Source organism: Cyrtonyx montezumae, unplaced genomic scaffold, assembly GCF_038088225.1.
Source record: "Cyrtonyx montezumae isolate F1298 unplaced genomic scaffold, pur_monq_1.0 scaffold_9, whole genome shotgun sequence".
In the NCBI taxonomy this organism is placed as follows: Eukaryota; Metazoa; Chordata; class Aves; order Galliformes; family Odontophoridae; genus Cyrtonyx; species Cyrtonyx montezumae.
In genome coordinates this window covers 12,773,542-12,845,630 of record NW_027072100.1, presented here as the reverse complement: position 1 = coordinate 12,845,630, position 72,089 = coordinate 12,773,542, and the positions used below count along the sequence as shown (strand labels likewise).

Below are 72,089 nucleotides of genomic sequence, written 5' to 3'. Positions count from 1 at the left end.
AATAGCGACAGTACAACGGGGCGGCTTTTATGGGATTTACTCATGGGCATAGGGAATAGCAGCTCAAATGTAGTTCTGACATGAAAAGCAAGGTGCTGATATTATTTTTTATGATGGGAGGATCATAAAGTGAATTGAGAACAGTGAGGTCTGTCTTTGCTTAACCTATTCAACTGGAAATGAACGGAGCTCAACTGGAAACGAGCAGAGCCTTCAGATGGGTTAAGATTGAAGCCTGCGCCGTGCTGAGTGCCGTCCATTGACAACAAAATTCTATTAAAGCAAAATCAATGCATTAGCATCGAGCTCTGCAGAAGCTGTTAAATTGCACAGCCCAGCTCAGAGTTATTAAGCGAAGTCACACAAGGTGAGGGCCCGCAGCGCAGACCCAAAGGCAGCGCCGCCATCAGACGCCACGTGGGAGACACTGCCGCCGCGGCTCCATCCCTCTTCCTCTCCCAAATTTCTGTAGGCCGTGGAACACTACTGGCCCTCGGTGCATGAGATTCCCATCGACTCCTGTGTCCGTCGGTGGGCATCCTGCCATCTGCCACGGCAGAAAGGCGGCCCTGAGCCTGCAGCCCCAGCCCCAACCATCTGTGCCCCGCGGGGCACCTGCAGCTCAGCTGGGGCAGAAGAGAGGCGTTCTGGCGCCCACGGCAGGACGCACTTGTGCTCGTGGTGAGGAGCAGGGCCAGCATCCACCACCACTGCATTGGTGCGGGATCCCTGGACGTTGGGGCTGGAAGCACCATGTTTGTTGGGGCCGATCCCACCGAGGGAGGGCTGGCTCACACCATGCCTCGCTTTGCTCAAGAAGCATTGCTCTGGCACAGGCAACAGCAGGGACAGCTACTTCATTTAAAATCTGGCCACAAACCTTTATTACACAGAGCTAAACCTTGATTATTTTGCCTGCATCGCTGTCCTCTGGGAGCATTTTATATACACATTTGAATTAAGTGATTTTTTTATTTTTTTTTTACAATACGATATAAAAAAAGAAAATGTACGTCTCTCCTCTCGCTTCCTCTGTATGAAACTGGAGGAGTTGATAGTTTATCTGTCATATAAATCAGGTAACATAGAAAATCATTGCATCTTTTCTCTGTCGTATCTACTCAATATCTATCGCTCTGACTTTTATTCTTATTGGAGATCATCAAAACATTAATTAAAAGCCTGGTGATCAAACAGCCGAATATTTATGATCCACGTCCTTGCTTATTAACAAGTGGCATATTGATGCACCACGTATCCAAGCTGTTTATGCTCTTGCACTGCAATAAAGCAGCAAGAATTGTTACCTGTATACACTGCTTTGAGAGATTTATTCAGAAGCCAGAGCTCCCTTCCTGCCCCCACACGTGTCAAAATAAGCCATATCACCTTCAAATATATATCTTTTATTTTAAAAGGGGGAGACAAAATTAGCATCTCTTTGGAATCTAGTATATAAGAATTGCAGTATATCAGTCTCAGGTGTTTTCTCCAGGCCCTTATTATTTCAGTTGAGAAGAAGGACACTTCACTTTAAAAATGGCTGTCATTAGTGCAATAATAATTGTTGGTTTAAAAAAATCTTTGAGAATCCGCTAACAAACCTACCCAGTAATTACTTGTCAATGCAACTTCATCATGATTTTTATTACCTACTTGTGAAAGTATTTACAGGACTGACCTACCGAGCTTTTTTAGAGATCGTGGAGGATATAAGAAGTCATGTTTAAAATCAATAATTATATATTAACACAACAGAAGTTGAGGCCTTCCATGCCAGCTTTGCAGGCTGCTCATACATCTGCAGGGCAATTGCTGTTCCCCTAAGTTTTAGTCTTGATCCTTTCCTTGCTCATACTTCCACCAAGCCCCTTCCTGACGCTGATCCAAGCCTTGGTGCCCACGGGGCAGCCCCCTGGGGGAGGATGCAGGCATGGTTGGGCCTTGCACAGAAAGCAAACAGCCAGCCTTGGGATGAATCCTGCAGGAAGATGGCACTGCAACCGAACCCGCTGGGGAAACACATGGCCAAAGGTGGCAGAAAGAGGTCTCCATGGAAGTTTCTTCCCAGCACTGCAGGGCTCTGCTCTGTGCTCAGGGACAAGCTGTGCTGAGGCCACGTACCCATCCCCATCCCCATCGTAACTCTCCAGCTGGTCCAAGTGTTCCTGCGAGGTGGAGGTGGCTCTCTGTCACACAGGGCTTTCGTCTTCCCAGATATACGATGCAATTTATATTTAAAATTCTCTCCATAAAGACAGTATTGATCACAGATTCCCAATCAATACATTGCAATTACACCAGGCTTTAAGGGCCATCTGTCCCCAAGCAAAAGAACTGATAGAACCACCTCTATATTTTTTGAAGAAGCACCACTGGTGTGTGCCCATCCTCCTGCGCAGTCCAGCGGGTCACTTTTGCTCCCAGTAAGCTGTGTTTGGGAGCCTCAGGGCTGAATTCCTCTTCCCTGCTCCCCACAAGGAGACAGGGGCCAGCTTCTCTAGGGTACAAAGCCACAGTGCATGGAGCCTTTGCTGGCTGCTTTTCCTGCTGCCCTCACACATCCCTGCTGCCTCTTCCCTTCTTCCCAGACCGTCCGCTGTAGGAAATGATCTGCCAGACATCACCAGATGTCTCTAAAACAAACGACTCTTCAGGAACATTACTGAAGAGTTTGAGATGGGCACCAGGAGGTACAGTCTTTTTTATGTATGGTGCTTTGAGCCATAGACAGAAACGCTGTGATTCCTACAAGGGATAAAATGACACACATCTAACGGTCCATTTCAAGTCACGTGTCACCAAATGGAGGAGCTGCTTTATCAGCACCTGAAGCCAACACACCTTTCCATTGGTGGCATTGAATAAATGCCCTCTGCAGAAAGAGATGCTGCCCGCATTTTCCTTTTCCTTCTTCCCTTAAGATAAGTTCCCGCAGTAATAACTGCACACAACAACTTCACAGAGGGCAGGGCTTTGTTCTCCAAATCTCTTTGGAAGGAGAACGAGGGGATATGAAAGCAGGGAGAGCAGAAGCTGCACACAGAGCTCTGCACACTTCTGGTGGTTTTTGGCAAAAATATTAGGAGCAGACCAAGTCTGAGGTGGTTGTGCTGTGTCTGGAACCAAAGCGTCTGCACAGTGGAGAGCATTTTAAAAAGCAGTGGTACTGGAGGGCCCAACTGCAGTCACAGAGCAGTCACAAACCTCCAGCTTGTCCTCACTCACAGCCCATGAGGTGTCCTTTGTGGGCACGCTGGCGGAGGACACGGTGATCCCTATGCAGCCCTATGGCCGCACTGTCTAGCCAAGCAAGCTCTCCTTTGCTACGCTTTTGGCTCCGAGTAAGGACAACAGATCCCCTCCTTAGACATCTCAGATGAGTAAAGCAGGAAATAAAGTTTGGAAATGAAGACGGAAATGGTGCGGGCAGCCGAGGTCTTCAGGACATACAAAGCAGCGTTTTGGCTTTGGGACGCAGCGAACGCTGGAATGTGCCATACAGGTTGCAAAAGCTGACAAGCTGAACAGTTTATTTGGCTCAGGGTACTTAACTGTCATACGTCTCTGGCATGAGATGCCCTCCTGCCTGCTGCTCGGGCACTGCTCATTTGTCCTTTCCTTTGTTGGTTTTGTTGTTGTCGTTTCTGGTGCATTTCTTTTCTTTCATCATTATCTTGAATGCGTCAGCACAAACCGTGAGGGATCTGACCCCATTTTGAATAAGAGCGTGGTTGGCCATCATGGTCAGCCTCTTGGGTTTGCTCCACCCCAGTGCCCGCACTGTGTGCTGTGTTCCCTATTGGCAGCATCTTCAGGTTACATACATGACCCGTGGTGTTAGTTCTAGGATTTGTTTAAAATAAATAAATAAATAAAATGAATCAAAACCTTCTTTCTCTTTAAAAAAATAAAAGTGTATATATTACAAATCGTGAAACGAGAGATGAAACACATTTTTTATATTACCAACGCAAACGGGATTCCTTTCCAAGAGGACTCGTGGGGACTTCTGTGTGCAGCGTTGCAGTGCTGCTGCGCTGCTCTGGTCTCGAGTGCATGCTGTACAGAATACATTGCTGTGTACCTGCAGGGGGCAAGCTGCTCTCCGTGGTGCACCGCAGCTTGTTGGGATGGGAAGTTATGCCTTCGATGCATTTTTATACTGTACATATTTGTATATATTAACTATATTGCCATGTTCTGGACACAGATTTTGTTCTGTTGGCTTGTTTCTGTTTCCTACAAAAATCGGTCCGTAACGGGGGATTCTTTTCTTTTTTTCTCTAGGAACTATGCTTGTAACTTCTGTTTGTTTATCTCCTCGGTCGTCACCTTTAGTGGCTCATACGGGAATTAGGGACGGGTTTCTGGAGGAGCTGGGGAAGCAAGGCTGTGTTTGCATGAGACCTGCCCAACTGCTGGCTGTACCGGGGGGTGGGGGGACGGGAAAGCTCACTCAAGTTTTGCTTTTAAGGCATGCTTTGTCCCATGGGAAAAACTCATACACGTACAATTATTCTCTTTGTATTCTATCTAATAGTGCCTGAATTTTTATTTTTATTTTTCAATGCCGTCTTGGAGGAACTGTTCGTAATTGTCAACATTTGAAACATTAGCTTCATTTTGTTTTCATGACCTCTCATTTCTCCCCCTTATTTATTTTGTTGCTGTTTATAATGGGCCCCAAGGCCGTTCCTGACATCGCCGCGTTCCTCTTCCACATTAAGGATGTTTGTAAAATGACTGAGATGATTGAGCCAACAGGAGGCTTTAATCAAAACCATGTTTCACTGGGTTCCGATGGCTGTGCCGGGAGGACCGCACCACCTAGCGGCACGGCACGGCACGGCACGGCTCGGCACGGCACGGCTTGGCACGGCACGGCACGGCACGGCACGGCACGGCACGGCACGGCTCGGCACGGCTCGGCACGGCACGGCTCGGCACGGCACGGCTCGGCACGGCACGGCTCGGCACGGCTCGGCACGGCACGGCTCGGCACGGCACGGCACGGCTCGGTACGGCACGGCACGGCACGGCACGGAGCCCGGCCTGGCAGCCCCGCTGTGCTCTGTTCACTTATTGCCACCAACGTAAACTGAGCAAATTGCAAAGGGTAACGATTTATTTTATTTTTATTTTTCTATTTGGTTGATTGCTCAATAAATTTGGATAATAATTGAGACCGGAGGAGATTACCGCCTTTATTGTTTTGGGTTCCCCCAAACCAATCATTAACAATCAGGACTGTGGATCTCATTAAATTTAAATCAGGTCAGACCTATTTACTTTCTGATGTTCGGGGGACGACGTTTGGATCCCGGAGCATTTAAGGAGTATTTCTGTGGACGATTCCAGGGCATCGAATCGAAGCAGCGGTGATTTCGTGTTCTGTATCTTTATCGCAGCAAATGGTTGTTAAAAAACAAAAAATCCCTCAACTTCACCGCAGAAAACGTTACTTTATATGCCCAGGGATTTTTATTTTTATTTTAATAAAATCACTGCGGTTTTCGAACTGTAATTAAAGCCCTGAATAATAGATCACACATCTTTATCTGTTGTGTTTAAAAGGGGGAAAAAAAAAAAAAAAAAAAAAGGAAAAAAAATAGCCCAAACTGTTCACATAATCCTGAATGCCTCATTTCCATAAAAAAGGTTTCTATACATATATTATTTACATTTTTAAACATGGTAATTCTTCCCTTTGTGGCATAAAATGTCTCTTTTCCACCGCAGCTATTGGAAAGCGACTGCTCACATCTGAAATGTTATCGTAATTTGCATCAGGAAACCCAACTGCAGACATTAAGGACTTGGGTGTGTTCAATTATGATTTTGCTGGAGGCTGTCCCTCATTTTAATGCTGCACTCATTGAACTACCTTTCTGAAATCTAGCTGATACGGTTCACCATAGACATGCTTCACAACATCATTAGCTTTGCAAATGGCTTCATTTCAGTCGATGCAGACTTCAGTTTTGGCCAATTGTATAATGGAAATTTGAAAAGGAAAAAAAAAAAAAACAGATGCACTTAAAACATGAAAAGAATTATTTATATGATAAAAATATATTTAGATTTTCAAAGCACAAGACTGAACAGAAGTGCTCTTTTTATGCTTTCTGAAGATGTTACTGTTAAAAGTCTTTCTACATCAGGCTTAATAAATCTGTAATGACATTTGATGGATTGATTTTTGTGTGGGTTTTTCTTTTCTTTCTTTCCCCCCTCCTTTCTTTCTGTACGGAGAAGAAAAAGACTGACCTGGAGAGGCAGTGGGAGTAAAAACCACAGGAATGTGCCTGTTTTAGTAAAACTCACAAATGGTTTCGAGCAGTCTCCCTCCCCTTTGATAATAATCTTAAAAAAAAAAAAAAGGAAAATCTAGTGACACCATCCTGAGTCGGTTCCTGCACATCCTTCTCGTTCCCTCATCCGCTCCTCTGACCACTCCATGCCTGGGTTATTTATGATGTAATCTACAGCGAGGCATTGGGCCGCTGTCACACAAATCCAGGGCTCGCCAGCCATAAAGCAGGCATGATTGAGATACCAAATACCCTTCTCTCAACTGCTCCACCTCAGACGGATGGCTCATTTTAACACTTAGTTTCCCTAAGCACTCCCTCGCTCCCCGTAACGCTCCCTCGGATGCGGGCGATGCCTCACACGCCGCAGCCCGACAGCTCGTGCCGATGCCCCATGAGCCATCACTTGTTATTTACTGCAGATGAGGCAAGGCCAGCCGTGGCAGAGATTCCCAAGACTTGCACGCGTTACATTTTGATGGGTACAGTATCACCTGTTGGCTGCATTTAATTGCCACCGCTCCTCCTTGGGGTGATAAAACAGGAGACGACCTGGAGCCAGATGTGTGGAGGCAGCGGCGCAGCTCCTGTTCCCAAGCCATTCCCAAGCCCTGCTTGGGGACATCCAGCCAGCACAGTCCTTCCCTTCCTCCCCAGCCTCCCACCCCAATGCTCAGAGCCAAACACTCATGCCCATCACCTTCCAACCTGCAGCCCGAAGGCAAATCCTGCACCCAGGGACCAAAGGACGAGGGCCACTCTCCCTCTCCTGCACTCCGGGTCGCTCATTAGCAGTTATGAGCCAGTGCCTCATTCTGCAGTACAGGCTGATGTTGTTGTTGTTTTAAGTGATTTTTTTTTTTCTTTTTAAGGAATATATTGCACACATCTCAAGAAACCCCTCCAGGGTAAAATAAAAAATATATAGAGATGGCTAAAATAACAAATGAATCATAAAACTTAGAGATGGAAAAGGACTATTAGATCATCCAATTTATCTTGCTGTCTGCCAATACAGGTTTGTTCCCTGCAGACCGCTCCCCGGGGCTTTGTCTCGCCTTTCTGACTTAACTCCAGCACGCAGGGTCCTCTGCCACTTTCCTTCCTAGGAAGAGCAGTTAATGCTAGAGGCATCTTTCATAGGTTTGAGGCCAAATCCTGGCCTAAGAGGAGTCTCACCTTCACGGTGCACTGCCCCGAATACGTTCATGGCTGCGTGAGGCAGCAGCCCTGCTGGAGCACAGCCCTGAGCAGCACTCAGCACCCGGCTGCAGGGTGAGGCCGTGGGACAAGCCTTGTCCATCCCTGGGGCCGGGCAGGGCCAAATTCTGCTTCCCACATGGAGAGCGGTACAGCCACAGCTCTGAGTTACTCCGAGGGTTTGAACTTGGAGCTCATTGTTTTTTAATTATTGGTGATAGACTCCAAGAGAACAAACAAACAGACAAATTCAACCCCTCCGCTTCTCGGACGGCTCCTCTGGCTCCGGGGCAACTTTGAAAGCTGGTTCACTGCTTCAGCTGCCGTTTTTGCTTTCATTTCTGCTGCTCCTTAAAACTGTCTTGATTTAATAAAAGTTAAACGTTTTCATAGGAGAATCAGGCAGGGTGGTTTGTGATCCTTTTATGTACAACACGTATATTACATTATTCAACAATTCAGGAATAAATTTCATCCTATCTCCCCCTGCTGAATGCTTTACAATGTAAAGATGGGCTGACAGCAAAGTCTGGGCACCGAGCAGTGCCTGCCCATCTCCAGCATGTCACCAGGGACCACCAGGCCCGGGGTCCTCCAGCACTGTGGGCATTGTTCTGTGCCACACGCAGTGGGTAATGAGCAGGATTTAAAGGACAGAAAGCACTCTGCGAGCCTACACTCCTCAGCCCCAGTGCTTTTGGGTGGTGGACTGTCACTGATCTTTATTGCTAAAGCATTTACTGAATCCAGCTTCTGGAGTGCGAGGGCAGCAGTGTAATCACTGCTGTGTCCCACTACTGAGCTGTGTAATTGCAGAGCCAAAAATCACTGACTCAAAAAAAAAAAAAAAAGAAAAAGCAAACAAGGCTTGTTTGTAACAGGACATTCAAGTATCTCCATTTAGTTAACAAGAACTGAACAGCATTACAAGTGCTTGAGAACTTTGTTGGCTTGTTTCTCTGCAGTAACTAATGAAATATCGATAGGTCTGGATACGCTCATCGCAGAATTCACTGTGGTTAAATGAAGAAAAGGAGCAGCCCCTGAGCTCAGACACACAGCAGTACTTGGGGTTAGGGAAAGGGAAAGGCCTCCACTTGGTACACAAGCCCATCTGTAAACAATTGTGCTAATGCTTTAAAGATGATCAGCGTAGGATTTTGGAGTGGGATAGGAAAGCAGCAATTCCTGCTGGGAAAGAGCTTTTTCTGTCTGAAAACAGATTCTGTCAAAGCATCTGAGTCCCACTTTCAGTTCCTGCTCAAAGAGTTTTACAGGACCCAACTTGAGCAGAAACGTTGAGTTCAATTACCTTTTACTTCAGAATCAGCTGCAGAGGAAAGGAGAATGGAAACGTAAATCCACACACAGCAAGAAACGTATATCAATAAGGAACAGAAATTAAGAAGTGCTAAATCTCCTCCCAGTCCACCTCTGTGTGAGGCCCAGAGCAAACCAGCAGCGTTGGCAGGGACAGGGCACCGAGGCACTGCTCCAGTTCGAGGGCAATTCACTGTGAAGTTCAGCACAGAACTGAGCCTGGAGAAGGTGTTATCTGTACAGCAACCGAAAGCAAAGGGCAGAAAACCAAAGATGGCAAAGTAACGTGCTCTGCTGGCCCAAACTTCTGTGAGCTGGTATGGGAAGAGCACAGGAGAAAAAACACGACTTCGGTGAAAGCATTATTCTGAATTAACACTGATCTCCTTTAGTGGCTCTGACCTTCACTTCCATGAACAGTTTGTGCTCAACCCTGACGTTAAAACATCGCTGGGTTTGCTAACAATTATTTAGAAATGCTTTTAATTAACTCCTTGAGATAAGATACATACATCTATGTACATCAGAAGACTGATGTATGTACACCAAAGGCAGCCCCTGGTCTTCCAGAGCCGCCAGGACAGCACGCAGCCCACGCAGGGAGCGCTCCTCTGCCACCACGTCCCCAATCAGGGGATGAAATCACAGAACGGATCCTCACAGGATGAGAAATCACTAATTGCATTAGGTCATTACGTTCATCGGGGGTGAATGAAGACATCCCATATGTGTAAAATTAGCTTTAAATGCCAAAGTGTTGCACAATTATTAGGGCAGATTGGCTCATGAGAAAGAAGAAGATTCCCTCAGACAAACGTCTCAGTGATGTGCACCCCGTTATAAAATGTGTGATTATAAAAGCAGTCGGAAATAACGGTGGCCAGCAGCTACACCGTGCTCCAGATCTGCTCCGTGGCAACACAGCCCAGTAAATAGTGAGAGGGTGAGGGTGAGAAGAGAAAGTCAGAGTGAAAATAGAGAAAGTCAGAGGCAGCACTTACACATCTGCAGATGTCCTTGGGTTCATCTCAGTCAGCAGTGAAGCACGCAGGTCGCACTGACACTTCTGCTGCACAAACTACTTACATTGGGCAGCATCTTCTTCAGTGAGAGGTATATTTGGGGGCAGCTCTGCTCGTTTTATTTCCATCTACTTTCGTGTCATTGCTAAGTAATCTAGGAATTCAAAGTGAGCTTGGCCTTAAGACGTAGAGCACCTGCAGCAAAGCTGGCTTGTCAGCCTGTGCTCTCCTTGTTCTCTTTGCTAACACTGCCATCTAATGCTCGAACACTGAGCTCTCACGAGGGGGAAACTTATAGAGAATAGTAATAGAATAGTAATAGAAGTAAGAGAATTGTAATAGAGAATCCCCTCACGAGGGGGATTCTCTACTACACTTCACGTCACCTCTCAATCAAAATGCTGTTGAAAGCCATCCCTTCGTCCCCTGTAGAGCTGCCACCGTTGTTAATAAGGACAAACCAGTGGGGTAACAGTGAATATTTCCAGATGTCACACAGAGCTTCTCCTGTCACAGAAGGTGCAAGGCCTCTGTGGAGGTGCTGTTCAATGGAACGGAGATGCAGCTTTGGGACAGAGAGAGAAATGCACGACGTGCTCACTGAGAGAAGAGCAAGGAGTTAACTGATTTGCAAGGAACCCTGATGACACATCAGAGATGGGGATTTTGAAGAGTGAAGGCCCTGGAAAGCACACTTCCTCTTCGGAGAAGCCCAGAACTTCACCACAGTCAGAACTTCTTCACTGAGCAAGAAGTCACCGCCCGTGCCGAGGCGGGCACGGCATCCCAGCTCAGCTGGAGGGGCTCTGCACACTCCTCCATCACCAGCTTCAGGGGTTGTGAGGAGTCCTGCAGAGCACAGCAAAGCCTGGAAGCTGAAAGCCACAGCACTGAGTGTTGTGAGCTCTGCAGAAACAGGGAGGGAATCTTAAGAGGGAGCAGTGTTATCTAAATCCAGGATTTCCCAGTTCCACACTTCAGTTCTGGACCAAGCAGGATAAATAAGTGTGTTACTTTGCTTTCATACTTGCTGCTGGACCTGTCCTAGAAAGATATAGCTCACTTATAGTAGGTACAGCAATAAAATTAGGAGCAAACGATCTGGGGAGACACCACAGCTTTGCATTTCTCTCTTTAAATGAAGAGATGCTGTACTTTTGAGTCTGCGATCAGAACAGAAATCAATATGGCAGTCTAAAGACTTGCCCTGCAGTGCTATCCCCAGCCCATCAGGCAGCTCTCTGTGCAGCTGCACACCAACACTTCCTGTTATCTACTGATATGTGCAGGACTCCACACCGCCCAGTCCTGGACTCAGATCATCTTTGGTAATGAACCCCAACCTTAAAACATCCCACATTTCACATAACAGCCCCTTGTCACAGATAACAGTGCACGTCGAGATGGGCGCTCTGTAATTGGCATGTAGTCACTCAATCTGCATAATTACACAGAGTAATCATGCTGTTACATGTTTGGAAATGCTAGATCTCATTTTCTCCACTAATCCTAAAATCACATGAACATCTTCTGGAGGAACTACCACTTCAGATGTTATGAATTAATATTAAGATGAAATTGAATTAAATGTACTGATTTTAATGTCATGAACACACTCATAACTATTTTTTCCCCTGAGAACCATCTGCAATTTAAAGACTTGCTAATCCTAATTAAATGCACTTTTCTTAAGTGTGTGCAAATGAACAGAGAAATCTGCTCAGTAACACGGTTGCATATTTCCCTCTTTTACTAAAAAGGGGAACAAGGAACTGCTTTGCAATTTAATATTAGACCTTCCTTGTCAGAGCTCACGTTGTTTCCTCAGTTTCAAGACATACAGTTGTCTGAGAGCATTTTAACTGATAACTCATTAAAAGTAGAGAGGAAGCTCCCTCATATGCTTATAATTAAAGCTACCACCCAAACGATCTGGATGGGTTTTACTGTAGAGAAGCACTTTCTCAGTAATGCCTTCCAGCATTTCAGACAGTAGCTGAAGTCCTCTAGCATCACTGTGCTTGGAGGAAACAAGCAGCAGCAGGCGGGTTGGGTTATCATGCCAACCACGAGGAATGAGAACAGAACACTCAACCAGGAGCACTACAGCTTTAACCAATACCAATAGTGAAAACGCTGCCTATATTTACTCACTATCTCTTTTTTGTTGGTTTCTTCTGGCCTTCGTTCTTCAAAAAATATCCTCAGCCTTCCAACCAATCCAACTTTGGCTGGGAGTAACATCTCAAAGGAGCAAGGAAGTGTTTCAGCAATGCTGAAGCTGTTCACTAGTCATAAAGAAATGAAGCATGGTAACACTGGAAAAAAGTCTCCAAAATCCCTCACCACTTAAAGGTGGAACAGACTTGAAGCAAAAATGAGCACTGAATGTTCAGCAGAATATCCTTGAACCAGTTCCACATCTTTAACAGATCCCCTCCTCAGTCAGCAAGCGAGATTTGCTCTCAACTTTCACTTTCCATTTGGCAGCTCACAAATTGGTATCTGTGGGGCCAGCAAGGCACTGCTCAGAGACGTGCCCTCAAATGAAGGTTTTTTTTTGCATAGGGGACCCTGCCTGATGAGATCTCTTTAGGACAAATGTCCTTTGACAAGCCTTTTCCACCCAAAGTTCAACCTGGTTTTCAGATGTCAGCATGACACCTTAGCCAGCTTCCAAGTACACATCAGACCCAGAATTGTTTTTTTTTTTTTCCAAGAACATTTAAGCCCTTACAAATCCTAAAGCTTAGGAGGGAAAAAAAAAAAAAAGGCTTGCTTAAAAACAAATGCCCTCACCACTTATTACTACAATGAATGCATACAAGAACCCTGTTTCTTCTCTGGCTGTGATCCTTCAAAGGGAAGAAACAAAAGGTTGCTTCATTATTTTAAGAGTTCTCCCCCACACCTCAGCCAAATTTTCTGGGAAGTGACTCAGTATTTTCATGAGAGTAACTGAACAGACATGAGCTTGGGTTTGGTTATTGGCAGGTCCTCCTTCTCCCCAACCCACGGGGGTCTGAATATGATGGAAAAGTCAAGGGAATGTGGAATTCCAGCCAGCTAATTTTAATCTTTGAAAGCAAGACACAGAAACCAGTTTTGCAAAACACCAAGTCTATATTTACATCCAACATGTAATAATAAACTCAACTAAAGTGAAATACATTATAAATTAAATGAGTAATGTGTTCCTACTGCTTGACAACTTCCGGTTTCAACAATTAAAACAAAATGGAATGAAATAAATACACAGAAAGAAAAAAAATCAACAATTTGTACCTCTATATATGCACTGTTACCTCCAAAGAATCATACAAAACCAGTAGTATCCCAATAGTTAATACTGATGGGCAAAGTGTGTTCTGAAGTACAGGGCTATGCTGCCATGGAAGAGTCTTCACGGTCACTTTTCTATTTAACCCTCAAGATATCTACCAAAAAAAATCTTGAAGGAAACTGTACCAGCATGAAGAGAGATTAAAAACATCCTCGGTCTTATTACTTGGACATCTTAATATCAGCCCTGCACATGTTTTAACCACAGGACCTTGTAAGGTACATAGAGGATAGTTACAGCATGCATTCTATAAGACTCATTGGAAAGATCACGCAAAAAAATAGATTTACCATTCTCCAAGTGAATCAGTCTTCAAAAAATAGGCTATAAAAGTGCAAAACTAGGAAAACAAAAATCTAGACTATGTACATATGGCTCAGCTTATGAACAGAAGGTAAATAGTGTACAATTTCCTGACACACAGCACTTCATTACATTGCCAGTTTACAGAGATGTTAAAATTAGGTCCCGCATTCAGGAACTAAGACATACGACTGGAACAGCTCAAGTTGTGTAATGAAAATAACAGTTCCTAGGTTTTGCTATTTTACATTTTGCTATTTGAGGGAAGAGAGCAAAACAAGCAGTGCAAATTCTTTTTTTTTTCTTTTGTTTTAGTAAAATATAGAGAAGTCAAAGCCAGGTACAAAAGGAATTAACTCTTTACTACAGGCTTTCTGAGAAGCGACAAGGAATGAAGGTCAAAATACACAACAGTTCTGCTTTACTGGCTGGTAACTGGCCATCTTCCCTTTATAAAAAATAAGCTGCATGTGCATTAGAAAAAACTCTTGTTGTCTTCACAAAAAAATAAAAGGAGGTATTCTCCCATTAACAGTTTATTCCTTACTCAGTTTAAACACCCAGCAGACGCTAAAAACCAACGTTAAGAAGCTTTCAAGCAGGCTACACCATAGCCACATCCCTTTTTGAAGTCTGCAGATCCTGTGTTCATATTGCTAGCCTGTTGTCTGTGACTTTACAGTTTGGACAAAGGTGCAAACTAGCTTTCCTCTAAACGCAGTTCAGTAGAAAGCTAAACATTTAGATTAGTATTGTGTCTCAGGCTAAGACCTGTGTATTTTCTTCTATAGAGGTTCATTTAAGGAACTTCTCTGAAGAACAGCCACCAATGCCAAACAAAGGATTCAACCGTATCCCAGGAACACCACACTGACAGACTCCAATGTCAAGTATTGCCCCATCCACGCTTTTAAAAGAAGCTGGAAACAACTCCAGGAGAGCAGATTCCCTCCAGCACATGAGATCTTAATGTACACAAGGCAGATCAGCATAATGTCAGCACCATGCTTTGATGTTCACAATGTTTATAAACTGGACAGTTTCAGACAGTTTACTTGGAAGTTGTTTTAAGGAACTAGCACAGTTAAACAGGAAAAACAACACATGAGAAACTTTCACCTTTTAGAAAATGAAGCATTAAAACCAACAAGATTTCAACTTCTGTATTTACAGTTTACCTGAGGTGCAAGGACTATATATTCTTTCAAAGAAACTCTTTTCAGCAGCGCTCAAGTATGTAAAAAATAGAATTCCTACCTAATATTTGGTCAATTAATTCTAATGAAAAATACTCCAAGTCAATGTCAAGACATACATTCCCCACACACCTTCATAAACAATTGTTTAGACTACTTTTTATGGCTATTTGGTATTAAACGTTAACAGAACCAATATCAAAGAACTGTAGTGTTTTTATATACAGTACAATCACAGCTTAATTCAGTAGCTTTCACCATTCATTTTCCTCAAAAACTTCAGGTATAACTCCATAGAACATGCACTTGTGTCCTTAAGACCTAGAAGAAATCAGAAAACAGGGTTTTGTATAGAAGTATAAAAGAGCATAACATCTTTTGTTTAGGAGGAGGCACCCTTTAAAGAATGAGAAGATAATCCTCACCCTTGTATAAATGTATTTAGAAATTAGTACTGCCACAAAGAAGCTACCTTCAATTTCATAACAAGTTAAAAACTAGCAATCAAGCGTCCTTTTGAAGACTCGAGCTCCAAACAGAAGTACAGGCAGGAAACTGAGTTAGAACCAGGCAAAAAATGCTTAGTGGGGGACAATAAAAGCAGTAAGATTAGAAAACTATCAAGAAATAAAGCAAAGTACTTTAAAAGCTGTCAGCTAGAGGTCAGACAGCTCTGCTCCCCTGATATGTAAAGAATCATTTCTAAGAAGACTGCACGCTGGTCCAGGTTGTAGCATTCAAGAGCTATCTGCTTACATTTGAATGAGGAAAATGATCTGTGGCTCCAGTTTAGAAAGAGCATACAGATATTTATTTATAGACTTATTCACTGCTTATCTCCTTAGCAGCTAAGCATGTTGTGAACACAATGGAATTGTGAAGTTGTGAGATTCAGCTGCAAACTGAAGAGATGAAGCACAGGAATTCAGCACACCAGGCTAATTCTTTGCACCCCACTTGTTTCCTCTAAGAGGCTACACCCATCCCTCAGTCAAACAAAGGAAAAGCTATCTGGGACAACACAGAGATAAAACTGCCAAGTAGCTACCAGGAAACCCTCACTTCTCTAGGAAATAATCCAGCAGCAGTCTTGTTAGAGGCAATCCCCCCAGAAAATCTTCAGGAGTTGTGAAATGAGTAACGCTGCCATTCTCAGGACAAACTAACCAACACGACCTCAAGGACACGCAGAGGAATCACGAACTACAGTCACAGGCATGTGCTCTCATCTCCAGCTCTCCACATGCTGCTTCCCCAGCCCCGTATACTGACACAAGGGGAAACAACTCCCACAAGCACTGTAACCAATTAATATATTCCTCTATCTCAGAGCCTCCGTTTCTTTTAGGAAAGAAGCATCCGTGCATTTCTTTTTTTTAAAACAATCACCAATATTCAAAATAACTCCTGCTGTACGAGCATCTGCTTCACGTCCCAGAAAGGACAGGTTGCATTTTCAGATGTTCTGGTTCAGACTTTCATAACCCCCCACTGCTCTCACGCAGCAGCGTTTGATGCTGCGAGCACACAATGCAGTAACAATTAGCTCAGTAACATAATGCAGTAACAATTAGCTCAGAAGGTTCGTTTACCGTCTCTTGAAGTTAATGATCAAGTCTTCTTGTCACCTGGCCGAAAGCGTGCATTGCCAGTGAAACTCTCATAGCTCCGCTTTTGTAGCACACTGCTAGACAAGTGCTGGTATGACACTGATCTTTTTCCTGACAAAAATAAATTTAGATGATTAAGTTATTTCCTGCTAATCTAGCTGGTCAGACAGTCAGCTGGGAGCAGGTCTATGTCAGCACCCAGAGCGAGAGAATACAACTCACAAGCAAGGCTCGAGCTGATGGCTATTCCTTGTCCTCCTAAAAGCTAGAGGACATTCAGTATCCCAAACTCAAACAAGGAGAGAAGCTGCCATTTAAGAGCCTCGTTCTAAGCTGTTGGCATGCACGTACCGTGCCCCATTTTGCTCAGATAATTTGCACGAGGGATCTCTGCTCAGTTCATCATACAGTTGGGTTCACTTTGAGAAGTCAGTACCTCATATGGCAGGATAACCTACACCCTCATCTCCTGCATTTGTTTGAAAACAGAATTTGTGAATGCACACTGAAATGCAGAACAATTATACTACACTGCCTTGACAGACAGAATCTGCAACCCCTTAACAAACGCTAACGTACACACGTGAATTAAGCACTTTTCAGGGCAGTGTACTGGTAATTTTATATTTATCCAAGATCACTGATTCAGATTTATACGCATGAAATCAATGCATGCCTCAAGTCAAGTCTTTGTATGTTAAGTAACAGAATGAAGGAAAAGTCGAGGATCACTTTCCCACACAGGACACAAAAAGCCCAACTGTCGGCCATATTCCATGAGAGCTTTAAACGCAGCACTGAAAAAAACCTAGCAACCTTTAATTAAATTAAAATGGCAAAGCTAAATTAATATTTCAACAGAATCTACAAAGCCATTGGAGTGTGTCATGAGCAATTGTCTTTAATTTGCAGTCTCTGCCAGATCAATCAGCCAACAGGTTATCCTTGATAGCATGTTGCCATTGCAAAGGCAAGTAATTTGAAAATAACACAACCTGAGTGGTTTCAGAATGTTTCTGTCTCTTCAGGGCAATACAGAGTGGCACAGCTTACAAGCAGTAATAGAAGGCATCGTGCTTTAATCAAGCTTGCCAAGTGGAACATATTCTCATGACAACTTGATCCAGCATTTAACATGCAATGTAACATGTTCATAGGACCTAAATAACGTTGCCACAAGCGCACGGATCCTTAGAGAAAGATTGTTGACATGTTCCTATAATATCAGCAGGGTTGAATGAGACAACAGAAACATATTACCAAGCACCTCCACGGAATCGCACCCCCGAAGCAAACTGTACCTAAGCTGCGTTGGGTTTTTTTTTTGGTCAAACTAATTTCTATTACAACTTGCAGAAATTCCTCTTTACTGTCTCCAACCACATTGAAATCTAGAATCTAAACCTTCTCAAAATCATCATGGTTTGTTTTCATTCATATACTTTGTGCAGAACAGTTGGAAAGCTGGGACATCAGCCTTAGAAGCCTGTTTCATTGCACAGGGCTTGTACTAAGTGCCTAAGAGAACTCCCACCAAAGGGGCCTCATCCCACAGGTCTCCCCAACGTTGGTAACAGCCACAAAACGTTGCCTTGAGATGGCACTACATCACAAGCAATGAAATCTTCATTTCTATGACAATTATACTGCCTAATGATTGTAGGCATAGCTTTAAGTGCTCTAAATCACAGGAAACAATGACTATGATTTCAACCCCAAGCTGCTGCCTCCAGGCCTGTACCACAGAAGAGGAAGAAGAGCCTACCCAGATTTCTCTGGTAAGACAGGTGATGCTTGCAGAAGAACAAGGTGGATCCCAATGAAGTCACTGTTTTAGAAAACAGTACTGCAGCCACTGCCAGCTGCACAGCTCTCTGAGAGCACAGGCAGGAGAATTTTTCTATTCTCAAGATAAAGCTGGAGAGAAGTAAAGCACTGACCCACCGTGTCCAGTCCTTGAGGGTATGGACTTCTCAAGACAGATGAAGCTACAAGTTTTTATTTTTCCCTTCTTATCCTCACTAAAATTAACATGCCTTCATACAGCATCAAGAAAATTCCCTAAAATTCCTGGCTGTTCCCTCTGCTCATCACACATTAAGTTCTCAGCAGAAAGCAGCACTCTGCAGGGCTTTTTATCAATGGTTATCTATATATTCCACAACTGCAGGAATGGACCTGCACCCAGAATATATATTTCATTTTCCCAGATCACTAGGAATATCAAAGGGCAGAAATAACATTTGTCCTCGTGCCTATCCCTGTGTGTTCTGTGTGTAATGCAGTACTCACTGCACAGTCCTCAAGGCAATTAATGGCACAGGTTATCCAACACAGACACGCTTCCTGAAACCAGGAGTTAGCACTTTCACAGCTGTTTCAATAAGTCAAACGCGATGCTAGCTTCACCTTTGTCCTTTCCAGACCCAGCCTGGAAGCAGAGCTCTAACACTTGCCTTCATTTTTCCATAACCCACTAGTAAGCCCACAACCATAACATGCACAAAAACCAGAACACAGTTGGTGAATAGACTTTCCACTGTGTAACAAAATGCAGTATAGTATTTTCCAGTTTGCTCTGACCTAAGGCAGCACAACCCTGCTTGTCACCTCAGAGGTGACTTTGCCATTTCTAGAGAATGGGAACACTCAGAGTTTAAGAGCTTAGCAGATACCTTAAGTCTACAGAGCACATACATGTATACTATTCACCCCTTAGAACAGAACCTTCATTTCAAAACTGAAATTCCTATATTTAAGGCTGAGTCCATACTGATGCCTGAAAGTCATAAACACCCTCTAGAAAGAGAGAGAACTGCTTAAACATCACCTAGCACCTTTTAATCTTGGCCTCCATCGAGCTTTTGACAACACTGACTAAGAAACAATGCACAAACTTTTCCAAAGACATCACAAAGTCTTTCTCTGCTAGAATTAAGAGTTTTCCACAGTAAACCCTTACTGCTTAGTGCAACAAGACACCATAATTAGAAAAGCAGAGATTTGTTGTCTTCAGTGAAAGTATTCTGCTCCTACTCAAAACTAAACAATACCAAAACCCACCGAACAATAGAAGTATGAGGTATACATCACAGTTTATGGTTTTAACACATCCTTTTCTGTAATTGAATGGAACAATTGTCTATGACAGATATTTATTTAAAATTCCTATTGATATTCCAGATGGTCCAAGACTTCTTGTAAATTAAGCAGAAAGGTCTGTTCCATACCCTGGATTAGTTAGCATGTCTTGAGCACTCTAATGAGCGAACGTGCTTGATATCATAGACCATAGGCATGGAGGTGTAACTCAAATTTTCAACCCCTCTTTAAAAACCAGACCTTACATGCCTAATTCCCCAAGACAGGGGTATGCTGAACCTGGATTTTACATTTAAAATCCAGGCACTGACTACTTGTTGAAATGTTAACAGCAGTTTATTTTCTCAATTTTTTTTACTGTAGCTATGCATTTATTATTTCATACACCTTTCTTAATAGAGTTCACAGACATCTAACTGAACTAGAATTTTGATACAGTACCTTCTACTGTAGAGCTGGTGACTTGGCCATTGCTAGATCCACAAGAACTGTAAAGTGATCCCGAGCTATATGGCTCATAAGGTTTGAGAACAGTCAGTACTTTAGGAGGATTAGCATCATCCGAATTCAGAAGCCCTTGTTTGGTTGGCAAAACAGAGGATGGCAAAACAGAGGATGCAGGTTTGGCGTGAGAACATTCCTGAGGTAGCAGATTTACATATCTGTTTGCAACATGCAATCTGCTCGTTTCATATCTTCTGTAATTAGCCACAGCACAGTCAGTTTGTCCAATAACTACCACATTATGTTTCATTCTTTTAGAAGACGTTTCACCATATTCTAGATTTGCATTGCCCACAGATTTACTACAAAGATAGTCTCTTCCTCGATGACAAGACCAGGCAGATTCATTTAGGTGAGAGTCAAGAGCCCCATTCATACTGCTGCTCACTACACCAGGCTGAGACACTATGACATTCAGAGCTTTCACTTTAGATTCAGCCCTTTTTACTCTGTCCAATACTGGAGAGACAGTGGAACTGGAGTGCATTTCCTGCTGAGGTTGTTTATAATTATTTGCCTGAGCTCCAACATTACTTTGCTGTTTATGAAACTTGAGGTTACTCGGGGCTGTGCTGCTTGAATCAGCTACTGCAAAAAGAGGGACTTTGTTCTGGGGAGGGTGGCACTGCTTGGATTTCCCCACTTGCAACAGTTTTTGTGGAATAGATGGGGAGGTCTTACTTTTATTAGAATTAAAATTTAGAGGAGTCACATCTTTACCATGCAGAGCAGGAGGGCAACCAGTGCGTCTGGCTTTAGCTAGAGCCTTGTTTCTATAGCCATTTTTGTTAACGGTGTCAGGGTTGTATTTGTGCATCAGCCTCTGGTGCATCATTAGGACTTCTGGGTAGAGTGTTCTGTAAGTACAGAACGGGCAGATGCTGTGGACTAGGTCTGCAGTAGTTGAAACCACTGAACGTTCTCGTGAAGTCCCAACAGATAAGTTCAAGGGCATTTCTTGAGCGTCCTCCATATGTTTGTGTTTGGAGTTCTCAGAGCACTCTCGTACATCAGTTGTATTTTTTCCATCCTTAAAAGCACAAACATACTGGACATCATCTCCCTCAGATTCCACAGAAGCCTCTCTCCCTCTTTTACACGACGCACTGGGCTGAACTTCCTTTGTTACCTTCTCAGCCTTTAGTTTTTCCAAGAAAGGAGTGGACACATTCTCATGCATTTGATTCAAATTGTTACAGAGCGAGCGTTTGATCGATTCCCTAGAATCATTTTTCATTCTTACAAGGACTGTGCTGCCTGTTGCGTTATTCAAGGACAGAATTTCCTTTTGCTGCTTTGTGGGTGGGCAGCCCTCAGCATCTTTGGCACCATCAAAAAGCCTCTTCAGATTTTTGGTTTCTTGAGCACCGTCAGCAACCAGAAAGAGCTCCGTCTCCTGACTCTGCAATGAAGCCTTGCTGTCACCTTTCACATCTGCTGCACTATCAGCTTGCTTGTCCTTGTGATGCCTCTCTAAATGATACCTCAATGAAGTTTTCTGTGCTGCTGCATACTCACAGAATTCACATTTGTACGGTTTTTCACCTGAAACACAGTTTTATCAGTAAGTTTGATACAATTTGAAGCCTTGAGTACAATGAAAAACAAGGAAATAATCTAGACTTTAGAACAGTAGAATAGATTTTTCTTCCCCCTTTCACACAAAGTCCCAGACTCTGCATCACTTAAAACTGTCTTACTGCTTTTGCTAACTACAGTGACATCTTCTGGTTATGTAGAAGATAGTTCCCTATGCAGAGTGTTAGTTCACAGTATGTTTGGCAGAAATAGGAAAGCACATTTGTGGGTCAACTCCAGAAATGCATACCTGGCCCTCAATCACATTGCAGGTATGTGATTCAACAACACAAACATTACAGATCCATAGAGCTGCTTCAAAAGAAACGTGGACGTACATTAACGGAAGGAGAATGAGTTTGCTTGGCTACAGGAAAGTTTAATGGAAGCAGAGCTCTTCCCCCAGGTAGCAGCAACCAACAGACAAACTTAATGCTTGGAAGCATGTCTGTGTTTTTCCTACGCTATTATTAAAAGCAGAAAGAATTTTAAGGTTTAAAATAAGTATTGTTGAGAGTACAAAGTAATTGGTCCCAAAGAGATTTACACTTAAGTACACACAATTAATTCCTTTAGGAAATTAAATTCAGCCCTTTTCTCCAGCATTAAGAGTAATCTTGGTTTTTAACATCAACGTCCTTGAAGGCAACTTCTGTTTTACATAACCAAAACCAAACATCCCATCCAGTTGGATTCATCACTTCCTTCCCCTCCCACAAAGCTGAAGCCCATTTACCTGTGTGAGTTCTGAGATGAATATTGAGGTAATAATTTGAGCGAAAATACTTTCCACAATAGCTGCATTCTCTGGAGGCTCCAAGATTTTTAACTTTTGCTCTTTCCAAAACATCTTCATTTTTATCTTTGAGAGAAAATATAGCTACATTATGAAGAGCAAATGCAAGTCTGTAGACCCTTTCAAAACCATAAGCATCTACCTTAGCTGCCTTTATTAAGGAAAAAAGCACAGAAGGAAGAGCTGTTGCCAACTCCAATCTGCAAATGTCTTTGGTTCTGCAATGGATGTACACTTTGAAAGCAAAGTGGTTTCAAAAGTCCCCAAACTCAGTCAAACACCTCTGCTGTTAGTGACTGAAATGAAGTAGTCCCACAGAACAAACAAGATGTAGAATTAGGCCTCTAAGGAGAGACATTTAATTCTGTAATGACCTACAAGAAACCACTGCAGAATGGCCTAAGAGAAAAAGTCACATCTGTTATAAGCTGCATTCTTATCTTAAAGGGGAGTGCTTGAAAAGCATGGTTATCTGCACTGCAAACCTGACTCGAGCACCATGACACAACACAGGATGCTGTCTTGCAGAAGAAAGCTGGGGAGGATGCCTGATTTTTTCCTTTATTGCAATATTAAGACTGCACTAATCGGTGGAGTGCCATGCCTAGAACAACCAGCTTGGCTTTCACAAGTAATCTTTCACTAGAACAGTGAGTGCTGAAGCTCTGAGAAACGGGAACGTGGCAGGGGGTGCTCGCCCTGTGAAGCACGTGGGTCGAGGAACAAATCCGCAAATAAACTGAAGTGTAAACGACAGTGATTACCACTGGAGGGCGGCATGTGCAGCATAATGTCTAACGAGGGGTGAAAGCTCGCACAAGACAACTCAAATCTTGTTTTTACAACTCAAATCACCAAAGTCACCTTAAGTAAAATATCCAAGTCAAAGTTAACTAGACAGCTACAGTGGGAAAATAAAGAAGGACACTTTTTGCTTAACTAAGACGTTAGAAACGTGATAGACAGCTTAAAATGATTTTCCAAAGTTACTACACGTTGGAAAGCTTCCACACTGGAAATGCTAAGCATGGCTAAACCGTGGCCAAGAGCAGCCAGAGCTGCTTTAAACAAACAGATAATGTCTCAATAAGCATGACTCAGCATCTCACAATGGAAGCTGTTGTCGTTCTGGATAAGGCGCTGTGAAACTAAACAAGCAAGCTAACATTAGGTAATCATTTTTTCCTTTGTTATTGGAGGCAACATAAAGAGCAGCACATTACCAGAAACGGAAAACTCAGTCTTGAGTGCCAGGACATTCTGTACGTTGTCTTTTCTAGAGATTATGCAAGTGTCTGCTCTTCAAATGCAGACTTGAAGCATGTCACACAGCAGCACTAGTTAGCTACATGTCTTTCTGCTATTCCATTTTGCCCCCAGACATGCCAGCTTCTTCAATTAAGGAATCATTTAGCATCAGTATCGCTTTTGTAAGGCAAAGTGAGGTTCGGCATTAATCCTGGGTAACAAGCAGTTTGAGCTCATCTGTTCTATCAAAGAAGAGAAGTATACTCCTCTTGCATACACAGCATCTGCATATTAATTGTCCATCTGCATATCCTTAAACAACTAATTTAAAGTTGCTGGTCCTGACACCTGGCCTGTCAAGTTGGATACCATTCCAAGAAACGCACAACCCGTGGATGGACGGAAGAGCCTTGCCATTATTCTTTACTTCCCCAGATCCTAACAGCTGCTGATTTTGAGCACTGGACATTTTTCTGCCCTTCCTTACAAGATGCAGAATCAAGTAGGAAACACAGTGACTTGTTCAGAAATACTACCTGTAAAACATGTGCTGAATGAGAATGCAATGAATATGCAGTATACCCAGTAGAAGTAAGCATCTGGGGGGGGGGGGGGCTGGAAATACCATTTTTCTACAGACTGTTATTGAAAGTATTTCAGTGCTGCCAGAAGGCCCAACACAACCTCAAAGATCTGAAAATACTTGTGTCAGAACATTTCCTCCCTTTCCTTATTCTTCCTCTCCCCTCCCCTTTTCCCACCATACTATTTCATATTTCCACGTGCATTTTGGAAGAGGCCAGTAATAGAGGTGATGCATTTCTGGCATTAAACAGATCCCAAACAGCAACAGTTATTTCAGTCTCACGCCTCAAAGTGCTGCTCACCTAAATTCAGCGTTTCTGGAAGCCCATCCTCGGACCCATCCTCAGATCCTCCTTCCACTCGTTCTACTGTCCCATTTTCATCCAGGCTGGCAATTATATCAGTACAGCACGACCTTGAAGCAGCTGGAGTCTCTCCATCTGTCCGCCTGTCTCTTTTATGCACTCTAGAATGAAGGACTAGCTGGTGGTATGTTCTGAAGGCTTTGCCACACACTGAACAGTGTGTTGGCTTCTCTTTGTTCTGGGACAATTTAGAGTCCATCTCCATAGAAGGCACTTCACTGTTGGGATGTTTCAGCTTGTGTCGGTATAAGTTACTATTCCGTGCATAACTGCTGTTTTTATTTACTTTTGACTTCCCTGAAGTTTCAGTCTGGCTACCTTTATTTGCATTCCAAATTTCACCAAGTTCTTCCTTATCAGAACAGGAATCGTCGTTGTCTGTACTTCCTTCTTGTCCTGGTTCTTTAGTTTGGCCACGGCCAACTGCAACTTTTCCTTTGGTAGCCAGCTGCCACGCTTGGTATGTATTGAATGGATCCAGCTCAGCTATCCATTTCACAGGTTTTTGTGATTTGTCATTTTCTGGAAGCACTTTTGGCCTTAAGTTCAAAAATCGCAAAAACTCTTCCTTTTGAGTTGCTTCTTCTAGTTTGGGATCTTCAGTCCCCTGGGGGCTTGCACCATTGGGTACTGATTCTTTGGTGTGCACTTTACTGTGCTCAAGTAGAGTCTCTTTATTGAGAAATAGGAAGCCACAAACCATACAAATTTTGTAAGGTGATGTTACGCTTTCAGTTGTATGCTCCTGCACCACATCATTTATTGTGATGGGGCTTTCAGAACTTTGTTGAAGCTTGTTTCTAGAACCAGGCTTTCCAGTATGAGTTCTCATGTGATTTTTGAGGAACCACGGCTCTTTAAATCTTCTTCCACAGACATTACACCAATACGTGAAAGAATCTTTATGCTTTTTCATATGTGCCTCAACATCAAAAGCCTCATCAAATGTTTGTCCACAAACTTCACAGCTAAGCTCTTCACTGTCCTTTGCATTGTTTGAAGAAGGCAAATTTGTTCTTACTTGACATTTATCCAGAGGACTAAGATACTCTGCTTCAACACGCAGAACAGCTGGTTCACAAAGAGTGGGCCGATGCTGAGTTAAAACATGCTTTCCAAGTTCTTCAGGATGCTTAAAAGTCTGATCACAAAACATGCAGTCCAGAGGCATACATCCCTCAGCTTGCATGAGAAATTTTTCTTGCAAGCTTTTGTAAGAAATGGTATTTGTTCCTTTTATTGTCATAGAGGCATCATTATCCTCCATCTGCGTACCAACAGTACTGGCTATTTCATCCAGTTCATCCATGTATGCCAAGAGAGGCTGAGTTGGCATGTTTCCTATGTTCTGTTCCCTATTACGTGTTTTAATGTAAGGTTTCAGTTCTTTGGAGGATGTTCACTGATCACGATAAGGACACTTGTAAAGTTCTCCAATATGTGCTGGCAAGTCTGCTAAGCTAAAAGTCCTCTACCAAGAAAAAGATTTTCTTCCAGGAGCACAAGATTATTCCTTTCCCATTTATACCTGTGTTAATACATCACTGAAAGTGCATCCTCTGGGGCTCTCAGTGACACAAATGAGGTTTCTTAAACTATTTCTTCTGAATTTTCAAGTCTGCAGAAACAGTCAGTTGCACTTAGTTTTCCTGTACAATAACTTCAAATAGTTGCATTGGGCAAGATGTACTCGAGGGCAAGTTCAGTGCCAAAAGAACTCCAGCACCTGAGGAAGAGAGAAAGCAATCCGTGAGACTTCTCAAAAGAAAAGATTATTATCTCACAAATAAAGAAAACTGTTGAATGCTTTTGGGCACAGAAGGCATACAGTACTAAATGTCAACGAGGGACAACTAGAAGACACTCCAATATCTTCTACATACCACAGTAGAAATAAACAGCTGTCTTAAACATTCCTCCAAGCCATCAGTAGGGCTGCTGCCCTAGGACTGCCATACAATAGAAATACCTCAGTAACTATTCTAAACCTGCTCTTATCCAGCTGCATACAACTGCTTAAACCATATTTCAGTATTCAACACTCTTCAATTGAACTCCTAACACGTAAATGCAGCAAGCCAAAGTAACCTTCCAAGAACTTGTGAAACCAGAAATTAGAGCCACAGTAAAACTTTGTTCGGTAATAACTATTGAGCAAAATCCCTTCTTCCTCCCACCCCAAGACTAGGGAGCTTGAAATGAGCACTCTCAGTTCCAGTACAAAACAAGCATCAAGCACAAATCCTTGTCTTAAGAACTTTTTGTTAATACCACCACTCAGAGCTGTTAACATCCACAGATTTACAACCTCTGTCACAATTAGATCTCAAAGTTCGAAGCAGTCTAATGATACTGCTTGTTGAGGAGCAATAGCATTTAAAAATCATCCGAGGGGCCAACTCTTACACTTCCAAAGGAAATGCTTCCCATTTCAAACTGCATGCAACACCAAATGTGTGTTTGATTATACTCCAAAAGGAGTGTTTAAAATTCCATAAGTTTTAAAGGAGCTACAATGTAGTTAATGACAAGTCCTGCTTAATTTTTTAAACTCCTAAGAATTAAAATGTCTGCTAGCTGTGCCTCTCTTAGGGCAGAGAAATTATAGTTTTGGAGTTCATTATTCCACTTAATCAAATGTTGGGATAAGGGAAAGATTTACCAGAATAGCACATGCTCACTGAATGGGAAACATCCCCAGACGAAACCTTTCCAAACACAGATATCTAATCAGAAGAATGCATTCCGAATCGGACTCCAACCTCAAACTTCCACAAATTATTCTGTGAGAGAAACTGGTCAGTGATTCACGTTACTTGAATTCACAAGTCTCAAAACATGATATGCTCCATAGCCCACATAACACAAGACAGTATGAGCAAAGTATGGTTTTAGAATTTCTCTTTCCTTTCACCTTGCCCTTATTTAAGGGAAAACAGAAGCATTTCATATCAGCTGGAGAAAGGATAGCCATTGCAAACAAATCCTGTAATAGATCAGGTTATAAACATGGTCACCACAAACAGTTGGAGCCGGCAAAGACACCACACCGCTGCGGACCAGCCGGGGTTACCTTCTGCAGCTTTTGCTGACAGCTTTCCTACTCAGACAGCAGGGGTGGTCTTCAGCTATTAAATCTCATTTCAGCTCAAGGGAGCACAGCAAAACATCGCCAGGAGTAGTAGCTGGACTTCTCCTCTCACTGCTTTATGCCCCGGTCCTAGGAACACTCCCTGGTTTCAAACTGAGGTCAGCTTCTTTTCCTACCATCACACTAACAGAAAATAAAAATAAAAAAATCTGGAGTCTATAATAAAGATGAATTGCAAAAAACTCCCACTCGTGCCAATACAGTTGCCAGCTGCCTGTATTAATCTCTTTCCTCTAACACCAGAACGTAATACTCCTGTTGTCCAGTCACCTAAGGAAGGGTGAGACAGCGACTCATTTGAGTACCAGGAAGCCAGAGCGGCCCTTTCTGGCTTCTTAAAACCCAAAGACTCCACCAAAAGCTATTGACACGTCACAAGTCAACAGGAAGAACAGGGGGAATTGGGTGTAAGGGTAGGGAGTGGAAGAGGGAGCAAGCCACTGGCTGACAGGAGGGTGGCAGCAGAAGCTGAATTGGCTGCAGCCAAGACATCTCTTTGCTAACTGCAGCCCTTATTCCCACTTTTTTGTTTGTTACTTTAATCACTGCCATGATTAACAGTTCCTCCTTTCATAATGACTCAAAAAATCTTTCGTAGCAGGCAGATTCAACCTGTGGTGTGACAATTCTGACTTGCTTCTGCTGCAGCCTTTGCTCTTGCCTTGCTATCCTCTGTCAGTTTTGGCTTACTGGCTCTCACTCACCTCTAAATCCACAGGTGGAGAAGCTGTAACTGAAGTTTGAAGCTGAAGTACTCAAAAAGCTTTCCTTTTTCGTAAAGCATGAGGAAAATCATATCAAAGGGTACTGCTTAACATGTTTTACTTCATGTCTCAACTTGCTGTTTTGTTCCATTTCTCCTGCAGTTTTAAGAGGTATTTTTACACAACAGGATAACATGCTGCAGCACAGCTCGTGTGCCTAAATGGTGGCTACGTGCCTGAAAATAACTTATCTGCAAACTAAAAGCAAACAGCTACTTTGAAAGATTCCTAAACACCTCTCCAAGAGACACCTAAGCAAGAGTTTAGAAATGAGCTTAAAGAGTTTAACGTTTTTACTTTTGACTACACAGGTAAATACTTTGCAGTAGTAGATAAGAATCATACCCCACAAAAGTCACAGGCAGCACTGGGAAGGAAGTCCCACACACTGAACTGCTGAGATCCGTCAGTTACGTCCTCACTCCTGCCCAAGAACACAGCAACTGCCACTGCTGCACACCAACCCCGCGGCATTATGACAAAAAAAAGAACTGGAGTGATGAAAGCACAGATGAGGAACGTCAGAAAGCCACGCCATCTCCCACCCTCCAAGGATCAATATTTCAGCATTCTGGGATGAGATGAGAGGAGAAGTTGGTCTATTTCAACATCACCTCGTTCCAATGCATCAAAGTAGAAAAACTACTTAACTGTCCAAAAAAAATAAACATCTTATAACTGCACACGTAAACACCCAGCATAGAGCTTGCACATGGATCACGAGATTTACATAACATTTTGTCCAAATTTTACAGGGTATCAATAAATATTAATAAATCCTTTGGACAATCTATCCACGGCTCTGAGTGCTCCAAAGCTCTGAGGTACACACCCACTGACCCACGTTAGGTGCTGAATGCTTTCCAGGCTTACAGCTTCTAATAGGAGGGTCTCAACACTCATGAAGGTCTGGTCACAGCTCACCCCCCTGGCAAGGCTGCAAAGCAGAGCAAGATATTCCTGCCTTAGAACCTGGAAGGCCTACCTGCAGTTCAGGCAGCTATTTATTTATTTTTTTATTTTTTTGGAAATGCTATTCTATTCAAGAGATGATATCTATGGATTTAAAAAGAAAATCTTGCAGGTGGAATTTCTGAAGAAAGCTGCAAATACACCAAGATGCTACTATTAATGTCAGGAAGTGAGCTGGAAAACTCCAGTCTTATTTATTTCATACTTCACTGTGATTAGACAAACAGCTTCCTGAAGTGGGGCACGATTTTACACTCTTACTGTTTAGACAAGCTAAGATATGCTTAAACTATGAGTATCTGCACTAAGATTTTACCCATTATTTAAAGAGAAAAAACAACTCTCTTCCTAGAGAAGATTAATATTAGACTTTCGACTTGAGGACCAAAAGTGCTGATTAGTTACATTCCTGTCCTTCAAAACACTGTATGTACCAATACAACATCAAGAGGTGCTGCAATCCTGTACTACTGCTTACTTGGGGAAGCACACAAGCTGTAGTTCAGAAGAGCACTGGAACTACTCGTGCCTGAAAGTCTAAGTACTGGCAGAGAAACCCACAAACAAACAAATACACAGTACCTGGGGCAGCTTCTGTCATCTTTCACTTTCACGAGTGAAAAAGAGAGGGATGAAAAGAGGAGCAGAACAACGCTGGTATTAGACAGCCAGAGACCTTAAGTAAAACAGCAGACTAAAACAGGAAACACTTCCTTCCAACATCTGAAGAGAAAGCTGTCAGTTTGCCACAGATTAACTCAAAGTTGAAAATAGAGGATGACTCTCTCTTCACATTTCAGTGAGTTCACGTCCAGCCTTCTGACTTCCCTCTCCACCAATCGTGGACAACAGCGGGCATCCCCAGCAGTGAGCCTGGGGATCCCACCTCGCTCTGTGCTCCCAGGAACCTCCTGTGGGGTCACTGCCAAAAGAGACATTTCTCCTCAGCTGAGAAGGCTGCGTGCTGAACCCCATCCTTCTGGCAGCCCTCAGCCTGAGTGCTTCTCCAGCTTCAGTTCACAAAAGTCATGTTTGGCTGTGTGGTCTTTAATCAAATACTTTAACATGTTTGCAGCAATACCCATTATATTTATGAACATCACAAAACATGAAAAAATTGAACTAACAGATGAGAACATCTTGTTTTCATCGTGCCTGCCATACAACCTAATAACCACACCAGAAAGCTGCTGCATATAAATAGATTATTAGAACAGACTAAGTTTTAATTAAGTGCCTGCAGAGAAGTTTAATTTCTTTTCATTAAATTACAGTACTGAAGACTGCATGTTGCAGCCTCAAAGATTTCTTTGGGAAATGACCTATCAGGAATAATTTTATTGCATTTCTACTTCCTGCATTTCAAAATTTCCATGAATATGTAATAAAAAATTCTAGACACACCTTTCTGAGAATAGCAAAGTCCAGCCACTGAACTTCTCACTTGGACACCATGGAGCACTGCGACTAAGAGCTGTGTGGCTGGTAGCAGGAAAAACAACTGCACCTCACTGGCGGTGTGCTGACAGAAATAACAGTTGTTCAACTGTAAAAAGCTAACTGGAACAATTACAGAAGTTAACCTAGTTCCTGCAACAGTTTCTTAAAAACAGAAGTGAGAAAACTAGAAGAGTTACAACTAAGTGATAAGTTACTTCTGTACATCCCACACAAGATGTACTAAGCTCCCCCAGCAACCCCACAACAGAGCCTTTACCCACAGCCAGCAGCAAGCTGCTGTGTTAGCAGCCCCACAGTGCCATTAAGACACTGTCTGGAGCATTCTCATCCCAAAACCTCAGGATCCAGTTGCTGTAGTTCAGCTGCCTTTGTTGTGTTTTTTATTTTTGGGGGGGGTGACAATGTTTCCTTCACATAACAGAACTCCACCTATTTTCAAAGTATTCCTTCAGTTTTCCCCATGTTTCAAGATGTTTCAGGAGGATAAAGGCATTTATACTCAGAACAGGTTCCTCCTCTTCTGCTGCTAATAAAAGATCTCACCCTGCTGCTGGCATATGGGAAACCACTGACAACTTACTTAAGCACCTTTTGTATTTCTACCTACAGGTTTTGCTTTTCAGAATAGTTGCTCCTGTTCTGCCTTGAGAAGATACAGAGAGCAATTAACATCACTTTTTCCTTACTGAGACATCCCCACCTGCAAATAAAAAACACTTTCTGGGCATTATTTATTTCAGTTGAGCACAACTGCATTCAGTGGCAATACTGATCATGGAGTAACTCACGCACAAATACAACATCAGATTTATTTTAAGAAAAAATAACCAACCCTGAGCCAAGGCTGGACTTAGCTTATTTAGCACTATTTTTTCCTAGTCATTGTGAGGTTCATAAAGGTACCCATTACTTCAAAACATTATCCAAATTCCCAGATACACGGGACATGAAACTTCAAGCTGATTCTTCAGGTCTTAGCATTTATATATGTCAAGCACACAATATCCTTTTAGACATCTCCTAAGAAAGGCATGTCACACCTCACACAGTAAGGTGCCTTTCCTGTCCCAGTTTGAGGAACAGCAGCCCCTAAACCTGGGGAATACATCATCTGCTCCACAGACTGCAACCTCATTTCTGAGAGCTCCAGTCCATCTGCCTGCGACCTGACCAGGGCACTGGGAAGCACGGCACTGGCATAGAAGACATCACTTTGCAGAATAGCAGGAGTCAGCTTTTCTTCATAACACTATAGGAAGCCAATGACTTTCTCCTCATCGCTGAGTCCCGTTGCCTTCTAGGGAAGGAAAGAGCTACTCTTCTTGATCTTTTAACTGTAAATCATTTAACAGCTTCCCAGCCCATTTCTGTGTTAACAGAGGTGCATGAGTGCACCTAACATAGCTTCCCATCCACAAATTTTTCTGCCCTGAGTCAAAATAGAAAAATCTTTTTCAATAGAAGTTTGTTAGTAGTTCATTCTGATAAAAAACTAACATGAGAACTTTTAAAGGAAATGGAGATCTAGGGGGAGGAAGGGGAGGAAGAGAGTTGGTTTGTTTCAGTTGCAGGAAAAGATCAAAATGAAGATGTTCAGGTTGAAAAGAGAACATAAAAGATGACCCCAAATTGGAATTTCCACTCCCTAAATGCTGTACACCCTTAAGTCCCCTTGTTAGACTTCATCTTTCAGGCCTGAAGATTTCAAAGTTACTCCAAACCTTGACTCGGGGGAGAGGGGGTTGGGTTCAGTGTTTATCTTTTTTGGTCCTCTAAAAGAGCAGCTATTTTGTTTCCCTCAGTTACAGATCCCTGTAACGCGACTACAGAGTGCAGTGGAACTGAGACAACTCATAGAAACAGATCTGAAGAAACAGACATACACCAGAATGCAGGAGTGTTATTATCCAGGCATTTCTCCTCGCACAGTTGAGAAAGATTTTGTATTAAAGCTCTTTTGTAGTCAGATAAGACAGACATACATGCAAATCATTTCCCTCCAGGAATTTAATTACTAGTGGAAAATAACTAGCAGTTAATAATGAACAATATTAGGAAAACTCCCTCCCCCCATTTCAGACATGTATACTGATAGAAACAAAGGATATCCTTTCTCTAAAAAAACTTTTCCTGCAAGGTCCCCCCTTTCTTTAAGGCTATATGTCTGTTTTGGCAGAGCACGGATAAGATGAATGCATCTCCTCAGTGAACTGAATGCCTCTTCTATCAAAAGATAGAATTATTCCTTTCAAAGCAGAAAACATGTAAGCTTGCATCACTCTGCACATGTTTTTCCTCCACTGAGCAAGAGTAAATATAAAAGAGACTAATTCTTGGCATTAAAGGAGGAAGTGCTACAAGTAAGTATTGACTTTTAAAGTTCAGAAGGACTGCTCCAACAGCCAGATTTTTCCCTTTTCCCCCACTCTCTGAGTAGGAGAGAATTTCTGAGGGACCACAAAACCAAAGCAGACTGTAGACACTAAGGAGCAGCCAACACCTGTCGTGGAAAGGCTGAAAGACAAGAGCAATCCTATTCCAAATAAGCCTGGGACATGTCTCACCACTGCCTTAAGATGATGCAACTTCATTAAATCAAGAAGTTACGTGCACTTAAACTGGCAGTGACCCCTTACCTTACAAAACAGTTTATTGTTCTCTCCACAACAGGTAAAGACTCCTAGTGAAGCGAGTGATACGTTTTTACTGTTGGATCAGTCTCACCTTACATAAACTGCCTTATGTTTAGTCTTGGTTTTCATTTTGAAAGAAGATATTTTCACAGACCTTAACAGCGAATTTGATTATTTGCCCCCTCCCAGACACTTTCTGGCAGAAAGATGTTAGATCTCTCCAACAGCCACCACTACAAAGAAGTGGTAAACTCAGAGTTTACTGAATTAAGTCTAATTTCTTATTACTCAAGAGCCAGAAGTTCCTCTGTAGCAATTATGGGGAAGTTGCATCCCTTTGGGCAGCGTAAGTGAAATAACAGGAAAAGAGGTTCTTTGCTATTCCTGAAGAGGAGAGAAGAAGAGTTCACTTTGCTTGGGTTATTCGTCTTCCCTTATCTTCTCACCTGATTTCAACTCTGAATCCAACTCCTACCGACATAGCAGTGCGCTGGCAGAAAAAGCAGCAGCTTCCTAACCCTCCCCTCTGCAGAGCAGCGACTTGGAAGTTGTCACTTTCAAGCATACCCACAGTTATGTATTGGCAAAAATCAGTCCTGAAAGATGGAAAAATGCACACAGTCTGGTGGAAAGACGTTTACTTCTACTAAGTCCTTCCCTGGCCCAAAATCTGAAGATACAAAAATAGCAATGAGCTTCAAATACACATCTCTTCCAAGCAGGTGGGAGCTCTTCCAGAGACCAGCGCCAATTGATGGAGATTCAGAATGTTTTAATTGCCTGACGTTACCTTAATTATCCTGCAGTGGTGGACTGAAGGCATGCATGCAATGACCAACTATCCTAGAAAGCAGAGTCAGCATCTACAAGCAATGTGCCACTCCAAAGAGAATAAATAGGCACAAGTTTTGTATACTTTTTTTAGTGGCTGATAAAAGATTAGAAAAACTCTAATGTTAAACAACAGTTATGGCACCTCTGGATCACAGTTATACCCACTTTCCAAATGGTACAAAACACCATAGTCCTCAGAGCACACCTAGTTTGTATCTTCCTATCTACATAGGAGAAAGAAGCAGCTGCCCCAAGGCTTCACCCCATCAGCCCCATCTACCACCACAATGAAGTGTAAGCACAGGGGCCTTTACACCCCTTGGGTAGTTCACATCAGAGGCAGACTACACTATGCCTTTGTTACACAGAAAAAAGCAAGCATACCCATTGCACATAAACAAATTCAGACTTCAATACTTTCAGCTGCACAAAATCTTTAGAACACGGAAAATCCCTGCCCAGTCAATAATTCACTTACACTTGGATGAGTTTCTGCTCAAATCTTTAAGTCACACTGCTCTACATAGATTTTCCTGTGTATTCTGACCACATTTCCTCTTGTGCTTTCTTTTGAAATTCTCAAGGCAGGATAAACAATCCAAACTTCTGCAATGAATGCTGTATGCACAAATAAGTACGCCTCAGATTTTTGATTCATACCTCACTTTCCTCAGCACCTACATTGGTTCACTTGGAAGTTTTGTGTCTGTTCCTGCCACAGCACATAGCTTGTCCCCCCCTCCCCTGACACAGATAGAAAAAAAACTGAGGAGAAGAATCACAAGAACAGCTAATTTACAAGCTATACGTTATAAACCTATGACTTTGGTCAAAACACATCAGTAGAAAATTTAATATATTTTCCTCATGTTTGGCATAAGAGCAAAACCAATAAAAGCAATAAAACAAGATCTGGGAATTTCCCTAAAAAGTTAAAAAAAGAAAAACAAACCTTTGTGAGAACAGCCTTAATATTGAAGGTGGGTGAAAAAAATATGCTAAGTTAGCTTAGGAAAGCATTTTCTTAGTTTGTCTTTTTAATTAAAATACAACACTGAGGATCTTACATAGCTTGGTCATATCCTTTTCCTTACTTTTGTCTTCAGTTGCAAATCTCTTGTGGTATGAGTCACATCTCTCTAAAAGCATGCATACAGTAGTCAGCACAATCCCCCGCCCATATTAATGCACCAGAAAGAAAAACTCTTCTCAACTTTTTTGGTTACTGAAGTTACCTTAAAAAGAAGGGTCAAGGGTCAGCAGAAAGGACCCAGAGCCCGTTAAAAGTAAATAACAGTTTGAAATAAATGCAATTATGAGATGTGGAAAGAATATCTTACTGGAATGCTGATGTTCTAAATCCAGAGCCTCAAAAATAAGAGGGCTGAGCTGGCAAATGGCAGCCCTGCTGCAACCGAAATGCACTATCTTGCTATATTTAAAGACAATACCTCAACAGTTAAGTATTGGAACATTTTAAGTGAGATAAATAAGCATAAGACACAGGCAAATATCCTTGGTTATTTAATCATCCTGAAAGCAGCGTGGAAGTGTGAGGGGGAGTTCAAAGGTCAAACTCTTCTTTCAGCTGCTTGCAAAGAAAAGAAAGCTTAGCCCATTTTACCTTAGGGAAGGGGGGCCAGGGCTGTTCTTTCCATATGCCAGTACTAGTTACACATTTCATAACACAGGAAAGAGGGAGTGTATTTACATATACAGTGCATGGAATCTCTTACTAGGACAATGAATTCCATATCAAGATTCAGGTTGAAAAGAGTTGGGACAAAAGAGTCCCAAAGAACAAAGGGAAGTTAAAATTTACTTAGCATTTCCCCAGAGCTTCTTAGCTACAGAAGAAAAAAAAAATCTGAGAGTTTGTAATTAAGAACTTATTGTAATCACCATTTTGAAAGTCAAGTGAAACTCACAGTTCCCTTTTGAAATGACTTCCCCCAAACACAGTCCTGACTGAGCACCGATCAGTGCAGATGTGACACGGATCTATCACCGCAGCTCTAAATGGAAGCGAAGCAGAGAGGAGAAGATACTTTCTGAAGGTTAGAAGTGCTCAAAAGGCACTTTTAAACGTGATCTCATGAAAGGGGAAACCGAAATGAAGTAACCTTTTGTAAGACGGTCTGACAAAGGTGCTAAAGTTTATTAGCTTCCTCTTCCTAGCCCCCACCCTCTGTTCCCCCCCCCCAGCTGCTACCTAAACAAAGAAAAAAATATTCCCTGGAAATGAAGGGGAAAAAAAAGCCTTCTAACCCAGAGCCTGGAAGCCATTCTGTAAAGACTACTTAATGTGAAACTTTGTTTACAAGATACAAATATAGCCCTCTCACCACATTCAAAACCAGAAAACATCCACTTATTTAAAGAAATACTTTTTCTATTTTGATCAGCCAGAACGTAGGTACTCATTTTAAACTTAAATTCAGCTCAATAGTGCCATACGAATGCTTGAAATTCATGTATGATATGCACTGTTTGAGAATGTTTAAACAAAGGAAGTAGGAAAAGCCTCAAAATACACAGTAAAACTTAATGACTTCAATTTAAAAATACATACTGATTGCAGCACGGTAGAATTATTCTCTTATGCTCACAGCCAGCCTTCAGAGGGGTGAGTGCAGGCAGTGGAGTAATTCGTCCCACTGGAAATTCCGTATAAAACATCTACCTAAAATAAACAAGGCTTCGCAGCAAGAATCGTCAACTGCCATTAAGGACACACCTTAAAGTTCTTACCACACAGTAACTAAACAAGTACAAACTAGTGGTGACTGCTCGCTACTTTTGTCTGCGAAGTTAATGAGATCAATTCACTCCTCGGTATCAGATCTTCAGATGGTCTTCTTAAAAAGGCAAGAGACGAGCCACCCCCCAAAGACGAATAGCCAGCACTCGGGTGCTTGATGAATTATCAGAGCGCCCGAGGTTCTCGTAAATCCGCATATAAATATTAACGTTTAAACCTGACACCACCTAATAGGAGAAGGTAAAACGCTGAGAGCGCTGCTGCTCGGGCACTGGAGGCAGCTGTTGTTCCCCTGCCTTGCCTTTTGTTGTGCTTAATCTCATGTCAAGTCATTCAACCAACTCCAAAGCGATGAAGACATAATTGAACAACCTTAACTAAAAACTGATCTACTGTTCCTAAATAGCTCTAGATATCGTTTAACGATCCGAGCAGATGTACGTATCTTAAAGGAACCTATAGAATTTAAATCAGCGACTCTGGTGCATGCAGAAGAGCTGCCTGGCCGCGGGCCAAGCCAATCAATAATCACTGTAATAACCACGTTCCTAAACTTATTTTCTTTTCATATTCATCACGCGAAAAACTTAAAAAGGCAGAATTTCCAAACTCACTCTGGCCTCGAGCACGAGCCGTTAAGGTACAAAACCCAGGCGTTCAGCACGGGATTACAGCACTGCTCATTTTTAAGAAGCATTACAGGAAGGTTAGTGATCACAAAGGCACAGATCTGCTACAGATCTTAAGATATTGACTCTGTTACAGAACTAGTTAAAGGGGAAGAAAAAAAACACCTCCTCCACCCTTCCCCTCTGCACTCCCCCTGCCAAAGAATGCAGTTTATCCTACTTATTTAAAACCGTCCTTCTGCATTATCCAAGGAAACACTTAAACCTCAGTGCGGACATCACAAATTAAAGTCTTAGCCGTATTCCCAAACCTACAGTAAATAAGAGCTCCGAAGAGCAATAAAACATGGCGTTAAAGCATTTGCAAGCCATTGTCATAGCACCGAGAGCCCTGATACCTTTGCAGACACAAAACCAGCCCCCCCAGCACAAGCATGGAAGCACTGGTCAGCAAGTCAATGCCTGCTGTTCAACTTGTAGTCAGGCGTTTGAGTTCTGTGTCTTCCAGATCATATCACTGCTGCATTTCAGGGCCTAATAAAATGTGAAGAATGACATGTTCGCATTTGAAACTGCGTTATTTCCCTCTCCTCTTTTTCACACATTCTTACAAAAACTTCCTTTTTCACTCACTTCTATGAGAAAACATCTCAGCTCCCCTCCTTCGGTTCCTATTTCTATTTTCGATTTTCCCTGTATGTCCTGCTGCTGCCTCCCCCTCAAACCCACCGCTGGAAACCGGGGCAGTTTTAAAGCTCTCAAGGTCATTCCAGAAACAACAACAGAAAAATGTTGTTGCCTTTAAAAACAACAACAACAAAAAAAAAAAAAAAGGAAAAAAAACCTTTAAGCACCACAAAACCCCCAGACTAAACCCCTTTCAAACCCCAACGCCTTTCATCAGCGGATCAATAACACGGCAGAAAGATTTTTGTTCGCCACCACTTCAAAACTATTACGCTCCAATGGAGATACTTACAGGAGTCACAGCACGTTTGGGGACGGCTCATTAGGGCTGCAGGTTTCTGTGCGGGGAGCAAACAACAACACCACAAAAAACCCCACACCCAGAACAGATAAAGTCCGGTGGGTACCACGGAACGGAGCGAAATTCAATCTGCAGATATCTCAGATTTGTATTGTCCTCGCTTGGCAACGTCTTTTGTTGCTCCGCGAGTCAGTCGGGGCTTATTTATTTGTTTCCTAAACTTCCTATTCCCCTCGAAGAGGAGCAAGGGGGGGAAACGCGATGCCAAGAAACGATCGCGGCTTCGAGTGCGAGGAGGGGGGGGGAGGGAGGGGGCTGAACGGCTCAAACCGCCGGCGGAACGGATCGATAAACTTTTCCTTCCCTTCCCCCCCCCCCAACCCCCGCCCCGCGAGCCGCTCACTGCGGGGCCCGGATCGGGCACATCCCGGCTCACAAAGCAGCTCCGCTCCGCTTCCGCCACACTGAGCGGGGCCAGGTACGCGGCGGGGGGGACACCTGCACGGGGTGGGGGTGGGGGCGGAGAGGAGCGGCTCGTTACCTGCTGCTGCTGCTCCGCCGAGGGAGGGGCGAGGCCGCTCACCTGCCCCCCCCCCCCACACACACAGCCCTTCCTCCTCCTCCTCCTCAGCCCCCACAGCGCCGGGACAGCGCCCGCGGCCTCGCACGCCCGTCAGCCACACGGCTCCTTCAGGTGCCGCCGCGTGGGGGGAAGGAGGAGGAGGAAGAAGGAGGGGGGAGGAGGGGAAAACGGGGGCGGGGGGGGTAAAACCGACCCTCAGACCTCCCTCACCTGCGCCTGAGCCGCCTCCCCGGCCGGCATCCTGAGGTGGGGCGGGAGGGAGGAGGAGGGGAAGCGAAGGCGGCCGCGCACGGTGCCGCCGGAACCCGGACTCGGAGGCGCTGGCGCTCGGGGCACTGTTTGTAAACCGCTCCCGCCGCAGCTGTTGCTCGGGCAGCCCCGCGCAACGCCCCGCCCACCGAGCAAGGCCCCGCCCCCATCCTCAGGCCCCGCCCCCCCCCGTCCGGCGCTGGCACGCCCCCTCCCGGCGGGGCGGCGGTCTTTGTATGGCGGGGCCCGGCGGCACCGGCACGGAATGCGGGCCCGGGAGGGGCCGCCGCCGCTGTGCCGAGGGAGCACCGTCCCGTGCTCGTTGCGGGTCCTGGAGAGGCGAAGCGGGTTGTGCTGATGGAGCCCCGAGAGCCGCTGAGTGCTGCGCTGGGCCGCCCTGGTCTGGCACTGTTACTTCTCCGAAGCTGCGGATGCTGAACTGGAATGTAATTGGGAATTACTGGGAATTGTAGCAATCCTTTGCCGTTCCAGTTGGAAGCAAGGAGCTGTGAGGAGTTCAGGCCGCAATACTGCTAGCAAAGTGCTTAATCTGCTAAACTCGAGGTTAGCACCTTGCTAAATGGGATAAGAAAGGCGAGGTTTCCACGCATCCCTCCTTCTTCTCCCCCAGAGGCACCGACACCCATCCGAGCTCACGTTATCAGGCTGAGCTCCCTCTGATATCAAACCCAACCTGCCCGCATGGACAACACTGCTCAATGCCACGACGCTTTTTTATTCTTTTTTCCCTCAAACTTCTCCCGACGAACAGCTCTGCTCTGGTTGAAATTCAGGTCACTTATAGATCATACAAAGGTTAATCAAAGAGCTTTCTGGATGTGGCAATATACCCACAGCACAGCTCTGGAAGATGAGATATGTTTATTGGGGAATTTGAATCTTGCATCACACCCACTTGAAATGGGATTCTTATAATGAAAATGGGACCACTATGTATTAAGGCCAAACTTACAGTGCTTCTGTGTCTGTGACCTTCAGTTAGTCAGACAGGGACACGCTGCGCCCTTGCTAGTTTCCTGACGGTTAAAATACCTCTGTGAATCTGCTGTGCAAACCGAGACCCGGGCTTTGCCTTATTCTGCTCGTGTGTGGGTCCGAGGCAGCAGGTTTTGGCCCTCCCCCTGACTGATCCAGGGGGGAATTGGCGCAGCGGTTGTTGCACAATGAGCGTTTTTTAGTGGGTCTTTTTAAGTGTGATTTTTACAGAATGGGGGGGTCTGAACGAGATGTTTGTGCACACATGCAAAATATTACGCTTTGCTGCAAGAGCTTCACATTTCTTTTGTAAGTGGCTGCACGTTCATTTGCACTAAGTAACCAAACCTGATCCCACAAACACTCCCAGGGTGAAGCACAAGAGCAGCAACTTCAGTGGGACTTGCGTGTACGTTTCAGTATCGATTATTTTCCGTTGGCAGCAAGGCAGAAAGAACAAAGCCGAATTTCAATGAAGATGGGTGTGAGCTCCTAGTTGTGCTGCTCCGTGTTCGGAGTCATGTGACTTCTTTAAAAGTCGTGACTCCTGAAAGTGCAGTCTTTTCATTGTCTCCTGATTTTTATCATTCTAAAAGTCCTTGCGTTGAGGACTTGAAACAAGTTCGGTGCCCAAAAGCTATAAACAGACAAACGAACTCTTCTGCCTTTCCTTTTAACCTCGTAACTCTGCCTCCTGCAAAGCTCACTGACTCAGGTTTTACAGTATTTGTTGTTCTCGTGGCACACTATCACGCATTGCTTTCCCCCCCTCTTTCATGTTTCAGCCCTTTTCAAAATAGTCTGCTCTTCCAGGTGAAGTGTGCTGACCTCCTTAAAGCCACGGGGCATCCCACTGGAGCCGGGACTCTGGGCGACCGTAAACACGACTGAACAGAGAACACAGAAGCCGTATGGTTTTCATCCACTGAGATATGATACCACCATGGAAAACGTATGAAGGTAAAAGGGTTGTTTCCGGAAAAAATGAGAGGCTCAGCCTATCTCTAAACTTTTTTTTTTTTATCCTCTCAAAATGCATCATGGAACATCACATCACATGGCTGAACTGAACACATGCCATGTATTTTTACAGATTAGCCACAGTGACCCCCATGATTTATGCTCATGGCACTGGAGATGTTTGATATGAGGCAAGGGCCAACTTGTAAATATAAATCTTTATGTTTTCTCCCTGTGTTTGTTTTGTGCTGGGGACATTTGCTGCTTTTCTGGAGAATCTTCAGCTCTCTGTATATTATGTATGGGGTAAAAAATTTGACAACAAAGACACAGGAAAGACTGACAGACCTGTGTTTGCTGTATTGCACTGTATGTTACTACACAGGCTGCAATATTAACTCCAAACTAGACTTTGGAACCAGGCAGCAAGCCCAAAATTGTGATAATCTCCTCCATAACAACAGAAAAAGAAATAAAATAACATTGCTGAAAGTTGAAGCGTTTAGTTTCACTCCCAAAACTCCTAATGCACTTAAATTTGCGTTTATGTTCTTTTCAATTACATTATGTAAATTTACATTCTTTAAAAAAAAAAAAAAGTCATGCTAAAAGTCTTGTAAACTGGTTCAAGCCCTGCTCTACTGCACATGAGAAAACACTGCCTGTCAGAGAGAATGAAAACAGAGCTGACCAAGCAACAGGAAGCCTTTACCTAAATTTAAGTCTTTCAAGAGTTAGCATGGGTGTTTTTTTTTAAACAACTGATCTGAAGAGCAAAATATCCAGGCAGTGCCTCGGAGCAGGAGGCCAGCCGAGCTCTGCTCTCTTGCACAGGGGCTCTCTCGATTTAGACTCATATAGAAGCAGCTATTAAATACGGGCTGCAGTGTGATTAGGGCACAAATGGGATTTCAGGGATCTGAGCTCGGTCCCAGTGCGGCCACAAGACTTTGTGTGATCCTGGGCAAGTTGTCTCACAAGGCAAACAAAAGCGGGCAGGTTTAAATATATATATATATATATATATATATATGAGCCCTGCTCGAGCAATCAAGCCATTATATGAAACTCTCCATATGCTGGCATGAATGGATAAATGAAGTAAATACAGTGTTTTTGCTTTTAAGGAGATAAGCTCAAAACCACACTCAGAGTAACTTAATGGCTCCGAGCTGGAGAATGCATTTCAGAAGTCTTTTGTAAAATGATTTCGTGCCGTGAGTTTGAATATAAAATTCTACAGTATTCATTTATACGCCACAATTTCTATTTGTGAAACCAGGATCATTTTACTTCTTTGCTTACAAAACTGTTCATAAATTGTTTCTGAGATATTCAGCTGAAAGTAGAAAAGAGGCAGGCTCTGCGATGAGAGAGCTTTATCAGTGTTCTGTGGCTTGTTTCTGAATTTCCCCTTCACACAAATTACGTCTTTCAGCATTATTTCAGCAACGACAAAAAGAAAATCCAATCGTGTCAGATGATTCTCGTGTTTTTGCCTCTGCAGAAGCACACACAGTGGTGTGTTTACAGGAAACGCCTGCTGCAGGGGCACTTCGGTAGTTAGGCACGGTCTCAGATTTGACTAACATGCTCACATGATTAGGTTTACTAAATGAAGACACAGATGAGACAGTGATGAGAAAGCTGCAAGCAATCAGGTTCTTGCAACATCAGATAATCCATGGAGCGACTTTGTGCTGCAGCCATGCACAAGGCTCCCTCCCCCCCAAGAATGTGCCCTGCTCTTGCATTAGCAGCTATCTCCTCGGTGCAGATTCAGTTACCAGCCTCCCTCTGTCAGCAGCAGCAGCTTGGGGGGTTGTGGTTTTGTTCTCCCCCACCCCCCTTTGCATTTTAGGCCAAAGTACTGCATTCTTTACAAATACATTTGTATTCCTAAGGATTTTTATACACAACTAAAATCTGTAGGTCTAGTCACTTTATCAACAGCAAATTTAACACAGAACAGTTTATTTTTATAATGAGAAAGAAGCTGCAGATTTTTTTCTTCCAGTATTTTGTACATCCTGTCTGTATAAACATAGATTCAAGTCCTGTGAGGCACTCTGACGGTGCAGCTATTAAAGATTTTCTATTTGACCTTGATTTTGTTTTCACTGAGTATGAACTTTAACAGACTTGAAGCATGACACGCCGTTCCTTTTCATTTTTCACCAGCACATGTATTGTAGGAGAAGACACGTAAACAGAGGCTTGTTCAATAGCATGTAGATTTCTCAGTCAAAATACATCACTTTCTCCCAGCTCATTTTGCTCAACCTACAGTTTCATTCCCACACTTTGTTCTGCAAATTTCCTTTATCAAAATGAGGGCACACTGTGATTTGAATGCTCTCTTTTCTTATAATTAATGGGTAAAACTAATTGAGATCTTACTGTCATATTTTTATCTGCACGTGTGTTGGTTGATAGTATGTGTGGCATCAGTAATGAAGGCAGTGGAACACTACAATGGTGACCAAATGAGAATAAGGATTTGCATGGAGAAGTAACGTGTCTCACTGGGGTGATGCAGCTGGAAGAGAGGAAGGTGTGTGGCACAGCAGCTCTTCCCTCAGGACTGAAAACAGAAGCAAACTCCAAGCGTGCACATACTGTACTATGCAGGGAATGAAAAGAAACACACGGGTGAAATATAAGCTGTGTAAAAGAAAGACCAACTGAAAATCCTGGAGTCGTACGTTCTGCCCCAAATGTGCTCTGTTATCAGGAGCACAGGCCCTTGATTTTTGTTGTAATTTTCCAGATTGTCCTCTCTGCTATCACCTGGCCTTTACTCTGAATATCAAGGGTCAGATCTAGAGATCTGTGAATCCGCTCTCTTCCTTGATTAGTTTGGGCTTCCAGTCTTCTCACTCTCGGTTTATAAACTACTCCTTTCCACTTCTTGGGTAAAGAAGAATGCAGCCACCAGTGCTATTTAGCAATTGGCACTATTTGTCAAATAGTGAGAAATTTTGCATTTTAAAAGCCCAGCCCTGAGCACACTATTCACATGTAGAGATGTACATACACGCCGAACTGCCTCCGAACTGCCTCTAAGATCGAGGCCTAAATGTGTTGCTTTGAAAAGATGATGTGCTCTACTTCTGCATTAATTAATACAACATTCTTCCCTCCAAATGCTCACACTTGCTACAGAATAAGTTGGTTTGCAGCAAGATACGAAACCTAGCTGAGATCACCGCTCTGAAGGACTTTGAGCCATGTTTCAGTTCTGTCCCCTGAGTGATGCTGTAAATGTAATTCAAGTGCCACCTTTTTTTTCACTTCTCCTTTTGGGATTGGTTTCTGTTTTGCCTTTCATTAAAAGCCTTCACTTTGTTTTGTTCTTAAACAAATGGAACTGAAGTTTCAGACAGGCTAATAATGCTATCTGCATGGTGTGTATTCCCAAAACAACGGGAATAGCCCGCCTCAGCATCTCACGATATTCTTAAATGAAGGAGCTATCTCCAGGTGAATTGCTCCCATCGTGGGAGCTTTGGCATTCAAAGACACAGAGCCAGCAGGAGCAGTGGTTGCTGCCCTGGGAACTGAACCACAGACGAGGAAACAAAGCTGTCTGCCTCTGGGGAGCAGTAACAGGGACTGGAGATGTTTGTGAGCATTGGTTCGGAGTCCAGGAAGCATTCGCCTCGTAGATGTTTTATGTAGGGTTATCCCAAGCACTGAGAGATGCACCGTCAAATGCATTTTTGGACAAATACGAGAGCTGCTCCAAAAGTAATGCCTCCTATTTTATGATGTTGGCTCTCAATGTCAGAGGCAGACGTTGGCAGCGTGGCAGTAGGGCTGGAACCTTCCTGCCGATGTCCCGTTACAGTTTGTTGCTGTATGACAGACAGCAGCAGAGTGACAGATTGGTGTCTGACACGGAAGTGTGTAAGGAGGAAAGGCATGAAACTGTGCTCCTTCACGTGGAAAAAAAATGGCACCCATTGACATTCATTGACGCTTGCCGAATGCTTATGGAGACCAAGCAGCTGATACTGGCACAGTGTGGACGTGGATGTGTGTTTCAGCAGTGGTGATAGTGACGGTGGTCACCTCTGCTGGTACAGGCTGTTATGAGTGGGGTATGCGGGCTCCTGTTTATCACGGATGATAATGTGCTGCTAATGGTGGTGGCTACGTTGAAAAAACTTGTTTTGTAGCCGAGAGTTTACTCTATCAAACAGTGTTATTGTGCTCTTTGTATCTACTGTAGTCTCTATCGAAATAAATCGGAGGCGTTACTTTCAGTGCGACCTATGGACTTGTGCAGAGCTGTTTACTTTAGTGTGTCCTCCCATTCAGCTGTGGTGCTATTACAGCACTCAAACAGCTGAATTGCAGGGCAGAGAGAATGGGAAACAAAAAGTATTTTTGTCGTTCTGTCATAAACTTCCAGCGTTAAAAATAATTGTCTCTCATAATCTGAAAGTGCTGGAGTGTTAATAATGGATGATGGGATTCTTGCACATGTGTTTATTAATTTATAAACACTGCACGGCCTCCCAGTGAAAGGTGTTCTATTAATAGAAAGCTAATATTGATCACTCCTCAAGTGGAATTACCATTTTGGGAGGGCTGCAACGTGGTGGCATTTTTTTTTCCTAATCCGATAACAGAAAGAATTCCGTGTTCCCTTGCTATCATTACTTGCTTCTTGCTACGGTTGCATTTGCAGCCTCATCCACACTTCCTCATTGTATCAGAGATGAAGGGGAAAAGAAAAAAAAAAACAAAAAAGAAATCCGAGGCTTCTTAGCGTCTAGAATGCCACCGAGCTGGTATGGCGAAAATGCGCATTTGAAAGGATATAAAAAAAAAAAAAGGCCGAGCACCCGTTTAACACGAGGCATTAGCATGACAGTTGACAAAGGCATGGTATGCTGCCAGATCTCACCGGTTTCTAATGCTAGTTAATGAGAACAAGAACTCCTTGATCTGAGCAAGAGATAGTTACCCCAAATATCCCGGAACGCCAGCAGCGATCTGCTTCCCCGTTTTGAGAATTATTGCACGGGAAGATATCGCTTTCCTCCAGGCCACGTTAGCTTTCCCCCCTCTCCCCACCGCCGGTAACCCGAGCCCTTTCCCCGCATTTGCTCGGTTTGTTTGCTTTTCATTTCTCCGCTGCCCCGTCCTCTCGCAGTGCGGCAGAGGCTGACCAACAGGTGATGAACATTTGCCACCCGTGCTCTGCTCCGAAGGGGGTGGGAGGAAAACACCACGCTTCCCAGGGCCGAGAAGCCTTCGAGCCGCTCTGCAAATCCACCCTCGCGTGCTCTCTCTGCGCACAGATTCCCCAGCTCCGGTCACCCTGACACGCGGCGGCATTGCCCTGGAGCTGCGGCACCGCACCGCTACGATGCTCGGGACGGGCTTTGCTTTCCCACCCCGTGCCTGTCCTGCTGCCGTGGGCCGGCCGTCGCCTGGGGACCCTCCTCTCGATAAGATGATGCTCACGTGTGGTTGTGCAGAGCTGGAGGTCGGGGTTTGCCATGCTGGAAGCGCTCTGCGTGGTTTGGTAGTGTCAAGGATGTGATTCTGTGTAAATCATCAGATTTGGGTTCATTTTTGCCATTATTGCATTCGTTCCTGCATGGCTGATGTTTCCTGCCTGAGAAGGAGCATTACTGAATAATGAAGTTCTTCTGAGGTTTGTTTGCGGGTTGGTTCAGTAAAGTAACTGGTCTTTTTTTCTACACCAACAAAGCCTGGCTGCAGATGATGGCATCGCACCATCACACACAGAGCACACACACAACTGAGAGCACTTCAAACTCCAGCGACTGAGGTCAGACGAGAATGGAGGCGACCCCTTCTGTGGAACCAAATGCAGAAATTACACCATCAGAAATGAATGGGCAAGCAGAATGGAGCTGTAAATCCCTTTCAGTTCATTCATTTGAAACGGATTATATAGGAGGAAAATAATTAGGTGGATTCTTTTTCTCTTTTTCTTTTTTTTTAATGTTCTTCCGTAGATAAAGGACTGTATTCCTTTAGAGCAACAAAATTTCCATGAACACCGTTTGGGAGAATACAGTTTCTGTGAGTAGGAATTCTGCTCTGGCCGCTGTGAGTACTGCGGAGCAGCAGAGCCCTCCCAGCACCAGCGCTGGTGCTGACAAAACCCCGGCCCAGCAGACAGCCAGAGCTCCACCGAGGCCTTCTAGAGACACTGTAAACCCCGAGAGTGCAAAAAGGCTTCCTGCTGCACACTTCCTGCTTCTTCTGCAGGAACAGCACAGACCAGTTTGCTTCAGACACAGTATCCTTATGGGGATCTATGGTGAATTAAACCCTTGAGAGCAGCACGCAGAAAAACGTATCCACCCGTAGTGCTGCCGAGTCCGTGCTGGTGCTGTGTGTGCACGGGTAGATACCTTTCACAAATGTTGAAGGGTGGCAGTAAATGAGGTCATTTGGAAAGTGTAAGAAAGCGCAAAACTCAGTTCTGCTTTGTTAGACATCGCTGTGATTTTAGACGCTCGTTACTGAGCGTGGATTTCAGGAGGTATTAGTGACTCCACGCAGTATTGCACACACGCATGAAGCTGGATGTCTGCTCTAGGCATGTCATTATTTTGCTCAGGTATGCACATGGAGTGATCGTGGGACCTTGGGAAAGATTGCCTTTCCTTTTACATGTGCAGATGCTTGGGAGAAATCAGAAGAGCTCAGCACAAATCCATGCCCTCTTCATTCCCTACGTGCACCAACACGACCTCCAGCTCTGTCCCCTGCTACGGAGCCTCAGACAGAAGCATCTCTCCGGTGTGGCACAGGGGGTCCAGCTGCTGGTGCCTCTACCTGCAGCCCTGCAGCATCCTTCCCCTGGCCCCACCGTGCTGCCTTCTCTCAGGCTCCATTTCTATGCTGCCCCTTTTTCTGCTACTTACTCAACCTGTGCACAAAGGCAAAGAGAAGAAAGGAAACACAGGATGTGACTTTCTGGTTATGTCAAGAGGATATATATAATTTTTGTTAGAAGTTGCAGTGAATATAGATAGAGAAGGGAAACGGCAAGCATGCATATGTGCCGTGAGTTACAGGAATATCTCAATAGGCATTTTACTCTATTCTCAATTTCCCTACCCCTAGCAACATGCTGACAAATCAAGAACTGCCATCCTATATACAGTCCTCCAGCTGTCAGCCTGAAGCACTGCCTCTCCTTGCCAGAGTACAGCCTTCCCTTTGTTTCAGCTTTGAAAATAAAATCACAGTTTGTAAAATAAAAGGAAAAGAATTCCTTTTCTAAGGCAGGGAAGTCACTAATCATTTCTCTCGTGCAGATATTTTAAAGGTTCATAACTTCATGAACTGCTCTGAACAAGAAGCCATGTACTGCATGACAATGGATTTGTAGTAACAGTATGCCCTGTATTTAGTATAATAATGACCAGTTACATAAAGTCCACAGACTCACTATGCTACCCCAGGCAGCTATTACTTAATTATATAAATATTTTCATTGATTTTGATTATTTTTAGTAAGAAACATTTGTAATCTGAGCAGTCTTTGTTTCTACTTGTTCATTTTTCAAAGGAGGAAAAATATTGTTTGAAAATCGCTGGGAGAGCTGAGCATGGTGTGAACAGTCCTCAGCTCCCATGTTGTGTGTCTTAGGGACAGGAACAGGCCAAAAGTAATGTGAGCATTGCAGGGATTTGAAAAATTGCCTTGTGGGGGAGTGAGTGACTTGCAGAGGCACAGCCCCACCTGTGTACGTAGCACAAGTCCTCCTTACAGCAGCCTGCAGTTCAAGGAAATGTCATAGCTGGCCACTAGAGCAGCAGAACCACTGGTGTGTACTGCTACTTCACACAGAGCAGCAGGCATCTCCATGCCCACTTTACAGATGGAGAAACTGGGCCTTGGAGAGGCCACAGCTACCGGGCCGAGCGCATAAATCCTTTAACAAAAACCACATGATACCCATGTAACATCTAATGAACCACAACCATGGACTCTCAGACATTAGGCAAAGGAGGAACTGAATTGGAAGATGCAGTACCCTGGGATTAGCTAGGGCTGCTCGTGTTTAGGCATCTCCAAATATAACCTTTTTGTCACCACCGAGAGGAAGGAAACAACTTTTTTGTCCTTTTCTTTCTTCTCTTGACAAATTCAAGGAGTGGCTTTGCCCTTCATCTGGGATTTCTGGCTAAAAGAGCAGCACAGGTGGAATTTCTGTGCCGTAGCCACAGATGAATTCTCATACATCCCAAATTCCAGGGAACTGCACAGTGGATGTGGAGATCTCGTGCTGCTTTTTTAGGAAGCGTTAGATTTATGGAGCACGCAATATTAGGATGATTCACACATGTGCAGTAAGTTGGATACATCAGGTTTAATCTACGTGCCATTACGCAGCACACGTGCATAGATTTCTGTCCAGGAAACCCCAGACAGAAGTGAGGCAGCCCCAGATTAGCTCTTCATAGCCAGGGAAGGACCGAGTGGATGAGGGACTCGTTGGCTGTGAGGAGTATATTGACTCTTGGCTTTGGAGACAACACTCGTGAGAAATCACAATGGGAAATACGGGGAATTTCCATCTCGGAAATATTAACAAATCAGCTCATTTCCCCTGATTCACTGCTGTGAATCCAAATTCCATCTTAGGGTTAAATTTATCTGAATCACCTTTCATCCTCTGCAGGTCCCAGGCTGGCTCTGTCTTGGCTGCACCCAGGAGCTCACCTTGGGCCTCTGTATCGGATACAGAGGTTTTGTTCTCTGTTTTGTAATTTCTTTTAATTTAAAAATAAATAATTAAAAAAAAAAAAGGCAAAAGAAGAATCCTAATTAGGTGGAACACTGAAGATGCTCATCTGGGGCTCTCATAGCTTACAAGCCAAAGACAATTAGGGAAAGTCCGTGATTAAAAAAGCATCCCTGAAACCGCTCCTTTAGCTCACAGGAACCACTCATTCATAACACTAAAGCAGGATGTAATAGAACTGAAGTATTTCTTAATTCAAGAGGAAAGCCAGTTTGTATAAGAAATGAAGTGAACGAAGCCAACTAATACGAGCACAATATCATGCGAAGCAATAAAACATAATAAGCAAAATCGCGTGGCAATAGCAGGAAATCACCAGGGAAAACTACTGCCCTAAGACTTCAGTTGGAACGAATCCCTTGGATCTTAAATGCTAATTTAAAACTGCTTCTCGGCAGATTTATTTGGAATATCATATCTTGTCAATAGACAAAGAGTAAGCAACACTAAAGTGCTGTGCTAACTGCACTCATACTAATCAAGGTCAGCTGTCTCCATAGGCTGAGAAGCACTCAGATGTGCTGCATTCCACTGCTTCACTTGTAGAATTTTCTTTCCCTGTATCTTTTAATTTGCTAAATGATTTGAGACAAACCAAAGCACCTGCATTTAATTAGTTTTATAAATCAAAGCTGACAATTCTTTAGTAACCTGTATTATTTCCCAGTGTGGCAAGCTAGAAAAAAAAATGCAGACAAATTTATTTATTGACCTGTTGTGTTTTGCAAGGACAGCCAATGTTATATTGATCCAGCTATCAAAAATACTGGAGCTGGGGCAGTAGCATCCAAGTGCCAGTGTCTCCGCATGATCACTCTGTACTCTGCTCCCCTGTGATATCCCCATCCCTTATGAATATGCAAATGCCCCCATCCCCCAGCCGGGCACCCGCTGGGCTCTTCCTCGCAGGAAAGCTCTTTATTGTTAGAAATTCAACCGAGAAGGGACCTTCAAATTTAGTTGGTGCATAGTTTGCTTCTTTCATCAGAAGCAATCATTAGTAACTGCTGTCGTAACTTTAATTATATCTTCAGTAACGGTTCCCCACCCCCAACACTTTCTGCAAACCTTCCTTTGTATCACCCAGGAATCTGATCCTGCAATCCTTCATGTGAAACCCCTATTGAAGTCAACGGGGTTGACTCCTGATTTCCTCAGGACTCACTTCTGCAGCACACGCCTCGAAGGAGCAAGCTTTACATTTCCGACGCTGAAAAGTATGAATGTGCAGAAGTCTTTGTGAGATCAGCATTTCCATTTTTAGTTCATGATAAAATTAAAAAAGTAAAAATAAATGAAGACTTCAGTATGTGACCTATTGGGATACCTCACTTGACAATCACTCACGGGTTGGGGTGACGAGGTCACGTTCCTTATTCTTCATTCATTTAACTGTTTCATAATTATAAGTAGCAATGAAAAGCAAGCAATCTCCACAGTTCATAATCTTCCTAGACCCCACGGTACAGCTCTACAAAACGGAGGAAAGAGTGGGGAGAAGTTAAAAATCATTTCCCATAATTTACTGTGATTGTGTAAAGAAAAAAATGTATCTTTGGAAATGAACGTTCATTCGCATTTCCAGCAGAATCCATCATGAATGTGGTAGCTGGAAAGACACAGAGGACATTGGAAATGGGTCTGGAATATGATTATACAGTCGATGCTCTCTTTCTCGCATGTGCATTTTTATGCAAATGGTGTTAGTTTCACCACCTCCACTGAGCCTTAATTCCCACCGAGGCCTGTGAGAGCTGAAGATCTTCATCATCACACCATTATTTTATATATTAAAACATGACTGAAGACAGCAGGTTAGGCTTCCATAATTGCAGCGTGCTGCTGGCGCTCCGCACGCGTATGTTTGCGTCGCGGCGACAAAGGCCACAAGCCAAGAAATCACTTCTGCACATGCTCACATCCATCCCTCATCGTGACCACACTGTGTGCATGACCAGCTCTAAGTATTACCTTGTGCGTGTTGTTAACCACATACTTAAGTGTGGTCTCAAATAAGGATGCATTCCTGAATCCAAATCGATCAATGAAAATAGCTGCAGGTGAAAATTCTTCATACATGCTTTCTGTGTATGTCATGAAATATGCGTGGTCGTGCAAGTACAGACCTGCATCACCTCTCCTTTCCTGAAAAAAATATTGTAAGAATTACTTGCAACGTGGCTTAGAAGCTCCCTCTGTAAAACCAGGATATTTTTCTGCTCAGAGAGAGAGCCAGCAATTAAAAAACAACAAGCCAACACCAGCATTTCAAATGCGTGGTGTCGGTTTTAAAAGGTAACCTGTTTGTGTAACCTCATAGTTGGAAAATAAACAGAGTTTATAAAAATAGTGGCACGAGCGACATGCTGGGCACGCAGATGGATAATACTGTGTTTTTCTTTCTGAATGTCTTTTGTCTTCAAGCCGGTGTGAAATCGAGAAGAGGGCCCCACATGATTGATCACCACACGCATCAGAAGGAAATGATTCACCACAACACTGCAACCGAAACTGCTTCAACACCTGATTGCAAACTTCGTGCTGGGGGACTAATTAACTGCTCTACCTGCTCCAGGAGCTCGGGAATGCACAGGACGCCTCATCTGCCATAACTGCAGCTGAGGATGCCGACCGCTCCGACTCATTATCACCAGTGGAAATGTACAGGGCTTTGGGAAAAGCATGGAGAGGTTGAAACAAATAAAAATACGTGGAATGATGATATTGACACATTACCTTTAATTCTTACTCCATGAAGGCATCGTTGCCAACCACAGTAAAGCAGCCAGGCTTCCATACCTGCCTGCATCAAGAACACACTTCTTTTTGTCTCAGGATCGGATCACTTTCAGCTTCAGGGCTTCCCTATTTTTTCTGTGAACTTTGGAACTTCAGGGATTGCAGTACCATTTGTGAAACATTGGCAGAACTGGCAGTATGAAGAAGAGCAGGGTCATGTTGTCTGGATTGAGATACAAGGCAGGACATGACATCTCACCCAGCTACCCATGCACTTAGCTCACAGCTAAGCCAATGTCTCAGCAGATTTACCATCACAAATACAGGTTTACAGTCTGCAAATGGTAATGTACCCCCAACAATCTATGGTTTCCAGGGAGAAATATAGACAGGCCATAGAAAAGGAAGTCCTAAAATGTGTCAAAGAGTGTGGGATCAGCTGGCGATAGCAGAGTATGATTTATCCTTTGGTCTCATTTCCTACATGACCGCCACGCTCTGCCTCACTGAGCCAGAGGACTTGGTTAGCTCTTTGGGAAGGCAACATGAGAAGCCATAAGTGCAGCGTCACAGTGACATCAAATGGATGCTCCCAAAAATAACCACGCAAGAATCTGCATTACGTCCACAGGTCTCATCGTGAGCAAAGTTCGTTAAGCACCTCTCATAACAACAGGTACATTTCTTGCTCATCCAGTTTCATTTTCCTTTCACTTTAGAAGCCCACTAATTCTCTGTGCAGAGCTGAAGTCAATTAGATGAGGACATCTCTGAGGGAACACTGGGGTAAAAGAGTCCTTTTGGTCTGCCCTATACACAGCAGTGTACAGGCCCCTCCGTCCTGACAACTGCTCAGGATTTAGAAAAGACTGAAAATGGTCATTTGCACACATGCATCTGTGGCAGGCAGAACTTCAGGGCCTTCCCAGCACCTCTCTCACATGCCTTCCTTATCTCCACATTAAAATGTATGGAAAATGGCAGGGAGTGCAGGAGCAGTCAGTACACAGCTGCAGGATTTACACCCACGATGACCAGCACCCTCACAGCCTTACTAAGAAAAATTACATACTGCATTGCAAATTTGCCCCAGACTGCTGACTTCTGAAGGTGCTTCCCTATAGGCACGCATATGCATATTTTTTAATGTAAATGGGAATTTCTTAGAGCATTACGTGGACTTACTGTATTTGGAGGGTCCCCTAATCAGTGTATGAAATCTTTGGCTGCCAATGCTGAAATGATATGAATCAGTTTCTGGGTGCACGGCCCCCACTCATGCCCTTGGATTCCCATCCCTGTGCACTCCCCACAGCCAAAGGCAGCGCCCGAGTCCGTGCTGCAGGAACAGTGCCCATGGTTATCCTGCAGCACCCCTGGCCTCTGGGGCCCTTCAGGCTGCCCTTCTTGGGGCCACCACCCACACTCTGTCCCCCAGACAGTTCTCAGGGGCGAATGACTTCTTGTGACCCTCCAGGCACGGCCACAGAGAGCTCTCTGCATCTCTACACAGGCATTTCTTGGGGCGAAGCAACCAAGGTATTGGGTTGGTATTAGCAGGTATTGGGCTAACTCTGCCACTCACTTGTTCTTTACACCCAGTCAAACCCAGCCACAGTAAGATAACGTGAGCAAACCTACAGAGTGCTTCAAACACGTGATTTTTTTCATTGAGGGAAGTGCAGCCACTGTGGGAGTCAAAGGAGGCAGCCCATAAATAACACGCAGAAACAGCACTGCTGCAGAGGAAACGTGAGGTGAGCACAACGCAGTTTGTCAGTCACATACCAATGGAGAGTGGGTTGCAATGTGTTCCTGCTGCCCTGCCTGCCCTGCGTGAGCATCCTGCGCCGGGCACGGCCTCCCACCACAGTTACTGTGCACTGCAGTGAGTGCAGAGTGAGACCACAGGAAAAAGCGAAGAAGAAAACATAAAAAAGGAAACCACAAATGGACCCCACAGTGTGCCAAAGTGTTCCACGTTCACACAGGGAGAACGGACAGGCAGGACAGAGCGGCAGGAGGAGGATGGACTACATACATGCACAGTTATTTGCACTGCCTAGTGGACAAGCACAGCGGGGTCAGTAGTTTTTTCATTATTTATGAGTAAGAAATCAAATAATGTAGTCCGTCCAGTTCTGGGAGACAGAAATGTTCTCTTTTCTTTCCATGAGAACCTTAAGCTCGTTCATTCATTCCTTCTTTCCTTCCTTTCTTCCTTCTTTTCCTTTTTCTTTCTTTCCTTCCTTCTTTCCCTCTTCGTTTCCCTCTTCCTTTCCTTCCTTCTTTCTTTCTTTCTTTCTTCCTTTCTTTCTTTCTTCCTTTCTTTCTTCCTTCCTTCCTTCCTCCTCTCTGAACTAAAACAAGAGCTTGAAAATAAGAACTGAGAACATGTGATGTCTCAGAAATCAGAGAGAATTAAAATGCACCCTGGTTTTCAAACCAAAGGCTTGACGTCAGCCCTGTGATTCTGTTTGCAGCCAGGCAGGACATGCTCAGAGTTCCCACCTGCACTTTGTCCATTACACAGTCAGCAGGTGTAGGTCGTAAGAGGAGAAAATTCTCACCTGCCTGAAACCTGTGTGATCAGAACCTCTGGTTGGATAATCAAAGGCAGAGCCCTTCCGTCAGAAGAAGACTCACATACAATGGCAAACTGCTTTGGTTGAAGATACTGAAGTGTTATATGTATGTTTTCCCTCTCCAAATGTAATTACCCACTGGGAGTCTGAATGCAACCAGGCAGCTGATACAGACAAGTTTGCACCACAGCTGTTCCTTATTTTTATCTAAACAGAGCAAGACTGACTGGGTACCTTGACATAACTCATTTCATCGCTGTGTACGTAGTGAGATTTTCCTCAGTACACAAACCTCCTCCCGACTCCTTCATTTTTTTTTCCAGTATCATTTATAGATCAGCATATTTCTATTAACTGCTTCTGAGTATTCTTTTCCTCCTCTGCAGCACGCTCTGTTGACTTCAAATTGAGATGAACTCAAACGCATCTAGGTGGCACGTTACTAGAAACCAGGCTGTTTTAGATAACCCATAATACGATTTATATCTACTTATGTACACTTGTGTATGTGTACTTGTTTGAGGAAACTGATTTAGTAAAGCAGCACTCCATCAGGTCTTATAAAATGTAAAATTCCTATTGACTTCAGTGGGCTTTGGGTTGCAGCTGTGTTATCCCAGCAAGGGCAAGCCTAGGAGCTACTGCCCAACGCAGATACAGAGGTGAGCGTGTACAAAATGACACACAGTCAAAGTTGAGCTCAGTTAAGCACAATCCAGACCATAATGGGTACACAGGAGGAGAAGTAAAGCGGCAGGACCACCTGGAGCACACTTCCATGGGGAGCTGGGAGGTGACTCGGGCAGAAATCCCGAGTGCCCACAGTCTTCTGCTCCTCACTTATAGGGATGTTTCAGCCCGCTGTAATTAGATTCCATGGATTTAATCCCCTGGGAATGTAGCAATTACCATATACCTGACAAGTGCTAAATGCTGCATTCCGAGGGGATTATCACCTCTGGCTGAACACAGAAAAAAGGGGAGGGGAAGAGAAATTTCCTCTTCCTCGTGGGGTGGGGAGTATGATGAAAACTGTCTGCTTTGCTGCAGCTGCTGGGCCTGTGGGCAGGAGGAGGGAGATGGGCATCGCGAGAAGGCATTCCTGGGGAGGAGCAGGCTACACGTTTATCTGTAATAAAAAGAATACGGGTGATGCTGTACACGTGGGTCGCTCTTCTCTGTTCTTGTGATGCTCGCACCAGCTGGTGTGTGTTTGTAGAGGGATTTTTATTAATACTGTTATTACAGAGAGCAAATACACTGCAGAGTAAGTGAGATTAAGACAATTGGTCTAATAGACTTCAGAAATAGGCGAGCTGAAATGAGAATCATACGAACAAAATGCAACATTGGCAAAGAAGCAGCATTTGTGCAGTATCACCCCGGGATAAACAATTTACTACAGCTTGTTAAAAAGCATAGAGCTCGGATGAAGCTCCTCTCATTTTCTTGCACTATCTTATCTCTGTTGTTTACAAGATTCGCAGTGATGCTGCGAGAGCGTAATTCAGCGCCGATGAACTTCTTGTGCTCGTTAGATAAAAGGCACAGTTTAACGGCACGGTAATAAGAGGGGAGGATATGCAGTGCTTCCAAATGCCAGTGTGCAGCCCATCCAGGCTGGGGCTGGAGCAGGTTCCAGGGCAGCACCCCACACCCCAGGGCAGCTCCTGGCCGGTGCAACTGATGCCAGATCCCACTGGAGGCAAAGCTCGTCAAATGGAGATCATTTGTCTTTTTTTTTTTTGCTAGGAAATGCACACCTTGCTCTTGCAAAGAGCTTGTCCCAGGGCAAGCGCTGCCAGGCTGCCCCTAGAAGCCTAAAAACCCCTCCGATATTTAAATAGCTAAGGTAGGAAATGCAGTACATGGGCGTGTATACGCTGCTGAGAAGCAAGAAGAAAAAAAAAACAGTGAAAGCAAAACCACATAAGCGAGGGGTGAGAGTCAGTGGAGACGGGGAGAGCAGCTGCTCCTGACAGCGAGCAGGGGAAGCACCGCTGTGTGCGGGGCTCACGCTGACACAGTGCATTCCTGACGCTGTCGTTCAGTCCTAGTACGGTTTTATCTGTTTTATTGCATACAGTGAAAGTCATTAGCATGGGAGTAACGGATCTGCAGCGGTACTAAAGCTCATGCAGCGGGCAGCACCCTGCAAGCCCAGCCCGGAGGGACCCCACTAATGGCTTTGTGCTATATGGGATCTATGCTGTGCATGCAGCCCTATATGGGACATGTGCTGCATGTCCGGCTCTGTGTATGCAGATGCACACGTGCCAGGGGCACATACGGATGCTGAAACAGTACTTTGAGGTCTTCAGGATGGCAAACTAAAGATTTGGTTGGTCTTTTGTGAAGGTGAAGTTCACGTGTAGATGTACTCAGAGCAGGCTAGGGCCGTAAAGGGTTTGTAACGTGACACCATCTGCATTCTTCATCACATACAGATCCATTGTATGACTGAAATAAATCCAGCACAGGGTGTGGTGTCTGTGCATTTCCTAACTCATTAGTAAGACTTTTAAGATTACTCCTGTCTTTCAGCAGCGTGATAACCCCGTTTAAACAAACAAAAAGAAAATACTTATTAATTGGCTAATAATAGCAAGTTGCTTTAATTTCTGGAACATCTCTCCTACTGGCACAAATCCCTTGACAGCAACAGCAGAGTGTGCTTCTAAGTTCTTGCAGTTCTTCAGAAAATTGGATTCAGAGGTGTTAATGTATTTCTATTAATATTCCCAGCAACCTCTCCCTGATCCATGTGCACGCCGACTCCTCTCAGTCAGACCGTACCTCGTCCCTCCACGCAGGACAGATTCCAGGCATCAATAAGGCACACTGCTGCCAAAAGCAATGGGAGGGAATGGGACACCACACTGCTGAAACAGTCACACCGTGCCAGACCAAGGGAGGACCCATCCCGGCCGCCCCACCCCAGGAGTGATGGGCTGTGAATGTGGTGACACTGCTGCTGGCACTCCTCGCCCTGGTGGGCACCCAGGAGCAACAGGCCAGGTCATTCACAGCTCTCCTCCATCCAATTCTACCCCTAACAGCAAGGGAAGCTTCCTTTCCCTTGGGCAATCTGTGCTCCTCTAGTCCTGAAGCAATACCTTTCAGGGTAGCTCACACTGCTGAGCTGGTTTGGGGCAGCGTTGGTCCTTTTAGACTCTTGTGATCTGCCCAAAGCAGATGCTGAGAGTCACCCGAGGAGCACAGCCCGCAGCAGTGGGGTATGCCGACCCCATCCACCCGTGTGAAATTCTGCTTTGCCTCTGACTGCATGTGAAATCTCGTCCCTGCTGAAACCAGTCTTGAAGCTTCCACTGACTTTAATAAAATGAGGATTCGCTTCTTGGCTAAGAGGAAGAAAAAAGGTAGGAAGAGCCCACTGATAAATTAACCCTCTCACTGGTTCTGGGCTGACTAAATTAAACTGCTGCATCAAAACCCATCCAGCCCGTGGCACCAAGTCAAAAACATGTTCTTGTCATTGCAAGCTGCCATGGGGCTTTGTCTTCAGATGTGGGGAGAAGCTATGTGCTCTGCAAGAGAGTGAGACACGTTCATGTGATCAGAGTGATCAGAGCATGCACAGTAAATATAATAATATAGAATATACCACAGTAAATAATATAATTTAGAGCAAAACATACACTGAGGTCAAAACAACATAAAAATGAAAGGGGTTTGTGTTCATTTGACTCATTGAATATACGATCATGTACATGTCTGAACCAGACCCTGGTTATTTGCCTCACATACTGCAGAGCTGCATGCAGTCACCTATGCTGTTCCTATCAGCACCTGCTCTGCAGTAATTCTCCGTTAATTCATAGCCAAAGCCTCACAGAGATGAACAGGGAAGTTAGCTGAAAACTAGTTGCTTCTAATTGTCGTGAAAAGAAATGTCAAAAGAACATGTGTTTCTACTTAGCTAACTGCTTACTAGGTTTGAAGCTGTTTTGTGTTAGTTTCTACCATTTAAATTAAATGTTTTGTCTCTAACATACTTGATGTGGCTTTAAGAAGCTGTGCTTCCCCCCATCCCCCTTATGAATCTTAATGTTTGGCTGGATTTGTTTGCAACATCAGACAAAAGACTCTGGCAGCCTGAGCCGGAGTGACATAGATTTTATGTTGAAACAAAGCGAAGGAAAAGAAAAAAAAAATAAAATAAATCAATTAGTGGTCATTAAAAACCAAAGTTTTCAATGAAAGAAATACTGTAATGCAATAGTAACACTTTGGGGTTTTAGGAGTTCTTTTAATTCCTGAAAGAGCTGTTTTGCAGTGCCCCTCCTCCACTCCATCTCTGTGAATCTGCTGTGTTGCAGAATGAGTCAGCTCTGGAATATCCGAACTCCACAGCTGTGCATTAGCATTTGGGAAGAGTATCAGTGTGAGTTCATATTTGACATGTGGAAGCAGTGACGCTGGTTTGCAAGCCATGGAGAAAGAGTGGGTCAAAGCATGACAGGCATAGGTGCAGAGCTCTCCCCTCGGCAGCACTACGGCGACTTTTGGATGAGTTTACTGCAGATTTCGGTGGGAAAACAACACGGCCCATCATGGCCATGAAACAAGAGCAGTGGGCACTACAGGAGGTTTTTTTGTGCAGCACGACTCAGTGTTTGATGCCTTAAAAAGTGCGTGTCTGCTTCTTTTATTTCCTCCTATTACCTAATTCCTTCAGGCCATCTCATTACCAAGGGAACACTGCAGCTTTGTTTCTTCGGGAATGGAAGATCAACTTCGGCTCTTTCCATAACAAATGTATTATTAGAAAAGAAAAATAAATCCCACTAATCACAGCACTTCACTGGAGCTTGGCAGCACAGCTACGTAGCCACGTTAGATCAGCAGTTCCCAGGGATCAGATGGTGACTCTGCTGGGTTCATGACCTGGAAGTGCAGGAGGAAACGGGCACGCGAGCCCAGAACAGCAATCACAGAGATCACTGAGAGCTTGGAAACTACCATTCTGCATTAAAAAATATCTATATATAGAGAGAGATATAAGCAACCCTACTAATGACAATTACACTTTGTGTTTGAAGGGAAATAGACTCAGCAGCACAGCCCCAGGAGCACAAGTACAGTGCCAGCACTGTGGGAAAGGAGGAGGCTGTGAGAGCCAGCGGGGCAGCCTGACCCCATCTCATGTCTGCTGCTCCAGGCTCGATCCCAGGCTGGGGCAGGTGGGGTCCCATGGCTGGGAGCTGCTGCAGGGCAGTGCTGGGCAGTCCCTATGAGCTGCAGCCCCCACTGCCCAGGTCAGGCTGGGCACTGTGCCTCAGCCCGGCCACGTGCAGGGCTCAGGGCAAGGAAGGAAGGAAGGAAAGATGCTCAAATATCCGGTTCACATCTGGGCTGCGTCTGTCCCTGCTGCAGAAGCACATTTTAAGAGTTTAGGCTCACAAACAGGCCTGGCCTTAGGAAAGCTATGCTGTGCCCAAAGAGGCTTTTTCTTAGGGGGCTGCAAAGGGATCATCGCGTTGGCATAGTCTGATGCAGCACGTATTGGAGAACGGCCGTTTACAGCACTGAAGAGTATGGCAACTTTACTGGTTGAGTATGTATCATTAAGGTTCCCAAACATACTGATATGTGTCACTGCATTTGGGAGTGATGTCAAGATCCTGCTTCTCACCGTGAGCTGCCACAGCTCTCACAGCAAATACGTTTTCATGTTGGCTTACTCAGTAGAAATATTGGAGGGCAAACACCTCCGGGAGTCACTTATGGGTAAGGTCACATTTGTACATGAGGGGATAGAACCACTTCAATAGGAGCACAGTCATTATGACAGGGAATATTTAAGTCTCTTAAACACTGCCCTGTAGCCTCCTTCCTTTAAGGGCAAACCCAGGCCAAAGCCTGGCACAGTGCATTGCTGCACTGGAAATTTAACTAGGCAGGAATTTCACACCTTTAATTCCAACCATTTCAAGTGATCATTAGCACAGGGAAAAAACGAACACAAAACATTTCATTTACTGCAAACCACACCATTTTGCCCGGACACTGTGATGGATGATAAGATCTATTCACAGCATTATTTACAGCAGGATGCCCAGTGAGTAACTCCCACAGTAAAATCTGTAACATCATGCACGCAGCCAAAGTAAGCCAATGGTTCAGCAAATAAATGGGCCGTGTTGTTTTAAGGAATGGCAGGTGGAAAGGGAAGGAGAGCTATCTGAGGACACAGCAAAGCTGCTTCTGTTGTGCTGCACAGGTGAGAGCAGCATGCACACCTTGCATGGCACCAGCAGTTCTGCCGGCGTGCGTGGAGCTCGCCAGGTCTGCGGAGGACTTGTGTTACAAAGGGAAGAGGATTTCAGTCTTCCTCACCTCGTGGGGTTTGGAAGCCATTTCAGAAGTTGAATGAGTATCTCTATAGTCCTTCTTCAGAGCCTTCTCTTTGTACTCCTCCTCCCTCCTGGAATCTGGCACTTTTCCCAAAATGCACACCGTGCTCAAGAGAGGGAAAACACTAACGCTGTATAATTTGAGTAAATGAGCTCCACATATATTGCTGCTTTTAGTTCAAATTATGCAAAAATCCAAGATAAATGAGGCTGAGCATAAAAGCCCCTTAGTGTGCAATTATAAATACTAAAATGGCTTATTATTCCAAAACAAGAACCTATTTTTTTTGTTAAATTTGCATACTCTGATGACTTCTGACCTGCAATAAAAACGTAACACAAGTTGGTGAGCAGCTGAGTCAGAACAGGACCTTCTGTTTGCATCATCCCTCCCTCCTTCTGGGGTTGCAGTCTCCAGCAATTTGCCTGGATTTACAGTCCTCTGCTGAGCAGCGACGGTGTGCAGCTGACAGCTCTTGCCTTTAAACATGTACACTGTTAGATTAAAATTCCTGGGCTTTGGGATATGTGGACATTCCGTGGGTCAAATTCTAGATAATAAGTACGGATCAAGCCCTGGGATCTTTCTGGCTTGAATATGTCTTTCCCTCAGCACCCGGCGTGTGAGGTGTGCCCAGGAGAGCTCATGTACAGCTCTGAGAAGGGATGTGAGGAGGCTGTGCACAGCATCAGGGCTGAAGATTCTGGGCAGCCTCCACCCAGGCCAATTTGTATTCTGTTTCTCTTTCTGTTCTAGTTTCTAAACTGTACGGATAACCAGTAGAGAAATTGGATCTGGGTATTGTGGTGTTTTGGGGTGGCTGATTGAGGATAATGCTTTTCCAGTCGTTAATTTTCGTGGACAAAAATGCTATAACCTGTGTTTGCAAAGCATCGTACCACTGCTCATAACACTAAAACAAATTAGGCTAGAAGAGACAGTGAAGGCTGAACTTTGGTTCTTTTTCCCTGAGAGCATCCTTGCACGTGGCTTTCCTGCATGCAGAGCCTTGAGCTGACCTGGCAGTTCTGGCCATTACTCTCAACTGACAGCCACAGCCACCCCGAGTGCCTCCTGATTCCTGAGCCATCCTGATTTTCACAAGGATATTCCAAGGAAAACCATGTTTCCTAATGAAAATCGCATGCTACGTTCATCAGTCAGAGCAGATAGAGCGGTGAGAACCTGCACATGGAGGCAGCTGTGTTTTCTTTCTTCTGAGGAGAAAGAGAAGCAGCGTGGGGAGCAGAGCTATGGCAGAACCAACTCCCATTTCACTGTAACCACCCCACAAGTTGCAACGTGTTTTCCCAGCTCCTGATGCCTTTACTCACATCAGTGCTGCAATACGAAGGATACAGGTAACACAGGCACTAAGGGGACAGATTTCCCTGCATTTCCTCAATCTCCTCACCTTGTTTCAGAAAGCCCTTACTCATGCAAACAGCTCTATTGACCTCAGTGGGACCTTCCCAATGGCACTAAGGTACTGGCTCTGGTTCCAGTTCACATTAAAAACCAGAAACCCTGTTCTCATTCAGCCAGACCCTGGGAACCACAGAAATGAAAGAGGGAAGAGAAAGTGATGCTATGGGAGTAGCTGATCCCAAACTAGCAGATGAGCAGTCCAGCCATCGATGTAGTGCTGTTCCAATCCCAACAAGAAGATTTTGCTTGTCCAACTTCGCAGCACTGTCCCAGCTGCCCAACTGCTCCCTGGAGCAGCTCACAGCCATCCCCCAGGCACTGTGCCCAGGACCACGTGCTGCTGATGTGTGGCTGCATGCTGGGCAAGCCCTTGGCTACCCCGTGACAAGGCCGTGCCCCCTGCAGACCAGGGGGTCCCATGCATGTCAGCTTTCTGGGCTGAAAAACGCAATGGAGATGGAATATTCCTTGATAAGGCAAGCTGGATAAGGAACAACCCTTGAAACAGTTGGACTGATCATATTTCTGGTTCATTTCCACAATTACAGGAGGGGTCAAGTGGAGCCTTCACTTCAGTGAGTTGAGTAAAACCTGGCAGCACGTGGTTACGAGGGAGATGATTTGTAAAGGCAGGATGCATTTTAGATCACATCTTTATTCCACGCTGGTAATGCACGAGCACCTTTCTGTGGAAGTGCTGCTTCTTTGAAAGCATCTGCTAATTAACTTCTATTATTAAACGCCGTGGTTGTTGTCTGGTCTGCCTGTACACTGGTTTCATTCTCTGTATTCTAATTTTAACTGATTATAAGTGAGTGGGAAAGTGTGAGTCCTCCACTTGAATTTCAAAAGAAAATAAATGGATTTTTTATGGCCTGAAGAATCTATTCATTACTACATCATCTGCCTTTGCAGCAGGAGCATGCCTTTCTGTTTCCCTAATTTTATTTCTCAGTAAGCACACTCTGCTTTTACAAACAAATCTCCACCGATCGTCCACAGATAGGCTCTGCTTTTGACAGAGCAAACAAGAGTGCAATTAACAACACTACACACATGTCAGAAGGTTGTGTGTGAGGCATGGGCACTGCCATGTCTTCCCCACATGGAAACCTGGATCAGGACGTGAACAGCAGTGTACCCACGGGCGCATCCGCACGACCTCTGAGCAGAGCAGCCCGTTCCTTCTGGCTTACTTCAAAGATTTCTTAAGGGGAGAGTCATTAAGAAGGGGGGGAGGGGGACGAAGGGGCATTAAGATGGTTTGAATTGTTTTTTCTTCATTCCAGTTCGTCTTTCTCTGCTGAATCCTAACTTGATTACCTCTATCGCACCTCTGGCGGTGCAATTCCATTCCTGCCTTGAACAAGGAGTGACCTTCGGATTTCGCAGGCTTTACAAATAAACAGCTCTGTTGCATGCAACATATGAGGCAGAACTTCCTTCTTCCCAGATTAGACACATTCGTGTAATTTAATTTATAAGATCCCTCAGCTGCTGTTTGAAAATATCCCTTTTCCGTCTGCAGGAATTAGAGGGCTGAAATTCGCCTATCAGCTCCACACAATTGTTAAAACTTTCGTGATTCTGTTGAAGTTACATGAAATACTTTCTTCAGCAGTTCTTATATTAAACATTGGCTTTCAGTTTCAACTTGAATCGCTGTCTTTGTTCAGCCTGGACTGTGTCCAGGCAGGCTGCCCCGTGTAGCTGTTACTGCATTGTGGTGCAGTGCTGTGTGCTTTACATTCGTGGAGGAATGGGGAGGGGCCATGGGGGGGGGGGGAGGGGGGGGACGACACTGCTTTTGTGTCTTCACTTAAAAAAAAGAAAAAAAAAAAGAGCATTTTTACATACCCAGGTTAAAAATTAATGGATCACGTTGGACTTTAACTCACTGCTCAGAACCAATGCGAAGTTGGAATGTATTTTAACTACAGGATTGGAAATAGACATGAAAATATGGAAGCCACTTCCAAACGTAATACCTCAGAGCTGCTACCTTTATTACAGTTGTCTTATTTCGTACTGCAAGTGCTGTTGAGGTACCTGTCCTGTTCATAGCTACGTCTGTTGCACACAGCCAACAGCCCACGAGGTAGAACTGCAAAGCAAGTTTGCTTCCCTCATTCAGGGTTTGTATCCCATTCGATTTATTATCTGTGAGCGCTGACATGAATGTGTTTTCACTTGGAAATAAGTTTGGAGATGAGGAGAGAGATTGCGGATGTGGACATAACTGAGACCTACCAAGGAAATTTGGCATTTACTATTTATCACCCTTTCACAATCCAGTGATCCAGTTAGGGCAAAGAAGGCATGTCATACGACCAAAGTCCCAGGGGACCGATTGTACATAGCAAATAATGAACACAGCGAGGAAGAGCTCGGAAACAATTACTCGGTTGAATTTGGTTTGAATAAATAGTTGGTTAATGTCTAGATGGGGATTTGGGTTCTGCATCTGCATGTGCCCAAAGGACAGAAGCAAGAACAGGGCTCCTCTGTCGCACAGCCCTGGGAGCGGGGGCAGAGGGCTGAGCAGCCCACCGCCGTGCGTGGCTGTGTGCCTGGCTGTGTTAGCCCAGCACTAGGTCAGGACGTGCTTTATCCAGCTGGCTGAGGAGTCCTGAGATGCTTACAGAAGGCAACCATTATGAACGTGCTTACCAGCTCGTTGGTTGCATGTACATCTCAGTTTTAACTTTCCCTTAAAACAACGAATGAAGATTACTTTAACTTACTTCTTGTACTTTATTTTTTAGGAATGTAAAATCCACTCCTAATCTCCAATGGACTCCGATAGATCCACGAGATAGGTGGAGCTTCAAAAAAAGTATCCATGAACTCCTCAAGCAGCGCAGCACTGACGTGGAGAGCATCTCCTGCCCACTGTGAGCCTGAGCGAGCTGCACGGGGGCACAGGGCTTCGGGATGCTGCTGATGCTCACAGTTCACAGTCTGCACCCCTGGCAGAAGCACCCGTGTGGTGTGCAGAGGGCAAGATTGATACTGGCCCCACATGAATGCTATTTTTAGGAACATTAAGAACTGGTCGTTTGCCACCAAAATTAGTGGGAGAGTTGCACCGTGTGTGTGCCCCACTGCGCTCAGAGATCAAAAGAGGCTCCGGGCCCACCCTCCTCCTCCCGGCGTAATTAGGTCCCTCTTTCTCTCTCCTCCACTTGTGGTTGTTCCCAAAATTGCTGACCTCATGTAATTCCTAATTTGACAAGCTGGCTTTTTTGGCTATTTTTGTCATAACAAGTTCAAAACAGAACAGCCTGTCTTTAGAAGCCTCCATTCATAGGAACGTTGGGACATTTCACGCAACACAACACAACAGAGGAAACTGAGCTTTGTCTCTGTGAAAATAACTGCTTGCAAAGACAGCAAAACAACAGGAGGGGAAGCTGCTTTCTCTTTGTTCCAAACCATTTTGCCAAGAGAACAGCAACAAAATCACCTTAGGTAAAGTAACAGTGGGCTTGTTAATAAGACATAAGTTACTGGCTTTGCAATCCAGAGGAAAACAAAGATATTGGGATGCTTTTTATTTACACAGCTAGAATACTTCCTCCTAAAAATGTGCTTCTTAAAGTCAAACATTCAATAGCAGGAATTACTAGAATGCCGATGTGTTGGTGTTGTTTTGTTTTGATTTCAGAGAAAAGTGTTATTTGTTTTGGCATTTGTTTTGGAGGGGTTTTTTTGGAAGTGGTGCCCTGATTTGTTATGCTTTTGCTTTGTTTGGCTTCACTGTTATACTTGTTTCCCTACGAACATTCATCCTTTTTCCTACATTAGTTGCTTGGTGACTGCTGTTGCTCTCCGTGTAGATCAGAGCTCAATGGGAATTTTGCTACCACCCTATTACAGACACAAAATTAGTCAGAAGATCTCTGGAAAGCCAATTTGCCCCCACCCTGGTGTGTCAACATTAATCAAAAGGCTTGACCCAGACAACAAACAGTACAGCAGGAGCAGGACTACCTGTGAAATGCTCTGTTCTTCTTGCTAAAATGTGCTGGGGAAATAACTGCAGCTCATATTCAGACAAAGAGCAAGCTGAGCAGAAGGACCTGCATGCATCCTGCTGTCCTTTGTCAGCGTGCATAGTCACTGATGAGCCAGGAATTAGAACAGCAGTAGAAGCAAAAACCTGCAGTTGTAGCAGCAAACACTTCTGGCAACGACTTCACACTGCTCTGAGTTATCCTTGCTTGTAGGAAGGGAAATCCCCTTGCCTGGCTGCCCTGACCTCGCTGCAGTCACTTACAGGGGCTTACAACGCAGTGTGAGCACAGATTGATCTGACTGAAGAAAAACTGTGAAGCATATCTGACCTCATCAAAGGCTATATGTATGCTAATTGATGCGGCACTTAGGATCTTCAGGACACAGGTATATCTGGGGGACCTGGGAAGCAATGCTTGAACCTAGCAGGGACAGCAGCGGCAGAGAAGTTCATTCCCATCATTCCTCTGGCAGCCTGTGGCCAACACTCTGCTCTGTTATCAGTCTCATTCTAAACTCCAGCTGTGGTTCTGCTCCTCCAATTAGGCTTTTTTAAGTAAAAGCATTCCCAAAACATCTGGAGGGAGGGAGCTTTATCTAGCCAAAAAAGCAAAGGTCGAACCAACCCAACCCAAGCTTCTGCAGGCAATACTTTGATTATCAGGCCTTAATTAAGCTCTGGCATCCAGTGGCCCTGCCAGTCTTTCAGGGGCAGCTCCCCACTGTGACAGTGGGAAATGCAGCATTTGAGATTGCTTTCCACCTCTGGAGGAGCAGACCTGCCCAGGACTTACTGTATTAATGGGAGTTGTACTGATCACGGATGGCATTGCAGGAACCCACGGCAGACCCGAAACCTGCATTTCCCTGCCACAAATACTGCAGGATATGCTGGATGGCCCTGAAGTTTCCATGGGAATTTTCTTGGAGCTAAATAGGATGATGCAGATGAAGAAAAATGTGGTTTTCTCTCATTTAGTATCTCTTTCCATGCATTGCTTTGCTACAAAGAATGCACTTCCTTTAATGCTGCCAGGCAAGACTATTTGGACATCATCATTGCTTAAGTTCTGCCTCTATTTTTTTTTTCCTTATCCACTTGTATAAAGGATAAGAACAATAAACAGAAAGCAGGACACAGAAGAGGAATGCTGTTTTTATCTCACCACTTCAGTAATACCAATCTGCTCTAATTAAGTGATCGATGAACCAGCAACAGCCAGCCGTGTATGCAGCACTGCAAACACGAATCGCTCCTGTATTGTCTTGACTTTGAAATGATGCCCACTGTCTGTTCAAACATCGAATTGAAAGGTTTTTGTTTTATTTCTAACCTACTTAGATGTACTTGTGAAAATGTTGGGGTTTCTTTCATTCTAAAATTTATTTTACAGTTTTGTGAGCTGTAAACTGAATGCAATGCAACCCACGGGTGTCACCAAGCCACAAAACAACGGGAGAAGCCCTCCGAAATAAAATGCAGAGTATTATGGTATTCTAATGCTGTAACAGCAGGCTTCTCTCACTGTTTCTTCTGACATCGTTCCAGAATCTACCAGAACTCATAAATCAGAGACCATAACAGCGCTGAAACTCTCTGAAAATGTGGTATGGGTTGTTTTTTGGTCTGTTGCTTTTGTTTTATTCGGGCTTTGTTTTGTTTGTTTGTTTGAGGGGATTTTTTTGTCACTTTTATTTTATTTTCGTTTTGTGGGCTTTTTTGTTGTTGTTGTTGTTGTTGTTTTTTTTTGCTTCCAAGGAAAAGATTTCATTAATGTTTCTAACAAATGGGTGAACAGCTTAATGGTTGACCCTCCGTGCTTTGGTCTCAGGGCTGGAGATACTTCAGTGATATGGTTTCTTTTCTTAGAAGTTGGAATTGATTTCTGGAGATCACCGAGCCCAGCTCACCCCCAAGGCAGCTCCCTACAGCGCGTCGTGCTGGTTGGTGTCCAGAAGGGTTGTGAATATCTCCACAGATGGAGGCTCCAGATACTGGGCACTGTTCAGGGCTCTGGCACCCCCACTCTAAAGGGGTTTATATGGAGCTTCCCATGTTACAGTTTTGGCCATTGCACACCACTGAAAAGAGTCTGTCCTCATCCAGTTGCCTCCTGCTCTTTAGGTATTGATAAGCATTGATAAGATCCCCTCTCAGTCTTCTCTTCTTCAGGCTGAACAGAGCCAGAATTACAGGTTTGGCCTCTTCGAGCCTACTTAAAACCTGAGAATAGTTTATAACAACATATAACTTAATCAGGGACTTTATCACCTTCTGAATATAAGATGCATCTGCTTGTCTGGAGGGATTTTTTAATGTTGTTTAACTTGCAGTCCTTTATTGTGGCTGCAAATATCCTACTCTGAAATCAACCATGTACCAGTGAGACTATGTTAGGAGCTGGCATAGGAACACTGAACTTCGAGGTGGGACTGCAGTGATTGCTACCTTAGTTAGCTAGCTCCAGTAAACAACAAAGCTAAAATAGCAAAAAAATCCAAGAATTGAGTAGTCTGTATGTGGGGCCACTACGGACTCTTATTTAGGAGCTTTCACATCACACCTCCCAGCTGCAGGGAGAGAATATCCTTAGCCATAAGTATAAATTTGTATTAAACTCTCTGCTCCATGACAAAATATCCATCTGAGTCACATTTCCCTCCAATGTTTGGATTTGCTGTTTGAATGTGATTTACTGGCATGTTTTGGAAAACTTGCATTAAAAATAAATACATTTTTCTGCCAAATGATCACAGTCTGCAGCATCTGGGATTCAAAACGCAGTCAGCAGTTACTTTGCTAAGCCACCAGCATCTTTCAGAAAGCTCAGTGGCCTGGGTCAGCCCCCCGCTCCAGGAGCCCTGTGGTTGCACAAGGCTTTCTGTTTCCCTGGAAAATCCTGAAACAAGCCCTGAGCTCTCACAGCAGAAAGCGTGAGCCAGGGAAAGCCAAAACAAAGATCCCAAATTTACCATTTAAAATACCACTTATTTTAAGGCATTCCTGTTATTTTATGGGCGCTACTGATTCTGTCTCTTGGAGTTCTGCAGTGCTGGAAAAGTCACCTGAGACCTTTCCCATTTGCTGTCTGAGGGCCTCATCCAAAGTCCTTATAAAGTGAAAAGGACTGATTTCACTGGGGCAGGGTGAGACCCCCAAGTGAACACAAAGATCTCAGTGCCACCAACAGCCTTTGGTTTGGGCACAGCTGAGGTTTTACCCGACGGGGCAGTGCTGTCCTGAGCAGGAGTGCTTCGCTCTGACTTAGGGCTTTGGTGCACGACTCCCTCTGACACAAGTACCAATGCATGTATGCCACTCTTCAAAACTTTTCATTTTTTTTTCTCCAAACATTTGTTCCCTAACTCAATCACACACATGTTGACAGAAAGCAAAAGAGAGACGGGATACCAGGAGAGCCAAAGGGAACGGGTCCAAACATTTCAGCAAATATTAACAGAACGTATTTATTTATTTGCAATTCCTGTCAGTCCTGAGCATTAGCAGCAATCATCAGGAGAAATTTCAAGCACTGTCAGCCCCTGGTATCATATCTGCTTATCCTAGTGTTAATTTTTTGCACCCCTTCCAGCTCAGATAACCACTATAGTTTATGGGTTTAAAATGGACTTCGCATGACGCATTGCTGACAAAGCAGTGGCTCCAGGCAGTCACATTACCTGTGCTCCGTATTGTTCTGGTTTGAGTGGGAAAAAAGAAACTTGCAAGGCAACCTTTTCCAAATCATCTTGTAAAACAATGAAAAGGAGAAGTTGCCACAGCAGCTCTAGCGTGCTATGTTCATAGCCACGTGTTTCGTATGCTCCCAGCGTTTCAAACATGGTTTTAAGTATAAGGATTTATTAAACAAACAGAAAAGAAACCAACACAACTTTGTCCCATTTGGCGCATAATCACTTGCTGAACAGAGCCTTGTATTGATTGGTCCTACTGCTGCTTGCAAACTTATTGTTTAGCCACATCTGTTATTTTTCATATATGTTGTTAATCCCCCATAATTAACTCATGGGAGGACTGATTTCCTCAGACTTTAACAGAGAGCGCTCCTTATCTCACCAGAGGTGCTCGGTGCCATGCAAGCCTGCATCCTCAGAGGGGCACACTGAGTTCAAAGAGGTTTTATTAGCTATGAAACACTAATTGGGTTCGTTGGAACTGATCCTAAAATTATGTATAATCAGATGTGATTAATCTTCTTTTGATATATCCACGTGTGCAGTATCTGAAGACTAACGATAACCTATCGAATGTTATTACAAATAGCAAAGTATTGATCATCTGAAAGAGGCTTCCTGCTCCTGTCCAAATTACCCTTTCCTGTATAAAATAGATTTTTATGGACTCTAAATAGGTAGTCTCATCCTACAGCTGCATCCATGTGTAAGAATTAAGTGTTTTACCTAAGCAACACTTGCTGTAGCTTGGTGAGAAGGGTTCTTCACTGAATGCTGCCCTAGAGAATCCTTCTGGGTCGATCTTCCTAGAAATATCTTCCTCATTCTTCAAGCTAAAACCTGTAAGGGTTTTTGGACTCAGAGTCCAACTCTAGACAGGTCGGGGAGCTGGGGGAGGGTGGGAACCCTCCGCGATCACCTTGCAAGGTACCAAAAGTCTGAAGAAATATAAAAATGCTGTTTTCTTTATGG

At 44.1% G+C, this 72,089-nt stretch overlaps 1 protein-coding gene across 4 annotated transcripts; it reads right to left on the bottom strand.

The window, feature by feature from the left end:
- Nucleotides 1–13,276: 13,276 nt before the first annotated feature.
- ZNF217 (zinc finger protein 217) lies at nucleotides 13,277–39,601 on the bottom strand. 4 transcript variants are annotated; one of them, XM_065754338.1, is made up of 6 exons: nucleotides 39,473–39,601; nucleotides 24,424–26,212; nucleotides 22,229–22,354; nucleotides 19,852–21,459; nucleotides 16,291–16,419; nucleotides 13,277–15,019 (listed from the first exon to the last, which is right to left on the bottom strand). In XM_065754338.1, exons 2-5 carry the CDS (start codon nucleotides 25,820–25,822, stop codon nucleotides 16,310–16,312), a joined length of 3,243 nt encoding a protein of 1,080 aa, XP_065610410.1. In that variant the 5' UTR covers nucleotides 25,823–26,212; nucleotides 39,473–39,601; the 3' UTR covers nucleotides 13,277–15,019; nucleotides 16,291–16,309. The 4 variants fall into 4 exon arrangements, with proteins under 4 accessions (XP_065610410.1, XP_065610411.1, XP_065610413.1 ...); XM_065754339.1 differs by lacking the exon at nucleotides 39,473–39,601 and adding an exon at nucleotides 38,671–38,751; XM_065754341.1 differs by lacking the exon at nucleotides 39,473–39,601 and adding an exon at nucleotides 38,090–38,475.
- Between the last annotated feature and the right edge of the window lie 32,488 nt (nucleotides 39,602–72,089).

Coding starts and splice junctions, on each gene's coding strand:
- ZNF217 (XM_065754338.1), bottom strand. CDS start 25,822: ATGCCAACTCAGCCTCTCTTGGCATACATGGATGAACTGGATGAAATA. Junction 22,355..24,423: donor TCCAGAAACGCTGAATTTAG/GTGAGCAGCACT, acceptor TTTCTCTCAAAG/ATAAAAATGAAGATGTTTTG. Junction 21,460..22,228: donor TCATCTCAGAACTCACACAG/GTAAATGGGCTT, acceptor ACTGTGTTTCAG/GTGAAAAACCGTACAAATGT.